This window comes from Mercenaria mercenaria, chromosome 12 (assembly GCF_021730395.1).
Source record: "Mercenaria mercenaria strain notata chromosome 12, MADL_Memer_1, whole genome shotgun sequence".
NCBI lineage: Eukaryota > Metazoa > Mollusca > Bivalvia > Venerida > Veneridae > Mercenaria > Mercenaria mercenaria.
In genome coordinates, this window is record NC_069372.1 from 687,004 (window position 1) to 759,092 (window position 72,089).

At 34.8% G+C, this 72,089-nt stretch overlaps 3 protein-coding genes across 3 annotated transcripts in view; 2 read left to right on the plus strand and 1 right to left on the minus strand.

The window, feature by feature from the left end:
• Nucleotides 1-13,697: 13,697 nt before the first annotated feature.
• Nucleotides 13,698-41,905, minus strand: LOC123534547 (RING finger protein 10-like). The gene is made up of 19 exons (XM_053518897.1): nucleotides 41,767-41,905; nucleotides 41,401-41,425; nucleotides 37,550-37,727; nucleotides 35,954-36,192; nucleotides 35,626-35,716; nucleotides 34,506-34,690; nucleotides 33,796-33,935; nucleotides 32,846-32,958; nucleotides 32,473-32,517; nucleotides 32,042-32,167; nucleotides 31,013-31,152; nucleotides 28,259-28,467; nucleotides 27,614-27,747; nucleotides 27,124-27,241; nucleotides 26,651-26,752; nucleotides 25,916-26,032; nucleotides 22,343-22,434; nucleotides 18,254-18,449; nucleotides 13,698-15,213 (listed from the first exon to the last, which is right to left on the minus strand). Exons 1-19 carry the CDS (start codon nucleotides 41,903-41,905, stop codon nucleotides 15,095-15,097), a joined length of 2,508 nt encoding a protein of 835 aa, XP_053374872.1. The 3' UTR covers nucleotides 13,698-15,094.
• A 7,298-nt stretch (nucleotides 41,906-49,203) lies between these two features.
• Nucleotides 49,204-50,778, plus strand: LOC123535128 (uncharacterized). Its single transcript, XM_045317674.2, has 4 exons — nucleotides 49,204-49,327; nucleotides 49,475-49,623; nucleotides 49,893-50,237; nucleotides 50,465-50,778. Exons 1-4 carry the CDS (start codon nucleotides 49,314-49,316, stop codon nucleotides 50,776-50,778), a joined length of 822 nt encoding a protein of 273 aa, XP_045173609.2. The 5' UTR covers nucleotides 49,204-49,313.
• Nucleotides 50,779-60,734: 9,956 nt separating this feature from the next.
• The window catches only part of LOC123533877 (shootin-1-like), a 23,307-nt gene continuing 11,952 nt past the window's right edge, over nucleotides 60,735-72,089 (plus strand). The window contains exons 1-4 of the mRNA XM_045315823.2: nucleotides 60,735-60,875; nucleotides 64,756-64,997; nucleotides 69,619-69,723; nucleotides 70,676-70,799. Coding sequence (XP_045171758.2) covers nucleotides 64,842-64,997; nucleotides 69,619-69,723; nucleotides 70,676-70,799 — 385 coding nt within the window. The 5' untranslated portion in view covers nucleotides 60,735-60,875; nucleotides 64,756-64,841. The remainder of the gene's footprint in view (nucleotides 60,876-64,755; nucleotides 64,998-69,618; nucleotides 69,724-70,675; nucleotides 70,800-72,089) is intronic.

Genomic DNA, 72,089 nt, shown 5'->3' on the forward strand with positions numbered 1-72,089 from the left:
GTTCTTCATTATTATTTCCAGCATTAATTGAACCACAAATTAACTCCAAGTCATTAACCAATTCTTTTGGATTACATGGACAAACGTCATAACCTTGTCCCCTAATTACTTTTTTAAATTTCATAGATCTTTTATTGATAGGTAATCCTGATTTTTCTGTTAATTCTTTAAATATTTTTCTTGAATGAATTGAATGTTTTTTATTATTGTTATATCTTTTATTAATCAAATCAATTAAATCATTATCTACTTTAGTGTTAATGACTTCTTTTCCAGTTATTCTATCCTTAGCAATTAATTTGTTTTGACCATAAAGTTTATTTAAGTTAATAATTAAATTACCATATTGTCCATTTGGTAAAACTTTATATGGGTTATGATATTTTATTCCCTTTCCATCTTGTTTATATGTAGAAGCCATACCATGAATATGCTTTAACCGGTCTTTGTACTTTAATAATTCGTCTTGGGCATGTTTTAATTCTTTTGCTTCTTCTTGCTTATTTGGATCTTTTGCATTTGATTTGCCAGTTATTGAACCATTTAATTTTTTAATATCTCCAGTAACCTTATCTATTGTAGCTTTAATATCGTCTTTACTTATTTTATCTGGATTAGATTTATCTGCAGTAAAAAAGTCAAACATTTCAGACGGTTTGTAATATTTATATTTTTCTAAAACATCATTATCCAGAAAAGCATCTAAATCTACTGTAGGTATTTCCTTTTCTTTCGGTCTTGTCTCAACAATTTCAGGAAATTCTTCAGTTGTATCATCAGTTGTTTCAGTTATTCCCATCTTTTTTCTTCCATAATCTTCTAATCTCTTAAGTTCATCTTGAGGAACCCGTCCAACAGATTTATCTCCCCAATCTATTGATGAAGCTGATTTTAAAGCTTGTTCTTTTTCATAATCTTTCAGTACTTCTTTAATTTCTTTTTCAGTAGGTTCTTTGTTTATTTCCCTGTATTTTTTATATTCCCTCGCCACTTCTTCAGGAGACCATGTAATTGGCGATTCTTGGAATAGCTGTGGTACACCCTGGTATGTTTGTATGTCTTTCATTTCATCACCTAGTAAAGCTAATTGTTGTTTTATTCCAGGTAATGCTTTTAACTGACTTGATAATTGTTCTTTTTGACTTTCTATTTTTTCAGTAATTGGCTTATAAATTTCAGTATACATATCCCGATTTGTAGCTTTTCTTATTTTTTCTCTCATTATTTCTTCTCTAAGATCTCTCATCTTTTGCCCGACTAATTTTTTTCTTATTCTTATTTCATTAAGTTTTGATTGCATTTATATAATAATGTAAGATAATGTAAAATAATGTAAAATAATGTAAGATAATGTAAGATATTGTAAAATAATGTATTATTATATATAAATGGAAATTCCAAATTATGATACAAAAAGTGATAAATCCAATAACTTTAAACAACGTTATCCTTTTATGCCAGATTCATGTTTTAGAATGTTAATATGTGGATCTTCTGGATCTGGAAAAACAAATACATTAATGCATATACTTCGAAAACCTCTTATATATTATGATAAATTATACTTGTATGCTAAAAACTTAGAACAATCTAAATATCAAGATTTAATTAACCAATTAAGTCAAATTGCAAAAAAGATTAAATTAGATCCAAATGAAATACTTGAATATTCAGCTGATCCCAACCAAATTGAACCTTGTGAGAATCTTGAATCAGAAAAACAAAAAGTAGTAATATTTGATGATTTTGTATGTGAAGATAAAAAAGTTCAAAATGAAATAACAAAATACTTTATTCAAGGACGTCACAAAAACTGTTGTGTTATTTATTTAAGTCAGTCTTACTATAAAACACCAAAAGATATCCGAATTAACTGTTCACATTATATTTTATTTGAAAGTCCAGGTAAAATGGAAAATAATAGGATTTGTGGTGAACAAAATATAGATCGTGATACTTTTGCTAATGCAACAAATCAAAAATATGATTTCTTATATATTGACAAACCAAGGAAGTTTTTAAGAAAAAACTTTACTGGTAATATATAATGGGAGTTTTTAATGATGTAAAACAAATAAGTGAACCTGACAGTATAAGTAAAGTTAAATTTGATATTGATTTAAGTGATTATGCTACTAAAAAGCAATTCAAAAAGCTTAAAAAGGAAACGGAATCGTATCTTCATAGAAATAAGGAACTTGATAACACAATGAATAGAGCATTAGATATGGGAGGTAATGAAATAATCAACCTAGGAAATCCAGATAAACCCAACGGTGCAGTTTCAAGACGGTTTGTGTATAAAAAAATTCAAAGTGTAATAGATGACTATAAACTTGAAGATGTCAAAAGTATAAAACAAACACTAGAAGTAGAAGTAAAGAATATTGAAGAATTAACAAAAGATTTTAAAAAGAATTCATTATTAATTAATCAATTACAAGGTAAAATTGAAGAAGAAATGAAAGCTATGGTTGATTCTATTAAAGAACTTGAAGAGAAATCTGATTCGACAGATGACAATATAAAAAAAGTATTTAGAAGCAATTTTGAAAAGTTATACACTCAAGTTCAAGAATTAAAAGATAGTATGATTAAACATGAAGAGCTAAAAGATAAGATTATTGAAGCTGAGAAAAAGTTACAAAATATGTATCAGTTAGAAATCAAAACAGAAATAAATAAACTAAATACTGAAATGGCAAAAGGGAATCAAGATTTACTCGATACATTTTCAAATAAATTTGCAGAATATAAATCTGAATTGGAAAAGGCAGCTTCACAAAGAGGTGATGATCATGATACAGCATTAGATAACCTTAAAAAAGAAATTAATTCTAAAATAGATGACTTTAAAAAACAAATTCGAAATTGGATTAGTATTGTTGACAACCGTCATAATTTAAAATATGCAGAATTAAGTAATATTACAAAAAAATTACAAGAAGATATTAATGAATTTAATGATAAAGTTGAAGAACATAAAAATGAACTGGACTTTGTAGTTGAAAAATCAGTTAAACAAGAAGAAGCAATTAAGATAATTAATGATAAAATTAAAAAAATAACAAATGATTTGGACTCTGTAGTTAAAATATCAGATAAACAAGGAGAATCAATCACTGCTAATACCCAAGTAATTACTGCTAATACTAAAGCAATAACCACTAATGTCGAAGAAATTACCAATAATGCTGAAGAAATTACAAAAGTAAAAAATGTTTTCTTAAAACAAGAAACACAATTAGCTAGAACAAAAGGCGTTGTTGACAATTTATCTGCTTCTGAAGTTGCTACAACAAAACGAGTTGATGATTTAGCTGAAATAATTCTTAAACTTAAAAAGAAAGACAGGAAAATAGAAAAAAGGGTAGAGGAAGTAAAACGTGAAGTGTTTCTCTTTGAATACTATTATAATCATACTTTTGATTACATACAAATGAAAAAGTATTTTGACCGTCGTGGTGCCTGGATACATTCAACATATAAAAATATGGCCGATCTGAACTATTTAAATATATTTGAAGTAAGACCTGGAATTATCGTAGATTATGAAGATTTTATACGCATAGACCAAAAATATAAAATAGATGTACTAGATATGCTTTTGAATGGTGTGTTTATAGCCAGAAAAACCGGAACTTATATAATAGATATTAAGATTTTATTAAAGGGTGCGAGCTCTCCGGGTGAACCGTATAAACCGACTAAAAGCCCAATATCAAATTTTATATTTAGGTGGCGAAATAATAGGCCTCAGGATGATGTTTTATTTTTTGATATATTTGATAATGTAAATATAACAGCTGAGGCAGCTGAGGACTTTGACACTGATAAGTTAATATCTATGTATAAGAAAAAAATTAAAATTTATCTAAAACAAGGGACAATGTTTGATATTCACCCTTATGACGATTCAGCATCTACAGAATTAACATTTATGCTTTTGATGGGTAGTTACATCAAATTCTACATATCGGATGAGCCTGTATCCTATGATGGAAACCTACTTTTGGATTAAAGGTTTAATTTAAGTTTTAATTAAAAGCTTAATTAATTACTGTGTTTTTATTTAACTGGAATAATTAATATAATGGGAATATTCAATAATATAAATGAAAAAGTAAATAAAATAGAAAGATGGACGTCGACACAAATTAAAAGAAAACCTCCATTGTTTTTAACATGTTATACCCAAGATACCGATGGTGGATTATTTCAATGGAAAACTGTAAATGCTAGTCCTGGTTTAGTTCAAAATGGTAATAATGTAAGAATTAATTTTAATTGCATCTTAATTATTCTTGTTGATGCAATTAAATTAGATAAAGGAGAAGCTAAATTACAAATAAAAAATAAAGAAAATGTAATTCTTCAAAGTTATCATGTAAAAAATAACAGAAAAAATGAATCTATTTCTATTAATTATGCAAATGAATTTAAAATAAATGATGTTATTTATATTAATTCTTTAAACGTTATGAATATTCAGTTAACAATTTATGGTTCTATAATTTAAGTTTTAATTTAAGTTTTAATTTAAGAATAAGCTAATGTATCAATACCATTATCAAGAATATATCTTTTATCATCATAACATGATAAAGATGTTTTATTTATAACATAACTGGAAAGATTGTGTTTATTAGAACGAATAACTTAAAAGATGTGATTACTTTGGGTTGAATTAAACAAAGTATCTTTATAATTTTTATGAACTATTGTTTTCTTAACAACAAGTTTTTTAATTCCTTTACATTTTTTAACATTAACTTCGTTTTCTAATAAATATGAATACATTTTACTTCTTAATCCAACAAATTCAACAATGGGAATGCCGGCAGCTTCATCTTTAAATTTTCCAATTACTTTTTTATTATTATCAAAATAAAATTTTGAGTTGTTATCGTAATCACTATTATCAAATAAATCTTTGTCCTTATAAAAATCCTCATATCATCTTTGGTTTTTATTTCATAACATAATGAATCAGTGTCAGTAAACAATAATTTACAATTACCCTCGTACTTTTCCTTAATATAATTATAATGAAAATCATACATTAAATATTTTGATAAATCTAGAATGCACATTCCAACATAACAAGGTCTGTTTAATAACAAACTTTCTTTTATTCTATGAATACCAAAAAGGTTAGAGTTAAACATCGTTGAACTAACAAATGAAGGTTTGGCTATGTATTTTAATAAAATATTTTCATCATGAGTTAATTTAATATTAACCCTCTTGCGTAAATTCTCCATCGTCTTACCGAATACAGAATTGTTCATTAACTTAAAAAAGTCCTTTTCAAATGAATTTTTTGCTTTAGATCTTTTTTGAGTATTAAAATCAATATACTTTTTTAACCAAGGAGATGAATCAAAAGTTAATATTTTATGTATTTTTGTTACTTTTAACCCTAATTGTGTATATAGTTCAAGATTTTTATAATGAACTACATAATTTTGTTTTTTCATTAAAGTTGGAACCAACTTCTTTACATTACTTTTTCCTATTTCAAATTCTGTTTTAATATTTTTACTATAATCAGAAAGCCATTGATCTGGTATTTTAATTTTTTCAGGAGCTAAAGGATAATCATTATGGGTTTTATGTAATTCTTTTGGATATTCAAGATCACATTCAACTATAAAGTTAGTTTTACCTTTTGCAATTAATTTCTTGAATTGTTTTTCAGATATAAATTTAAAGTTTCCAGAGGGTAAAGGTTGACACATAGCCCAACCGTAAAGGTTATTGGCGTCAAGGTACATAATGTATTTGCTTTCTTCTTTTGAATTATAATCTTTCATATATTTATTGTTTGCTTTACTGTATCTGTTTGAAATATAACTTATTCCTCCTCTCAGTCCCTTTTCAATAAAAAGATACATATCAATATCAGTTATTAAATCTAACTTAATTCCAGTCATTTTTAACATTGCATCCCAAGCTAAACCAGGACTACTAAAATAATGACAAGGATCTAATTTGTAGTACTCTAAACATAATTTTCTAAAATTTTCAAATACATCAGCTAAAAGTAATACGTCAGTTCTTAAATATAGATCATGATATTCTCCCATTGTTTTAATTTTAAATTTTTTCCAGATATTTTTAGCATGTTCGTATTCATTATCAGAAATATTAGTTTCATTTAAAATTGAATAAAACTCTTCTTTAGAAGGTAATTCTGTTTCTTTGAATTTTTTAAATGAATCCATGTAATCATATGGATAAACACCTTTTGTCTTTAATAAATTAATGCTTTCACAATCAAATTCTTGAGATAAGTATTTAAATTCTGGAATATTTTTTACTAAGTTATCCAATGATTGAGACATAAATTGAAATGAATCAATAAAGACCAAGTCGGAAATCATAAATGCCATATATCTTTCCATATTGTTAGGAATAACATTAATTTCTTTTTTAAATTTCCCTATTTGTTGCATAATAAAATGACCGTCATAACCTCTTAAATTATGAAAAATAACAGGAATTTTATGTGTTAGTCTAAAATTAATATTACATTCTGAGTGAGCACTTCCTCTAAATTTTCCTGTTATATGACAGTGGTCTCTTACTTTGATTGAATCTTCTATATATTCTTTTTCACAGATATGACAAAACTTTTGTTTTTTAAATTCACTTTCATCTTTTTAGACATTCTTAGTTCTTTGTTAAAATGTTCTTTAAATATTTCTTTACAATATTCCTCTTCCTCAAGCATTTTTTCAATAAACTTATAAACTGCATTAGGACCTCTATAAATCTGGGTTGGTTTAGTATATTTATCGTCATAACAACAAACAACTTTATAGCCGTAACCACAATCTTTATGATTTTGATATGCTTCAGTAAATGAAGATTCAGTTGATGGTAAAGCAGTTAAAACTTTTTTAGTTATTGATTCAAAATCAGCATAAATTACAAAAGGTACTGCTAAACCTTTATGATAATTTTTAAATTGTACTTTACTTCCCTCTTTTGGCATTTTTACACCTTGGATACCATTAATAGCTAAACAATTTGGTATGTGTTCATTTAATATTCTTTCTTGTGAAAAATGTTGCAGACAGCTTTTACAAAAATGTTTTTTATTTGCATGTTTTGTTTTGTTAAACATTAATCTATTAAAGTCTTTTATCCAAACATAATGTTGGACTACAGTTCTTGGGGGTTTACAGTCATCATCGGTTATTTTATCAGTTATTTTATCATTTATTTTATCATTTATTTTATCATTAGTAATTAGCAACATGTCACAGTGTTCTTCGTATTGATATTTTGATATGTACAATGGATAAATACTATTTTCTTCATAACCAAATATATTAAATGATATTTCATTTAAAACTTCTATTTTAGGTATTTGATTTAATGTAACAGGAAATTTAATTCCAGTATAATCAAGATCGTTTATATGTTTTTTATATTTTGAAACTCTATGAGGGTCTTTTTCAACAGGAAATTTGTAAGCTAAATGACACCATCTAAAACATTCGTTATCATCATTCTTTATATTTATTAATCCTTTCATTGAATTTTGTAATGGTTTTGGTAATTCTAAATAACTTGAAGCAGCCAACGGACTATACTTATATCTATTTATATAATGAGCATCGACTGACTCTATTCTCCAACCACTTCCTTCAGAAATCCAATTACCAATTCTATTTATTATTTCATCAAAAGCTTGATGTAAAGTTTTTTTTATTTCATTTGTGTTAATAATTTCTAAAGCCTTTGATTGAAAATAAGCTGATTTATATATTGTATCAGTTTTATCCATTTTTGCAAAAGTTATTTTTAAAACAACGTTTATTTTTATACCTTTTAAAGTTTTAAGTTCAGATTTAAGTATTTCATAAGAGTCGTTTATAGTTAAATATAATTGATTCTTTGGATCTTGTCTATATGTAATTTTAATTTCAAATTTCTTATAATATTGTTTTGTAGATCTCTCGATTTCCATCTATATATTATATTTAGAAAAAAAATCTTCAAGCAAAAAAGGATTAAAAAATAATTAAAAAAATAATTAAAAAAATAATAAAATAAATAAAGTTTTAAATTATCTTTAAGAAGAAATAAAATATTTAAATTTATATCTTTTTCCATTAACTTTTGATATTCCACATTTTACTCGGTTTGTCCCTTCACAACACATTTTTATTAACCCAGCATTAATACCAAATTCTTTAGATGCTTTGTAAGTGCTTCTATATATTTTTTCTTCATTAGTATCACAGTCGGTTACAATAACTTTTTTAGGATTGTTTCGATAATTATTTGGTCTGGGACAATCACATAATCTTTCATCATTTTCTTCTTCAGTTAATAGACAACCACAGTTCCATTCAAATAAATTATTTTTTAAAAGATAAGGATCTATAACATTTTGTAATTTATCAATGACATGATTTTTATATTCATCGCTAACTATTTGATCAAGTTTTGATTTAATAACATTTCTTCTTTTAAGAACTTTCTTATATGAATTTTTATCTGGATTCATTATTTCTCCTAAAGTGCTAGATAATTTTGGCATAATCATTCTATCTACCTTTCTATTAACCATCTATATATAATATACTTATAGAAAAAAATCTTTAAAAAACACACGTAAAATTTAATACAGCTCTTCTTCTTTTTTACTTTTATATCCGTTAAGTTTAAATTCCTTCATATGCATTTCAAGAGGTGTTGAATAATTTTTTTCTTTCTGCATTTCTAATAGTATTGTAAAAATATCCTGAATAACTTTTTTCTCTTCTTCTTTATTTACTTTTCCGATATGTGCTTTTGTTATAAGTTGTTTTATTTTTTGATGATGTGTTTTTAAAATAAATTTCTTGTCGTCAAGTTTTAGTCTGTTAGTAAATATGGTAATTACTGATGGAACAGCGCCAGCAACTGCTACAAATATAGGAATAGCTGGAACAAGTACTAATGCAGCTGAACAACCAAAGACACCTGCTGTAATATATAACCCAGTACTTACTCTCCCACAAAATTTATAACTTTTTCTGTAAGCAGCAGCTAGTTTAGTTAAGTGAATAATTAATTGATCTATTGTTTCTATTCCATTATTATTAGAAATTAGATTTTTATTGCTCATTTATATAATTAAACTTTTTATTTCTAAATTAAATTTGTTCAAGATCGCTAAACGGAACCCAACTATTAAATTTTTCGCTATAACCTTTCCATTTTACTAAAGCTTGTTTTTTCTTATAGTCTCGTCTAATAACTTTTTCTATTCTAAAAACTTCTTGTGTAGTAGGTAAAAGTTCTTGTTCATAAAATGAACCTTGAATTATTTCATCATTTAAATCTTTAATAGTGTATGTTCTGGGATTTGTATTATTAATTTTATAAATTATAAATATTTCCTCTGTCCAGTTTGGTGTATATCCTTTTTCGAAATGTCTTTTAAGTTTGCTTAAACGAACTCGATCACCAATTTTAAATTTTGTTTTACTCTTTGGTATCTTTAAATCACCATATAAATTAAAGTAAACAGTACCTTTATTTAAGTTTTTACTAGCTTCGATTGGTGTCATTTTTATGCTAGAATGTTTTGTTTTGTTATATTTATCAACCATATCCTGCAAATTATTTAAATAAGTATAAGTATTATTTGCTGTAAAATATTTCCACATTATTCTTTTTAAACTTCTATTAAATCTTTCTATTACTACAGCCTTTCCTTCATTAAATGTATGATACATATTAATTTTATTTTTATTCAAAAATGATTCAAACTTTTTATTATAAAATTCTTTTCCTTCATCTACCCATAAATTTTGTGGAATCCTTGCAGTCTTCGGGGACTTTTGTCCCTGAATTCTATCTTTTAAAATTATTTTTTCAAATGCTTCAGTAACAGATTCTCCAGTTTTATTCTTTAATGGAATAACCCAAGCATATTTACTAACTATATCAATAACGGTTAACAAGTATTTTACTCCTTTATTGTATTTTGAAAAAGCTTGCATGTCAACTAAATCAGCTGACCAAGTATCATCAATGTCATGAACAATCACTCTTCGTTTCCTAAATTTTCTTTTAATTGGTTTGTGTAATTCTTCTGCTAATTCATCGCTCCAATTTATTTCGGGGGTATACCCTACCCCCTTTTCCCGTTTTTTGACTTTTGTCCAAGACCAAGTGTGTATTTCGTTTTGATAGCTGGTTTTACAACTAAATGTTTTGCAATCTTTTCTCCAAATGTTTTTGATTTAGTTTTATTTAAGTTGGAAAGCATTTTTTTGTCACATTCACTTTTACTTAGTCTTGAGTCATAGCAAAAATCATGGTCCATACATACTGCATCCAGTTCATTGACAGGGGGTCCATTATCTAGGGGATTTCCTGGCCCACAATAATTATATCCTGGGAGTGTTAAACCTTTCTTAGGTAATAAAGGTAACATTGCTTTATGGATATCTAATTTACCTCCAGTTTCGTTTTTAACGAATTTTGATTTCGTTTTTCCGCAAGATTTACATTTTGCTTTTATCATTAGCCTCCCATTTTTTGCTGTAACAAAGTGAGGATTTACATTATCTGTAAATTTTCTTTCTTTCAAACAATATATTTTATTCTGTAAACTCATCTATATCATATGTATTTAAATTTAACTTTAAAAACTTTTAATTGGGTTTAAAACCTGTGGATTTTAAATTGGCCGACATTGGTCGGTTTAGGTCAAAGGTTAAATGTTAAATTAGGTGAAACTGCGCTCGCTCCATCATATATATAACTACTGCCATTTCATGCCTGTTTTTCAAAAATTTCCAGGGGGAGAATCCCCTGACCCCATCCATAAATTGAGGGCAGTACCCTCACCAGTAAATGCATCAGAGGCCGCCATTTCATGCCTGTATTTCAAAACTTTCCGGGGGGAGAATCCCCTGACCCCACCCATAAATTGAGGGCAGTACCCTCACCAGTAAATGCATCAGAGGCCGCCATTTCATGCCTGTATTTCAAAACTTTCCGGGGGGAGAATCCCCTGACCCCACCCATAAATTGAGGGCAGTACCCTCACCAGTAAATGCATCAGAGGCCGCCATTTTATGCCTGTATTTCAAAACTTTCCGGGGGGAGAATCCCCTGACCCCACCCATAAATTGAGGGCAGTACCCTCACCAGTAAATGCACCAGAGGCCACCATTTCATACCTGTATTTCAAAAATTTCCAGTGGGGAGACTTTGAACCTATTAACATGGGCAGAGGCTCCCCCTCCAGTACCTACCCGCTCTTGGCTCTACGCGCCTCGGCCACCCAGTCAAATATTTCTTGATCCGGCCCGAATACCCCTTCCCAAACCCACTCCCTCCGCCGCCCCAATGCTCAAATCGTCCCTACGCCCCTGTACTACTGGGGTAAATGAAGTCCAGCATAATATTTATTAAAATATGTCAATGAAAACAATCAAGGCCTTCTTATGATTTATCGTCTAACTTACCACGGTTCATCGTTCAGATGCTTCAGTATTTAACCACTAGGGCTAACGCCCTCGTGGTTCAATTCCTATGTAGGTGCCTCCGTGGCCGAGTGGTTAAGGTCGCTGACTTCAAATCACTTGCCTCTCATCTATGTGGGTTCGAGCCTCAGTCGGGGCGTTGAATTCTTCATGTGAGGAAGCCACCCAGCTGGCTTACGGAAGGTCGGTGGTTCTACTCAGGTGCCCGCTCGTGATGAAATAATGCACGGAGGGGCACCTGGGATCTTCCTCCATCAAAAGCTGGAAAGTCGCCATATGACCTATAATTGTGTCGGTGCAACGTTAAACCCAACAAAATAAATACATACATCCCTATGCATCTCAACTCTAAACCGTGGTAAATTAGACGATGAACCACTCGAAGGCCTTCGATTATTTGTAAAAAAAACATATTCAATGTTTGAGACATACGCTCTCTGTGTTTTAAAAGACTTAAGAATATTGGCTGATATTTGGCGGGGGCGGATAGGGGTGGACAGGGAAGGGCAGGGGCGGACAGGGGAGGGGGCTTGACCTCCAACTGTCTGTGGATATTCACAACTATCATAAGGAGCAATGCAGTGAAATTGTTTTCCGTAAATCTGCATTCTTCCTTTTGTTCTAATCGGACCGGCTGTGCTTCATCTTAGACTTACTGACATAAGTTATGCACTCTGCATGGAGGTGGATGAAGTTAACAACTTGAACTAATTTTATGAAATACATGTACCATTGTACTGTTTTAGAAGATACGTACTGGACAAGAATTTCAGCTAATAGTATGTACGATTTCATAGAGACAAACATTTCGACAAAGTTTTATGAAAATCAAGTAGAAATGTAGCCTCTAGAATGTTAACAGGGTTTTTGTATGATTCGACCAAGTGACCTAGTTTAAGATCTCGGGTAACCCAGAATAGAACCAGTCTTGGATTTCAGAGACTTAACATTTTGACACAGTTTCATGAAGATCAAGCAGTAACCAATGTTCCTTGATTTGACCTAATGGCCTAGCAACAACGTTGTAATATCGACCTAGATTTTATAGAAAGAAACATTCTGAAGATTTATGATGATTAAGTAGAAAATGTGGCCTCTATAGAGTGTTATCAAGGTCTTTTCGTGATCAGACCTAATGGCCTAGTTTCTGATGTCAAGTAACCCAGTTATGAACTTAATCTAGATTTCATAGAGCCAAACAGTCTGACAAAGTTTAAAGAGATCAAATGAAAATGAGGTCTCTTGAGACATTCTTACGAAGTTTTAAAGAGATCAAATGAAAATGAGGTCTCTTGAGACATTCTTACGAAGTTTTAAAGAGATCAAATAGAAAATGTGGCCTCAAAGAGTGTTAACAAGGTTTTTCTATGACCTGACCTAGTGACCATGTTTTATACCTCGGGTAACAGTTTTACCATCCTCTTAAGACTTCTAGAGACAAACATTCTGACAAAGATTCCTGAAGGTGAGGGAGAAAATTAGGGCTTTGAAATTTTAACAAGTTTTTTTATTCTGTTAACTGACCAAGTGATCTAGTTTTTTACCCAGTAACGAACTTGTCCGAGATTTTTGAGGGTATTACTGACCAAATTTTATTAGGATTTGGCTAAAAAAGTAACCTCTCGAGTGTTACAAACTGCTTACGATCGACAATGCACAAGTAACTTAAGACAAAGGGTGATCAGAACAGCTCACCTTGAGCACTTAGTGATGAGGTTAGCTGAAAACAGGGACAAGCACATTATAGCTTTACCTTTGAGCTGCTGACCCTGGAACCTATAATGGTAATCTAATTTCAGTGGCAAGCATCCGATTCATCAGAAGTTCAGCTATTATAGGGTGAAGTGTAATTGACAGGATACTAGTAACTGTCTGGTAGTCACTGCGACCTTGACCTTTGACATCAAAACATTTATTTATTTATTTGGGTTTTACGGGGCACCAACAGTATAACGGGTATCCTTTAAACTTAAGACAGATACAGGTCTAGACATCTTTCATCAACAATTGTACCAACAAGAGCAAAACAATATATAGATATAAACGTATCCTTCTTCAGAGTGGGAGAGCATAAGAAGAAGGGCACAAGATTTAACTAAGACCATAATCAGAAGACCTGGAATAATGCAGTACATTCCGAGTACTTCTGGACAAACTTTGTCACAATAACATAACTGATAAAGAAGTAACCAGATAACAATTTTTTTGCTTTATTGCTGCAACTGGTAACAAAACAGGCATTCACTGTACAAATATACATTTTCATAAATAAGATTTATATTTGTTAGACTTCGAAAATGGATAGCAAAATATATGTGACAGAGTACAGCACTTCACATTCTGCACGGTACACAATACATCATACAATGTTAGGTTTGCAGTTGGAGAAAAATACTTTCTATAATGAAAATGAATGCAAAAGACATACAGGTACGATAAATTGATGAAGTATTCAAGTTCATGACGTGTTAAAGTTTGTTTTAAATCAGATATTAGTATGTTTCAAGAATCAGGATATATTTAACAATACAGGACAATTCACTATATCATGATGTAAACTCTTATACTCACGTGCTATTCAACCCTAATGAATCATACAGAAAAGTACTGTAAACAAAACCCTGCAGGAGACTTTACACAAGACACTCCAGTGGTTGGTGGATGGTCTCTAAGACTAAAGCAGTGTTTTCATTTCAGCACCAAAACTTCTGTAACACTATACAGGGAATTAAACCATAGCCTTCCTGAGACATTATATGTGTAAGTGCTTGAACAAATTTATCATAATCATTCAAACAACATAAAGTAACATACCTACTGATAAAAACAACAATTCATTTCTTTTTTTCTAATTCAGATATCTTGTGACATTAAATATTGAAAATAATAAAGGAATAACTTATTTAAATTGGTAATTTAATGTTTATGACATAACATTCAGCTAAATTCCTTCTAATTTAAATATGATTTCAATAACCTGACCAACACTCTGAGAATTTAATAACAGTTCAATGGCTACAAAATTGTTTATATATATATTGGAATTACTTATTTCTTCTACTTATTGCAATAAATAACTTAAAGCATTTTCTAAATTTCTTTAACCTGACACAAGTCTGGAGGCATGTCACCTTAATCGTTTAATTACAAAGAACTAATTCAACATTATTCTACCAGAATACAGATTAAGAACTTATGTAAACAAGCAAATTAATAATAATCAATAACAACAAAATAATTTAACCCTCATTACCAAACACTGAATATAAAATGTGTGGAAATCTTATTTTTTACTATGCTTGTAAGTCTTTAAAGCTCAAACAAACCATAATACAAGAATATTACAAAAACAGTTCTAAAATTCACTTCCATTCGAAGCAGCATGCTGTGGCATGTCAATGTAGTTTGCATATGAAAAAAAAAAACTAGGGCAACATCAAAAGCACCAATGCTGCACAATAATTATCACTAAACAATCAACTATGCTGATATCTTTACATTCCAAATATTGTCATTCAAAGAAAATCCACTCCAAAATCACAGAATAAATATTCGGCTGTTGTGTGTATAGATGAATATCTGTCGTGTGGTCACTACTTTCCACCTCTTGCCATGGATGTAGAGAAAAGAACCAGTTGTTTCTTCTTTTTCTTGCCACTACCGCCAGTTGCAGGATTACTTCCACTTGACTGTGGGCTTGATGTGTCTGTAACTAAACACATTAATAAATTCAATTCAGATAAACTTATCAAGAACTTTTCTAAACTTATCATGTAGAAATATTTTGTTTTTCAAAATGATTAAGTCTGGTAAACAGGACGTTAAGCTGAAACAAGCAGACAGCAAATTTAGTGTATGAATTTTTACATTAAAACTTGCTTACAGAATGTATAAAGATGGAAGAAATTTGGGTGAGTTCAACCATTAGTCAAACTTGGCCAAGAGCGCCGCCAAGCGGGGCAATATACGCCCGAAGGCTTACATCATAGGATAGGAGCAAAATTTTAAGAACTTGACTGTTGAAGCCCCAAAGGACTGGAACAACAAAAGGAAAACTTCAAAAAACAAATCTAAGTCCACAAAAAAAAATTCAAAGTCTACAAAAAAATCTTTATCAGGTACAGGTATGTAAAAATACACCTTGAAATTGGAGGTACCATCCATGTTGTACCACAGAAAAGTGGTCTCGGTTTTTCCCTATGGCCAATAATAAAAAAGTTTCAAAACTAGAGCTATCACTAAAGGTGATGAATGTACCCCCTGCATGCACTGACACAGTACATTGCAATTTGATGCACACAAGATTGCATAATTATGTGGACTGTATGTATATAGACTGTATGTATACAGTATAGTAACAAAAAACAAAGTCCCATAACTATGCAGAATATTTATCTAAAAGAATGTAACATGCACCATGCACAACTAGGGTTGGTACTGATCACTTGTGTGAAGTTTCATTAAATTGTGTGTAAGGGTTTGGTAGATTAGGCACGCACAAGATTGCATATGCAGACTGTACGTACATAGTATGTTAACAAGAAACAAAGTCCCATAACTCTGCAATTTTTGTCGCTGAAAGAACCTAACATGCCCCATGCACAACTACTGTTGTTACTGATCACTTGTGTGAAGTTTCATTAAACTGTGTCAAGGGGATGAGGAGAGATGGTGCGCACAAGATTGTGTCTATGTATATAGTATATTAACAAAAAAACAAAGTCCTATAACTCTGCAATTTTTTTTTCTGAAAGAACCTAACATGCCCCATGCACAACTACTGTTGGTACTGATCACTTGTGTGAAGTTTCATTAAACTGTGTCAAGGGGATGAGGAGAGATGGTGCGCACAAGATTGTGTCTATGTATATAGTATAGTAACAAAAAAACAAAGTCCCATAACTCTGCAAATTTTTTTTCTAAAAGAACCTAACATACCCCATGCACAACTGCTGTTGGTACTGATCACTTGTGTGAAGTTTCATTAAATTGTGTCAAGGGGATGAGGAGAGATGGTGCGCACAAGATTGTGTCTATGTATATAGTATAGTAACAAAAAAACAAAGTCCTATAACTCTGCAAAATTTTTTTCTAAAAGAACCTAACATGCCCCATGCACAACTACTGTTGTTACTGATCACTTGTGTGAAGTTTCATTAAATTGTGTCAAGGGGATGAGGAGAGATGGTGCGCACAAGATTGTGTCTATGTATATAGTATAGTAACAAAAAAAACAAAGTCCCATAACTCTGCAAATTTTTTTTCTAAAAGAACCTAACATGCCCCATGCACAACTGCTGTTGGTACTGATCACTTGTGTGAAGTTTCATTAAATTGTGTCAAGGGGATGAGGAGAGATGGTGCGCACAAGATTGTGTCTATGTATATAGTATAGTAACAAAAAAAAACAAAGTCCCATAACTCTGCAATCTTTTTTTCTAAAAGAACCTAACATGCCCCATGCACAACTACTGTTGGTACTGATCACTTGTGTGAAGTTTCATTAAATTCTGTCAAGGGGATAAGGAGAGATGGTGCGCACAAGATTGCGTCTACGGACAGACGGCCTGACAGACAGACAACCTGAAACCAGTATACCCCCCCTTACAACTTTGTTGTCGGGGGGGGGGGGGGGGGTACAATAAGCTATTTATAGTAACATAAAAGGGAAGTAATTCAAAAAAAAATTATTGTAAGTACAAAAAAAGAGATCTGCCAAATAAAAACAAGAGCACTGCAATGCAGAGCAATATACACAAAGCAAAGTCATATATGACCTTTGTCCCTTAAGTGTGACCTTGACCTTGTAGCGAGTCATCCGGAACATGCGCTCTGCACATCGTTGCAATGTGGTGAACATTTCTGCCAAGTTTCTTTGAAATCCTTCCAGCAGTTCAAGAGTTACAGAGCGGACACGAAACAAACTGAAATGACTTTTGACCCCTAAGTGTGACCTTGACCTTGTAGCGAGTCATCCGGAACATGCGCTCTGCACGTCGTCTTGGTGTGGTGAACATTTGTGTCAAGTTTCTTTGAAATCCTTCAAGGGGTTCAAGAGTTACAGAGCGGACACAAAACAAACTGATATGACCTTTGACTCCCAAGTGTGACCTTGACCTTGAAGCGAGACATCCGGAACATGCGTTCTGCACATCGTCTGGGTGTGGTGAACATTTGTGTCAAGTTTCCTTGAAATCCTTCAAGGGGTTCAAGAGTTACAGAGCGGACACGAAACAAACTGATATGACCTTTGACTCCTAAGTGTGACCTTGACCTTGAAGCGAGACATCCGCAACATGCGCTCTGCACGTCGTCTGGGTGTGGTGAACATTTGTGTCAAGTTTCCTTGAAATCCTTCAAGGGGTTCAAGAGTTACAGAGCGGACACGAAATTGCTAACGGACAGACGGACGGACGGACACCAGCGTCATAACATAATACGTCCCTTCGGGTGTATAAAAACCGGAATAGCTTTTACACTGACAAATACTGAATGACTTTATCCTACCCAGTTGAAGTTCCAGTTCATTAAACATAAAGGTTGCAAAACTAGTAAAGCCTTTTCAACCCTTACCATGCTGGACACGATTGATTCTGCCTTTGTGACCAGTGTAGATCATGATCAGCCTGCACATCCATGCAGTCTGATCATGATCTGCACTGTTTGCAATTCAGTAAGTATCTTTTTGGTATGCACCTCTTTATACAGTTAATAGTAATGTCCAAGTTTCTCGTGTTGTTTTAACTACATACCAGTTTTAGTTCCAATACTTTCGAAGGCAGCTTCTATAGCACTACCAAAAGAGCTCTGGAATTTGGGAACTGGTATTTTATCCTCATTATCACTCTCGTCACTGCCTGCAGGAGCACTTTGTGGTGATACAGGGGACGTGGCTGTGTCAGATTTCATCTTCGGCCATACTGTACTCTTAGCTCCAGCTTTCAGCATCTGAAAAAGAAGTATTCAGTATCATTTTGTTTCTCCATTAGATATTTACAAAACATAAATAAATCTGTATGATATATATCAGAAAAAAAATATTGCTTTCTCTTTCAGAATGGTAAACAGAGACACATCAAATACAAATTTCCTCATCAGTATCATATGATCACACAAGATGCAAGTGTATAAAATAATCATGGCAGAGGCAAACAAGAGGGTTATGATGGCCCTAGACCGCTCACCTGAGTAACAAAGCTTGCTTTCAAGAACAGCTTTGGCTGATGGTCATGCAAGGAAAACTCTGTGAAATTATTTTAAAATAGGGCCAGTGTTTTATATTTTAGAAGTCTCCATTAAACGGATATGGGCCAGTAATGTGGACATGACTTCTAAGTATTTGGACAAGGGTCACCCAAGAAACACTGCTGCAAAATTATTTTGAAACTGAAACATCAAGTTTTCAATACACAACAGAACATTCCTTTGAAGTCTGGATGAAATGGCATGGTGGTTTAAATGGGTTTTGTAAAGACTTTACGGGACGACAAATGGGCGTTTAACACAATCAACCATTCTAAAAAAAATAACCATGAGCACTTCATGATCAGCTGAGCTAAAAAAAAACAAGAGGGCCATGGTGGCCCTATATCGCTCACCTGTTATCATTGCACTTGAGGACAAGAAGGTCCTCAGAAAAAATATCTAAGTCCAAAGGACAGGAAAACAAAGTGAAGAAATTTAACCAAAAAGAAAAAAAAATTCTTACAAGGTATAGATATGTCAAAGTACACCTAAAAATTGGAGGTATCATCCATGTTGTACCATAGAAAAGTGGTCTCGGTTTTTGCCTACGGCCAATAATAAAAAAGTTACTAAAAATAAGCTATTTATAGTAACGTAAAAGGGAAGTAATTAAAAAAATAATTATTGTAAGTGAACAAAAGAAGGATCTGCCAAATAAATCTGTTGACATAAATGAAATTTCAGATCAGTATCTTCATTAGTTACTGAGATATACCCATTTTAATTTGAAATAAAGGGAGGTAATTTGACATAAAATCAGTCCATAGTTATCTACCCTGATTGGCTCAGTCCAACTAATGACAATAATGAAATTTCAAATAAATCCTATAAGTACTTACTGATATAAATCCATTTTGATTACAATCAGCGGAGGTAATCATATATAAAATAACTCAGGAACCTACGATTGGATCTGATTTGTCATGGAATCCAAGAGTTATTGTTGTTGAAGATATTTTGGAAGTTTGTATCAAGTAAAACAATAAACGAAGTCTCTATATGGCTGCAAAAGCCAAAATAGCCAATTTTGGACCTTTAAGGGGCCATAACTCTGGAACCCATGAAGGAATCTGGCCAGTTCAAGAAGAGAACCAAGATCTTGTGGTGATACAAGTTGTGTGCAAGTTTGGTTAAAAGCAAATCATAAATGAAGCTGCTATTGTGCAAACAAGGTCAAAATAGCTAATTTTGGCCCTTTCAGGGGCCATCACTCTGGAACCCATTAAAGGATCTGGCCGGTTCAAGAAAGGAACCGAGATCTTATGGTGACACAAGTTTTGTGCAAGTTTGATTAAATTCAAATCATAAATGAAGCTGCTATTGTGCAGACAAGGTCAAAACAGCAATTTTGGCCCTTTCAGGGGCCATAACTCTGGAATGCATAAAGGAATCTGGCCAGTTCAAGAAAGGAACCAAGATCTTATGGTGATACAAGTTGTGTGCCAGTTTGGTAAAAATCAGATCATAAACTAGAAAATGCTTTTGTAAAAAAGCGCATGTCTCCCCCAATGCAAAGTCCTATAGGCAAGAAGTCAATAGGGGTCAGGAGCGAAAGTCAAAGAGACACTGATGGTTGGCTGCAATAGGGATCATCTACTTGGCATGTCCAGTCATCCCACTAAATTTCAACACTCTTGGCCTAGTGGTTCTCAAAGCACTGTTCAGGCTCCTGTGACCTTGACCTTTGATCAAGTGACCTCAAAATAAATAGGGGTCATCTACTCTGCATGTCCAATCATCCTATTAAGTTTCAACATTGTAGGTCAAGTGGTTCTCAAGTTATTTCCAAAAAATGATTTTACATGAACAGGCCACTGTGACCTTGACCTTTAATAGACTGACCCCAAAATCAATAGGGGTCATCTACTCTGCATGTTCAATCATCCTATGAAGTTTCAACATTCTGGGTCAAGTGGTTCTCAAGTTATTGATCGGAACTGGTTATCAATGTTCAGGCCTCTGTGACCTTGACCTTTAATGGAGTGACCCCAAAAACAATAGGGGTCATTTACTCAGCATGAACAATCATCCTATGAAGTTTCACATTCTGGGTCAAGAGGTTCTCAAGTTATTGATTGGAAATGGTTTTCCATGTTCAGGCCCCTGTGGCCTTGACCTTTAACAAGTGACCCTAAAATCGTTAGGAGTCATCTATTCTGCATGACCAATCATCCTATGAAGTTTCATCATTCTGGGTAAATTGGTTCTTAAGTTACTGACCGGAAATGATTTTCAATGTTCAGGCCCCTGTGACCTTGACCTTTCACAGAGTGACCCCAAAATCATTAGGGGTCATCTACTCTGCATGACCAATCATCCTATTAAGTTTCAACATTCTGGGTCAAGTGGTTCTCAAGTTACTGACCGGAAATGGTTTTCAATGTTCAGGTCCCTGTGACCTTGACCTTTAATGGAGTGACCCCAAAATCGATAGGGGTCATCTACTCTGCATGACCAATCATCCTATTAAGTTTCAACATTCTGGGTCAAGTGGTTCTCAAGTTACTGACCGGAAATGGTTTTCAATGTTCAGGTCCCTGTGACCTTGACCTTTAATGGAGCGACCCCAAAATCGATAGGGGTCATCTACTCTGCATGTACAATCATCCTATGAAGTTTCAACATTCTGGGTCAAGTGGTTCTCTAGTTATTGATCGGAAATGGTTTTCCATGTTCAGGCCCCTGTGACCTTGACCTTTGACGGAGTGACCCCAAAATCAATAGGGGTCATCTAATCTTCATGACCAATCATCCTATGAAGTTTCAACATTCTGGGTCAAGTGGTTCTCTAGTTATTGATCGGAAATGGTTTTCCATGTTCAGGCCCCTGTGACCTTGACCTTGGACGGAGTGACCCCAAAATCAATAGGGGTCATCTACTTTTCATGACCAATCATCCTATGAAGTTTCAACATTCTGGGTCAAGTGGTTCTCTAGTTATAGATCGGAAATGGTTTTCAATGTTCAGGCCCCTGTGACCTTGACCTTTGACGGAGTGACCCCAAAATCAATAGGGAACATCTACTCTTCATGGCCAATCATCCTATGAAGTTTCAACATTCTGGGTCAAGTGGTTCTCTAGATATTGATCGGAAATGGTTTTCAATGTTCAGGCCCCTGTGACCTTGACCTTTGACGGAGTGACCCCAAAAACAATAGGGGTCGTCTACTCCAGCAGCCCTACAACCCTATGAAGTTTGAAGGTTCTAGGTCAAATGGTTCTCCAGTTATTGCTCGGAAATGAAGTGTGACGTACGGACGGACGGACGGACAGGGCAAAAACAATATGTCTCCTGGGGGAGACATAATAAAGCTGCTATTGTGCAGACAAGGTCAAAATAGCTAATTTTGGCCCTTTCAGGGGCCATAACTCTGGAACCCAAAATGGGATCTGGCCAGTTCAAGAAAGGAATCGAGATCTTATGGTGATACAAGTTGTGTGCAAGTTTGGTTAAAATAAAATCATAAATGAAACCACTATCGTGCAGACAAGAAATTGTTGACGCACGGACAGACTGACGACAGACGAAGGGTGATCACAAAAGCTCACCTTGTCACTATGTGACAGGTGAGCTAAAAAAGCAAGTATTTCTTACCTGTGCAAAGGAGACAGTAGATGTCTGGCTACCCTCATCACCTTCAGCTGGACTAGTACCTGGCTGGAACTCAGCAGCAGTCACATTCAGACCTGTAACCAAAACTAGAGCCATCACTAAATGTGACCTATACCCTTAAATATGGTTTTGTCAAAAAAAAGTTGATATTTCCCCCACCCGCACCCAAGTAAACCAGTCAGAGAAAAAATGTGTTAGACGTATCTACTCTTCATGGCGATTATGTCTACCAAGTTTGGTTGCAATACCTTTAAAAACGTGAAAGAAATTCACTCCAAACTTTTGGCCTCGGAGGGATGAGGGCCTCAGATACCTGCTTAGACCATCCCAGAAAGAACACATCACAGACAGCTACACTTCCTGCTGATCGTGTGTGCAAAGTTTCGTTGTAAGTCTTTTACAAATGTGGTACCACCTTTTTGCAATGAAAATAACTACAACTTCTGTATGAAGTTTTGCAGAAATCACAATCCTTTTAAAAATATCAAAGCAGTTCACACCACGATCTTTTAGCAAAACGGGGATGGGAGCAAATAAAACAAGAGGACCATGATGGTCCTGAATCGCTCACCTCTTCCCACATGACCCAGTTTTGAGTATGACGTCGTTTTTTTCTATTATTTGACATAGTGACCTAGTTTTTGAGCTCATGTGACCCAGTTTTAAACTTGACCTAGATATTATCAAGATAAAAATTCTGACCACATTTCATGAAGATCCATTGAAAAATATAGTCTCTAGAGAGGTCACAAGGTTTTTCTATTATTTGACCTATTGACCTAGTTTTCGAAGGTATGTGACCCTGTTTTGAACTTTACCTAGATATCATCAAGGCGAACATTCTCACTAATTTTCATGAAGATCTCATGAAAAATATGGCCTCTAGAGAGGTCACAAGGTTTTTCTATTTTTATACCTACTGGCCTAGTTTTTGACCGCATGTGACCTAGTTTCGAAACTGACCTAGATATCATCAAGGTGAACATTCAGATCAATATTCATGAAGATCCATTAAAAAATATGGCCTCTAGAGAGGTCAAAAGATTTTGCTAATTTTAGACCTAATGACCTAGATTTTGATTGCAGTTGACCCAGTTTCAAACTTGACCTAGATATCATCAAGATGAACATTCAGACCAACTTTCATACAGATCCCATGAAAAGTATGGCCTCTAGAGAGGTCACAAGGTTTTTTTATTATTTGACCTACTGACCTAGTTTTTTATGGCACGTGACCCACTTTCAAACTTGACCTAGATATCATCAAGGTGAACATTCTCACCAATTTTTATGGAGATCCATTCTCAAGTATGGCCTCTAGAGAGGTGACAAGGTTTTTCTATTTTTAGACCTACTGACCTAGTTTTTGACCACACATGACCCTGTTTCAAACTTGACCTAGATATCATCAAGATGAACATTCAGACCAGCTTTCATACAGATCCCATGAAAAATATGGCCTTTAGAGAGGTCACAAGGTTTTTCTGTTATTTGACCTACTGACCTAGTTTTTGATGGCACGTGACCCACTTTCGAACTTTACCTAGATATCATCAAGATGAACATTCAGACCAACTTTCATACAGATCCCATGAAAAATATGGCCTCTAGAGAGGTCACAAGGTTTTTATATTATTTGACCTACTGACCTAGTTTTTGACGGCACGTAACCCACTTTCGAACTTGACCTAGATATCATCAAGGTGAACATTCTGACCAATTTTCATGAAGATCTCATGAAATATATGGCCTCTAGAGAGGTCACAAGGTTTTTCTATTTTTAGACCTACTGACCTAGTTTTTGAACACACGTGACCCAGTTTCGAACTTGACCTAGATATCATCAAGATGAACATTCAGACCAACTTTCAGACAGATCCCATACAAAATATGGCCTCTAGAGAGGTCACAAGGTTTTTCTATTATTTGACCTACTGACCTAGTTTTTGAAAGCACGTGACCCACTTTCGAACTTGACCTAGATATCATCAAGGTGAACATTCTGACCAATTTTCATGAAGATCTCATGAAATATATGGCCTCTAGAGAGGTCACAAGGTTTTTCTATTATTTGACCTACTGACCTAGTTTTTGGCGGCACGTGACCTAGTTTCGAACTTGACCTAGATATCATCAAGGTGAACGTTCTGACCAATTTTCATGAAGATCTTGTGAAATATATGGCCTCTAGAGAGGTCACAAGGTTTTTCTATTTTTAGACCTACTGACCTAGTTTTTGATGGCACGTGACCCAGTTTCGAACTTGACCTAGATATCATCAAGGTGAACATTCTGACCAATTTTCATGAAGATCTTACGAAATATATGGCCTCTAGAGAGGTCACAAGGTTTTTCTATTTTTAGACCTACTGACCTAGTTTTTGATGGCACGTGACCCAGTTTCGAACTTGACCTAGATATCATCAAGATGAACATTCTGACCAACTTTCATAAAGATCCCATGAAAAATGTGACCTCTAGAGTGGTCACAAGCAAAAGTTTACGGACCGACGGACGGACGCACGCACGCACGGACGACGGACACCGCGCGATCACAAAAGCTCACCTTGTCACTTTGTGACAGGTGAGCTAAAAATATGTGAAGCATATTTTCACTTCATGGTTATCATGGATATGACATTTGTATCTCTTTCAAATGTGGACAATCTTTCTGTACCAGACCTCAACTGACCCAAGAGATGACTAATATACACATCCTAGGTGATTTTCAGAGGTATCAGCAGAAACATAATCAACCACAGCAAAATTTACCAAGGGTGACAATTTCAGGCCTCCTAGCAGGCCTGAACAAAAATAAAGGTTTTTATAAAGGCTCCAATCTATGGAAATAAAGGCCTTTTAGTGTAAAATATTACAAAATAAAGAGTAAATAAAGGCTATTTTTGTCGGAATTCTCGCTGAAAACACATGATATATATAGGTATTTACTACATGTATGTGGTCTGGTGAACACAACAGCATTCTGAGAAACTCAAGATGAAAGATACACAAGCAGTATCCTAATAACAACACTTAAAAGGGGGGAAGAAATACAGTAGTATAACCATTACTTGCTTTAAACTGGCACGGCAAGCGGTCTGAACAAAAATACAGGTTTTGAGTGACAATTACAGGCTATTTGGCCGTTTTAAAGGTTTTTTCAGAAGATTTAAAGGTTTTAAAGGTTTGCTCTGAAATTAAAGGTTTTTAAAGGTTTTAAATGTTTCATTAGGAGGCCTGCAATTTTAATGTCATTTTCTATACAGTTGGAGAAAGTTGAATGTAAGCAAACCCAAGTTTTTCAAGATGCAGCAATCATTTGTGAAAATTCATGAAGTGACTTGTTATACATTTATTAAATGTGCTCTACTCTTAACCAAACACTCAATACTACATTTATACTACACAAACGTGTATATTTCTCATTTTCAGAGATGCTGTACAGTAACTATTCATTTTTTTAAATATGAAATTTGACAGTTCATTCTAATTCACCCATTTTTCTTAACTATTCCTTTTCACCATCATAAAAATACGACTATTACCGGTACTCACCTGGGCTACCAACAGGAGTATCTAACAAAGGAGAGCTTGTATCACTTCTAGTATCACTGTGTCTATCACTGGAGGACAGCTGTCTTTGGAATTGACTGTGCACAATTGTCCCTGTACCTGAAACAATCACATGAACCATTAGCATAACATGTTATAGGGAGAAGAATGACACATATATACATTTTTACAATATTCATAAAACCATTTTTTCACATTTTTCTTATTTGCTCATTTTGCATTCTTTTTTTTTGTATCGAACTTTGTGGAAATGAAGATATTCAAAATTTTCAACTCACCTAAAATCCTTTCATGAAGCAAGCAGTAAACTGATACAATGCCAACATTACTGTAAAACTTGAGATGCTTTTGAGAAAAGCGCAAGTCTCCCACAACTGCCCCTATGAAAAATGTCTACTTTCTCTAGATGGATTAGATGAGTGGACCCAATGAGACGGCTTGGACGAGTGGACTCAATCAGTAATTCAAGTGCCTGGACGGATTTGGCTAGTTATCAAACTTTGTCGAGGTCTTATTGTCAAACACATTTTGTTCAAGTTTGGTGAAGATCGGATGAGAAATGTTCAACTTAGAGTGCGGACAAGCTTTGTGACAGACAGACAGACTGGAGTAAATCAATATGTCTCCCACACCACTGTGTGGTGGGAGACATAATAAAGCTAAATGCACAACTTGTAACTAGTAAACCTTTGTAATGTTTAACAAACTACATCCTACCTAGTCCAAGCTTCTTCCTCTCTTGCTCTTCAATCTTTCTGGACATTCTTTTGTCGTCCCTGGCTCTCCTCTGTCTCAGCCTCCTACGTTTATCTATATCATCTGAAACATACAATACTTGTAAGTTAACTAAATATACACAACTCCTGAATTGAACTCCTTTTCTCAGCTAGAAGACAGAATATTCCAAATGAAATACAGGTTTGACATAACCTTATTTCTATACAATCATATACAAGTCAGTCAGAGTTTTATTTTGAGAAACCAACTGTTCACAGTTGATGATGTCACTGCTATTTGATGCCACTGAAATGGCAATATTTGAGGAACAGGCATGCACTCGTGTTGAAACATCATCTTCACATGAAAGAATTCCCTACAGCAGCGAGAGGCAAATGATTCTAAGTCAACTTTTTGTTACAACTTGGCCTAGGTGGTCCGCTTAAATCACCATAATCATTTGTATTATATACCTGAAAAATGTTTCAGCGTTTCTTTTCCAATGAGTGGTGGTTTAAGTGCCAGTTCCACAACATCAAATGCACAGGTTAGAGGTAAATGGCTCAGGTAACGCAATCTCTTTCTTAACTCCTACAAAAAACATATAACTTACATTATACAAATGTAATTCAACCATGGAAAATCAAATTTTCTTTTAAACAAATACACGCCTACATATAAAACCAATGTAATTACAGCAACAAAAAGAATGTGAATTTTTTCTTACATAATTTCAAATTTGTTCCACAACTAGAATAAGTTCTTTCTCAACTTCTTGGGAAAGTACTATAACAATATGCATAAAAGCAACACACAGCAGAAAAAACAATATTTTCTGAGGACATATGGTTGGTTATCAACAGTTGTTAAATCAGTAGGCTTTTCCAAGAAGCTAATTTAAAATGGTGTTTCAAAGCTTTGCCTCATAATCAGGCTAAAATAAAGGATAACAACTAAGCTAACCTCTGTGACAAATACACCTTCTTTTTCTACAATGGAAGCAGTAATTTTCTGCGGACAGTATTCCAAGCTACCATATTCTTTGACCAAGCACCTTGCATTGAGAGAATGTATGTAGATATGTTGACCATCATCAGCTGTGGAAAAACAGTTGACCTTTCATAAATTTATATGGATAACTTAACTGATAGTTGAAAGAAAATTATATACAACAATATTTATAAATTCAACAGTATACTTCTTTTTACTTAATAATATCAATACATTACAATGTGACTTTTTTTTCTACTTCTGTAATATGTACTTGTTTCTTCGTTAAAAGTAAATTATAATGCAATTATGTTCCAACTTTCTGACTCTGAACAGTCTTGAATATAACTTTGAACAAAGTGACTTAGTCATTCTATAGAACTTGTAAAAAGTATCAATTTCTGAATTGCAAGAACTTCACAAGAGACACATGATGCAAAATAAGTTTAATCTTTGATTACATTAGCAGATTATTTTCCATGGGAAAATAATATTCACACTGAAACATATGGAACAAAATCACTGCCTTTAACTAGTCTTTTTTGTTTTGACCAGGGCTTCTTGGTATATTAAAACAAAGCTGGCCAACAAAGGTAAAAGCTGTGCCACAAAGACTACCTTGATAGAAGTAGAATGCATTATCTCCAGATTTATGCCTAGTTTTGTCCCCATGCTGTGTAGGTAACTCGAGGTGTTCAGCGGCTTCCTCCACGGGCATAATGTCTGGGATCAATTCTATGGGAGGGGCTTTCGCCTCTGGGGAACCAACAGGAAACTCTTCTGTTCCCGGCTGTTCAGGTGGTGAGGTACTTACAGGCATAGGTGGGCTATACAAAAAGAAAAAGAAAATTCATTTCTTAATTTCCTCTGATCAAATATTTTCCTTACAAAATAATCCTCTTTAACTGTAAAATGTTTTAAATCAAAATTTATAGACCCAGAACTGATTTTGATACTAACTGAAATATAAACAAGAGCACCGCCTGTAGGTACCATTGCTCGTCTACAAGTACTAGACAATATGTAAGAAGAGAGCTATTGTTCAGATTTTCTAAGTACGAAAGGGCCATAATTCGGATAAAATACAGATTAGAGTTATGATTCTTGGCCTACATAGTCTCCTAATGATGATGAACAAGTGTGCAAAGTTTCAAACCTGTAGCTCTTATAATTTTTGAAAACAAGAGGACCATGATGGTCCTGAATCGCTCACCTCTTCCCACGTGACCCAGTTTTGAGTATGACATCGTTTTTTTCTATTATTTGACATAGTGACCTAGTTTTGAACTTGACCTAGGTATTATCAAGATAAAAATTCTGACCAATTTTAATGAAGATCAATTGAAAAATATGGTCTCTAAAGAGGTCACAAGGTTTTTCTATTATTTGACCTATTGACCTAGTTTTCGAAGGTACGTGACCCTGTTTTGAAATTTACCTAGATATCATCACGATGAACATTCTCACTAATTTTCATGAAGATCTCATGAAAAATATGGCCTCTAGAGAGGTCACAAGGTTTTTCTATTTTTATACATACTGGCCTAGTTTTTGACCGCACGTGACCCAGTTTCGAAACTGACCTAGATATCATCAAGGTGAACATTCAGATCAATTTTCATGAAGATCCATTGAAAAATATGGCCTCTAGAGAGGTCAAAAGATTTTAATAATTTTAGACCTACTGACCTAGTTTTTTATCGCAGTTGACCCAGTTTCAAAGATGACCTAGATATCATCAAGATGAACATTCAGACCAATTTTCATGAAGATTCATTCACAAGTATGGCCTCTAGAGATGTCACAAGGTTTTTCTATTTTTAGACCTACTGACCTAGTTTTTGACCGCAGTTGACCCAGTTTCAAACTTGACCTAGATATCATCAAGATGAACATTCAGACCAATTTTCATACAGATCCCATGAAAAATATGGCCTTTAGAGAGGTCACAAGGTTTTTCTATTATTTGACCTACTGACCTAGTTTTTGATGGCACGTGACCCACTTTCGAACTTGACCTAGATATCATCAAGATGAACATTAAGACCAACTTTCATACAAATCCCATGAAAAATATGGCCTCTAGAGAGGTCACAAGGTTTTTCTATTATTTGACCTACTGACCTAGTTTTAGATTGCGCGTGACCCACTTTCAAACCTGACCTAGATATCATCAAGATGAACATATTGACCAATTTTCATACAGATCCCATGAAAAGTATGGCCTCTAGAGAGGTCACAAGTTTTTTTTATTATTTGACCTACTGACCTAGTTCTTTAAGGCACGTGACCCAGTTTCAAACTTGACCTAGATATCATCAAGATGAACATTCTGACCAATTTTCATGAAGATTCATTCACAAGTATGGCCTCTAGAGATGTCACAAGGTTTTTCTATTTTTAGACCTACTGACCTAGTTTTTGACCGCAGTTGACCCAGTTTCAAACCTGACCTAGATATCATCAAGATGAACATTCTGACCAACTTTCATGAAGATCTCATGAAATATATGGCCTCTTAGAGAGGTCACAAGGTTTTTCTATTTTTAGACCTACTGACCTAGTTTTTGACCGCACGTGACTCAGTTTCGAACTTGACCTAGATATCATCAAGATGAACACTCAGACCAACTTTCATACAGATCCCATGAAAAATATGGCCTTTAGAGAGGTCACAAGGTTTTTCTATTATTTGACCTACTGACCTAGTTTTTGACGGCACGTGACCCAGTTTTGAACTTGACCTAGATATCATCAAGGTGAACGTTCTGACCAATTTTCATGAAGATCTTATGAAATATATGGCCTCTAGAGAGGTCACAAGGTTTTTCTATTTTTAGACCTACTGACCTAGTTTTGATGGCACATGACCCAGTTTCGAACTTGACCTAGATATCATCAAGTTGAACATTCTGACCAATTTTCATGAAGATCTTGTGAAATATATGGCCTCTAGAGAGGTCACAAGGTTTTTCTATTTTTAGACCTACTGACCTAGTTTTTGAAGGCACGTGACCCAGTTTCGAACTTGACCTAGATATCATCAAGATAAACATTCTGACCAACTTTCATAAAGATCCCATGAAAAATGTGACCTCTAGAGTGGTCACAAGCAAAAGTTTACGGACGGACGGACGCACGCACAGACGCACGGACGACGGACACCGCGCGATCACAAAAGCTCACCTTGTCACTTTGTGACAGGTGAGCTAAAAAGGTGGACCTAAACAAAAATTTCAACCAATGCCGATGATCAAGTGATGACAACACCTCTGAGATTTTTTTCAAATGAGATGAGCTAAAAACAACAAAGAACAACAACAAAAAGGAAACTGTTTGCTTCAAATCACATATACCTAAGTACCTATTTACCTTGTTTTTCCATCTTTGGATGTTGCAGTTTGATTACTTGATTGTTCTTGCACATTCTGACCATCACTTGCTGTGTTTTCTTGTATAACCTCTTCAGTGTCTTCTTCATCAGAGAATGCAGACTTGTACTGTTTGATTTTCTGTAAGTAATTGAATTGATACAAGTTTAAACACATTTTCCTACAGCATTCCTGTTATATATGTAATGCTTGTCTGTAAACAGCAAAGCTTATAAATGCAGCTGGATTTTGAACAATTTCTGATCTTTGATACTAGAATTTGCCTCAGTTGGGGACTGAACAGGCTTCCTTTCTTCTTTCAGCTTAAAGAGTCAAGGAAGTCTGCAGCTCATTCTTATCTTGAAACCAGTACCAGTGATTTTTTTTGCCCTTTTGGGAAAAGGTCCGGTACCGGATAAATTGGGAAAAATAGTGGGGTCTATACTCAAATTGGGAATTTTCATAGTTAATTAATAACATCATTTAGAATGCTTCTTCCTTTAATTCCATATAAATATCATCAAACAAACTGTTTGAATGGTTAAATCATGGTGAATGTCAATGTAACTAAGTTTTCCTTCTGCAATCATCAAAATGCAAACTTAATTTAGACATTTGGGGAATTTTTGGATGATAATTGGGAAAAAAGATTGCATTTTTCAATTGGGAAAAGGTCCTTTTCGGGGTACTTTATAAAGAAGGAAAAAAACCGCTGAGTACTGATATGAAATGGTGCAATCATGACTACAGATCTGAATAAAGAACAAGAGGCCCAGTATGAGCATTTCTGCAGCACATCCAAAGAGCAAACAGCTCTTTTGCTTCCCATTTGATAGAATTCTTCATAAATCAACCTCTTCATAGCAACAACCTCTCTACCACAGATAGTCTTCCCAAAGGCATCTACTCTTAAGAGTTGTTGCACAGTAGAAGTAAAAACTGAACACAGAGTAACTGTTATTTCAATAAACAGAAATGCCAACTACAAATCTGATATTATAAAGAAGCTGTAACATGCTTAACAACATACCTGGACACTACTGGAATGCTTTCTTGTTGCGATATCTGTATCGGATTTGGTTCTTTTCACTTTATCAACAGCTTTCTCTACTTCTTTATGAACTTCAGATATACCCAGCAATGATAATTCTCTCGCCTGAAATACAGGAATATTTTACAATAGAGAATGATCGGATACTTGCATAACCACTTTGTCAGGAAAAAATATTCAAGTAACAGGATATTCATTATCAGAATGTTAAATTTTCAACTTTTTTTTAGTATAAATCACACCTGATTGTAAATGTAGAAGTTGTTGGTTGTAGACAATATCAATTTCAATGATATATTGAAGAGATTTTTCTTGTGTAAATGATTTTATTACAATAGGCCTATAAATCAATACAACAAACTCCTGGAGTGATTTTAACATTAAAGATTAAAGTCTCTTTCTGTTATTACCTTTATTTGTTCCTGAGCACCCTTGATAAATGGTTCCTCCGATGACTGAAACAGACCACAATAATAGCAGATGAGAAAACAGAAAATGAACAAAACCTTCAAAATTTGTGCCATCTTTCACTTTCATAAAACCTATCAAAGCTTGTGTTTGTAATTCTGGTGGTCTGAATAATACTTCACATTTACACTTAAAAATCGTTTTTTTTTTTAAATCCTATTCTTATGTTTCAAATTAGTGATCCGAAATATCATTCAATACAATAACCAATGTTTTACAGCTCTTACTATTCCAGATAAAAAATTCTTAAAGTTCAACAATATTTTTAAAAGCCTTCAGTTAAGATATATTTAAGCCAGTTTATAATATTGCTACCTCAGCATCAACCAACTGCATAAGCAACTGTTGTTTCTCAACATCTACAACTTCTAACACTTGATCTGGTGTGGCAGTGAGCAGCTTGACATGGCGAGTTACATCTTCATTCTCTGAAATAGTGAACAAAAATATTCACTTTCCTTTTTAAATCTATCACCTAAACTGTTTGTCTGTTGACTCTATCAAGTATTCTGGCTAAACTATGGCCCATTTTGGACTTGGAAATTGGTTTAGTTTTTGTACAAGTCCATGTTTTGACAAAATTATTTGACATTTGGCTTTGAAACTTTTAAAACTCGTTCAATGTCATGATCTCCATCTGTAGTCAAGGGTACTGTGAAATAATTAATTTTCGTGGGGGACTAATTTTCGTGGATTTCGTGGTTGAATCAATCCACGAAATTTAATCCCAACGAACAAGTAAAATTCCAATTAATTTTATGTGCAAAAGTTGAAATCCACGAATTCATATCCCCATGAAATTGCCGTTTTGACCAAAACCACGAAATTTCATACCCATGAAATTAAATGATGATCACAGTATGTAACTAAAGTAAAGGTACTTGGCTGTATTTTGGCTCTTTTTGGACTTTGAAATCAGTTAAGTTTTTCGTACCAGTCCATATTTTAACTAAACTGTTCAACTGTCTTTGCTATTCCAGCTACTTAGCTCGAGTGTTAAATATGTTTGCAGGCATGAATTCTATTCTTCTCGGGTTTAGTCAGGCCGACATAATTTTGGTCATTTGGTGACCTTTCCATATTCTGATAGTGGAGGAAGCCCCCAGGTGCCCCACTTGGCATCGCTTTTTAACCGTGAGTGGGCACCTTGGTAGAACCAACAACCTTTCTGAGTTTTATAAGCCAGTAAGATGGCTTGCAGGCATCAAAACTTATGACCTATATAAAGACAGTATATGAAATGCATTCAAAAGAAGCAGGCTTACCTTGTATATTATGACACTTGCCAGGCTGTTTCTGCCAAAATTCAGCAGGAACTGCATAAATGCTACCTTTCTCTTTCTTCATCAATGTCATTGTTATAGTGTCACCAACTTTAAAGTTTCCTACTTCACGACATACAGCACTGTAATTTTAAAAACACTTTATGCTTCAACCTATAGTAGACAATGAATGTAGCAACAATGTATCAAATAACAAATATCAACAATACAATAATATATCAACAACACTTAAGCAGAAGACAGGTAGTAATGGGTTCATGAAAATAATTCAAAGATTAAGTTACATTTTCTGCCACTGAAGTCTTAAGATTATTCTGTATAAAACCAAAGCAAAGTATAAGTAATAACAGTGCCAATAATATATCAGTATAAAAATGACAGTCCTACTTCAACATGTTCAAAACCTAAAAATCTCCCCCAGTTTAATGCTTTTTACTGTTTAACTACTGATCATAATTTTGACTTCTGACCATCCATTAATGCATTATGTTAGGTGGATGCTGCAGCGCTTATGTTAATTTCTTCACATAAGAATGTCAATAGAATTTACCTTTACTGTTAGAAGACTAGCATGTTACTGGCACCAAATGTTACGTCGAATATTACATAAAACATATTATACTATGACGTCAATGTTTAAATTTGGAATGTTCTAATTTGATCTTAAAATCCTTGAATCACACAAAATTTACCTTTTTAAATCATCACTATGCACTGATTCATAACATATAGGGCATTTCCTCCATGTCTTCTCGCCTAAGGCAAGGTAGTGAAGAATGCAAGCCCAGCAATAGATATGACCACATCGGGTCATCTTGGCAGCTATAGGGTACTGCAGACAGATCGGGCATGATGGGGGTTCAGTGCCAATCACACGCTGAAAAACAAACAGAACATTATGGTTTAACAAACTGGCACAATTTCAACCCTTTAATTGCACATAGTAATAATGTCGTCGCCGAAGAGAGAGTCTCTCCTGTGTATGTTAACAAGAATAATGTCAACATGCCCCCTCAAAATGCATGATTGGTTGGTTGGGTTTAATGTCACACCGACACAATTATAGGTCATATGGCAACTTTCCAGCTTTGATGGTGGATTCCACGGAAGACCCCAAGTGCCCCTCCGTGCATTATTTCATCACGAGCAGGCACCTGGGTAGAACCACCGACCTTCCGTAAGCCAGCTGGATGGCTTCCTCACATGAAGAATTCAACGCCCCGAGTGAGGCTCAAACCCACATCGATGAGGGGCAAGTTATTTGAAGTCAGCGACCTTAACCACTCGGCCATGAAGGCCCCTAAGTCTTGATTTAATGAAATATATAAATGCAATGAACTCTAAAAAAAGAATCTGACATGAAATTCCCATCCACTTCATACTGATGATGGTTACCAAGTTTGAACTAGATGGAAATTGTACAAGGAGCAGAGTACACATGATAAAGATGAAACAGAAATATGGTTAAGTTCGTGAAAGGAGTATTACTCATAAAATAATAAAGGACATGGAAATCCCAATGTCCAAATGAATTAAACTAGGTGCCGAGTAAACACCAAATGATGGACGGTACAGAATGATGGACAGCTAAAACACTATATGCCTCTTTGCATGGGGGGTGGGGGTGGATTAGGAGGAGAGACATTAATACATAATATCTTGCAAACTGATAATCTGATTAGTCGTTCTACAAATATTTAAACAATTACCATACATGTACCAACGTATCAATCACATTGTAAGAGACAATGACTTATAGCGTAAACTTACACGATTTCAACAGGAAAGAAATTGGGCAGTATCATCACTTACCACTTGCTCAACTTTATCCCAGTCTACCAGAACATCAGGGTCCATTAAATGTACAGAGTAATCACCAGCATCTTTCACTACAAACTGACAGCTGAAAAAATCAATGTTGACACTCTTATTCTATGTTCATGCAGGTTTGAACAGCAATTTCTTTAAGCAAAAAACTTACTGATATGATTTTTTAAAACTAAATTATGTGAATCACAGGTTTTACTGACCATAAGTTTGGCAGTTTACCAGTTTAAATGCCACAAAATATCCTTCATGACATAAATTGGCATAATTCTGATAACAAAATAACATTTCAGAGTTAAATAAAATTACTCACTTAGCCTGCAGGAACTGTTCCTTGTTGTAGCAAAGTTTACTGCTTCTAGAATACGCATTTCTATATCGTATTTGTCTGCCCCTGCTCCAGTGAGCCCCGCCCCCATATCCTGCCCCTCGGTTGCCACCAGGGTTGATCTCATGCTCGTAAGTAAAATTGAGCAGATGATTGAGGTTGCCTTTCTTGGATCCTGCCTGGATCGCAGAGCCGAACTCGACTCCTAGCTCCTCCTCTTCTAACTGCCAAATTCAATGATAAAATAAAACAATACTCTTTCCACAGATCTATAATTAGGTCAAATATTTTTTATAAAGGATTAAGCTCCTTGTATTCTTCTGCATATGCGCATGTCACAAATTCATTCATTATTTAACTCTACTGGATGAAGAATTTTCTATCAAGTCTCTGTAAAAAAATACCTAACCTAGCTTGTAAACCTGCTTTCTTACCCATTCAATACATGTGACATAGAAGTCTATATCAGAGATATCACTGTGCTTTGTTTTACGACAATGATGATTTTGCAGGAAAGTCATCTATATATCAGTGAAGACCTGTGAAAATCAGTGCCACACAACTTCTTTCTTTTTCTATTTCCAATCTTGTATCTGTACAAACACTCCACAACCCTCCTATAACTTCCCACCCTATATTCATTCAAAGTAATCATGTCCAATAAACTAACTCTAAATCTTTGTTAATAGTATTTAAATAGTATTACTTGTGTTACCTATAGATTGTGCAATACTAGTTTACATGAAAGGGAGGTTACTTTTTCAGTGCCTTTTAAAGTTAAAATATTAATTACTCCCCTTCTGACCTAAAAAAAAAAATGTTGAGTCACTTAGTTTCAGAATAACATTTCTTACAATGTAAAGAAATAAACAAAGTCAAGTGTGTGAATAAACTATTTCCACATCAACTTTATCTTATAAACAAATTTTATTTGAAAGTATATGTATTATTCCACCAAACCAGAGTAAGAACTTAATATGTTTTAGTCAAGTAAGACTGTAAAATTTCATAATTATACAATACAATTTATTCCATATTAAGAACCGGCCTGGAATCTTTATTTGCAGCTTACTTTACGTGCAAAAATTACTAATTTTTGAAGACAAAAACACGAGAATTCAATATTCCTTAAAATCACGCTATATTAGTCAGCAATTGCATTTGTTAAGTTTCTATGAAAAGCTATAATTATAAATCCATATGCAACAACATGTTGCTGGGCACTAGACATTTTTTGGATACAGGTACCCATACCCTCAGAAAGGGGAATTTTATGTCGTTTTAAGACAAAAAGGGGAAGTTTTAAGCCATATATATGTTACTACTTACTCATTAATACTGTTTTAAATCATTTCTAACTAATGTAACTATATTGCAGCAGTAACCTAAAGGCACTATAATATAACTTGAAATAAAGTTCTTATCTAGTTGTGACAAACAACCTATTATCAGGGGAATTTTCTTCTGAGAAAAGGGAAAAAATATACTATTTTATGAGGGGAATGGGGCCCATATTTGGCCCCAAAAATAGCCAAACGAGTGCCCTGTGTTGCAATCAATTTTGTGCTGAACAATACTTACGTCACCCCTATTTCCTGTGGAACACTCCCCGCGTTGCCTTGGTCTTTTATCCCATGTGTTCTTGTACTTTTGTGGTGTTGGTTTTCTACCCTGTCCATCATTAAATGAGTAATTACCACCACCTGCATTAAAATTTCCACGTCTCTTTCCTGATCGTTGATTTCTTGAAGCAACATCTGAAATCAGATTTACAAGCTGTACAATATACACTTGTACGCTCAATGCAAGGATCAGACTCAGTGCTAGCCCTGGCCATTATAAATTAATAGCCACTTTTTTTTCAGGGAAAAAATTAATAGACAAACTTGGCTTGTGTGTTATTCGCATGCGCTTTCGCATTTCAATAAAAAATATAAAACAATTTTATAACTATTTATTCTTTTTTTGTTCATGGACCACTTAAACACACTTTATTTTTCAATGTCAGGGTCCTATCTTAACGCAGTCCACGCGATCCCGAGGACACCTATTTTAGCGGAGGGCCTCCTTAACTTGGAAGCTGGCTGTCCCGTCGGGACAGTAAGTTTTCAGTTCGATATAGCTAAAAAACTTATCAAAAATACCAAAATGACAGAAAAACCTTGCTTTGAAACGATTTTCGAAGTAGACATCTGTTCTAACCACAGTCCGGATGTTTACTCTCGAATACATACATGTACGTAGACTGGTTCTGCGTCCTATAAAATATATAGTGTGAAATCACAGAAGAGACAGCGGGTACCAGTCTAACATGTACGGTACAGTCCGGGTACGGGGTTTTACCATGTAGCCTCGCTTTCGGTTGTCCTGTATTTTCGCGATTATTTGTTTACCTGTCAAAAAGTCATGTGGAAATTTATCGATGGCGTTACGGAACCAGCCATTAAAAAGCCAGTGATTTTATCGATTGTTCACTGAAAATGGGAGGGATTCCTGAAATCAGGGAGGGACAGCTGAATTTGTAAGGAGGACACCTATTTTAGCGGAGGGCCTCCTTAACTTGGAAGCTGGCTGTCCCGTCGGGACAGTAAGTTTTCAGTTCGATATAGCTAAAAAACTTATCTAAAATACCAAAATGACAGAAAAACCTTGCTTTGAAACGATTTTCGAAGTAGACATCTGTTCTAACCACAGTCCGGATGTTTACTCTCGAATACATACATGTACGTAGACTGGTTCTGCGTCCTATAAAATATATAGTGTGAAATCACAGAAGAGACAGCGGGTACCAGTCTAACATGTACGGTACAGTCCGGGTACGGGGTTTTACCATGTAGCCTCGCTTTCGGTTGTCCTGTATTTTCGCGATTATTTGTTTACCTGTCAAAAAGTCATGTGGAAATTTATCGATGGCGTTACGGAACCAGCCATTAAAAAGCCAGTGATTTTATCGATTGTTCACTGAAAATGGGAGGGATTCCTGAAATCAGGGAGGGACAGCTGAATTTGTAAGGAGGAATCCCGCCAGGATTGTTAGAAAAAAAGTAAGCATCTAACCCTGAATGTGTTCAATTTTCATCAATTAATCGCCATTTTCTATCGCCAAAAATTGCGTTTTAATCGATTTTTGAATAAAATAATCGCCATCTGGCGATAATGTCGATTGGCAGCGCGAGCACTGCTGACTGAAATGTGGTATCTGTGGTATGTTGTAGACTGTTTCTTCATCCAAGAGGTCTTTGACACCTTGTTTATACTTTTTCAGACTCTAAATTTTCAACTCTGCCTTTGTTTGTTAATCAACTGTTACAAAACTTTCAGGGTGTCTTAGCATTAAGGATCATTTAGCGTTTCAGACCACCCTCAGGTAAATTTTCACTTTTGATAGATCCATGTTTTAAGTGAACACTGGTTAAGTCTTATTATTCCTTCTCTTGAGAAGGAATATTACAGTTTAATAAGTTACACTTGACTGAGCTACTGATACCGAAAGCTGTTGTCATTACAAGCCGGCCAATAAAACTCCGTGACCTTAGAAATAACCTCCGACGTTTAACTATTCTTTCTCAATTGGGGGAAATCCATGGGTTACACAATACTAAACTCGAGGATGATTAATTTATTCTTTTATTTCCTCCTGAACATAACATATGTACATTCACCAGATAGACATATATCAGCAAATTTAAATGTAAACAACCAAATATTATCGTTACCTTCAAATGCATGGTTAATATATGAAAACAAACCCCATTGCGACCCTCTAATTATGTGTAACAAATTCCAGGTCAATAGTGTCTTATTGCCGTATTACTATTACTGAAGAGGTAACAGATTTTGTTGTTGGATTTAACAATTAATGTTAAATAACTAGCGTAAATACTTACTGAATATTTTGGGGCAGTTAACGGACATTGCAACCAAAATTTTACAAGATGGTCATTTTATATTTATATGAATGTGCCTAGATAGGACTTTTGTTGCTTTAACTTGTTTGTTTTTCATTTTCAACAAATTTAGATGTAATAAACCTAAATCTCTAGAAAAAAGAGGTACGTTACGACTAGAAAACCCTAATAGGTTGTATAGAGTACGGATCGTACCTCTAGAATCAAATGTAAGAGTACGGATCCTCCCCTAGACACTTCAAACGGGAAATAATATCAAACATTAGGAAGTGTCTAGGGTCGTGATCCGGACCCTAGAATTGATTCTAGAGGTACGATCGTACCTTAGACAGCCTTTTAGGGTTTCTAGGGTAAGGACCTCCATTTTTAGAGATTAAGGGTCATTACATTTCAAATTTTGTTGAAAATGAAATAACAAATAAGAATTCATCAGATTCACCTTAACTTGGATCTTAATGGTTTACAGATCCAGCATTTCACCGATTTGTTCATTTTCTTCCGAACGTAATAACCGAGGAGCACGAATAAATTCATGATGATTCGAACTGGCAGAAAAAAAAGATATGAAGATTAAACAAAACAAAAAAGTTAAATATCTTGGGGAAAAAACTATTTTTAATGATAATTAAACCTTAGGGTATTTATGTTTTCCACACATTTGGTAGCCGTTACTAGATACAAGGGACGTTTTCACAAACAGTTTCTTTTACTTAATGCCGGTTAATTGATTATTAAACAATCAGTTCCATGCCGATTATCATTATATCTTGTTAAATAACAAAATAAATAGCTGCACATTATTATGCTTAATTTATTTTTTTTCCTGCTGAATTTCAACTAGAATTCATTTAAGGGTTACAAGGTTACAAGCATTCATTTATCTGTTATCAACAGTTTATTTTACAACAAACTTATCAGCAAGGAACAGTGTATTCATTTGGAGTTCCTCGGTTATTTAGGTTTTGAAAGAGAAAGTAAACAATCGGTGAACGCTGGTATCTGTAAACCATTTAGATCCAAGTTTTAAGTGAACACTGGTTAAGTCTTATTTTTATTTCATTTTCAACAAAATTTAAGTAAATATAACTCTACATATCTAGAAAAAGGAGGTCCGTACTCCTAGAAAACCCCTAACAGGCTTGTCTAGAGGTACGGATCCGTACCTCTAGAATCAGATTCTAGAGGTATGGATCCGTACCCCTAGACACTTCCAAACATTAATAATTAGATTTTCTTGTAAATTTTATGAGGTCAGTGTACTTTGTCAGTTTAGAAAAGTATATGAATAAATATTCCATAACACTTTAACATTTAATACATCTTTGGTAAAACTGCAAAAAAAAGTTTAGTAATACTTTAATTTACGTTTCGAAATGGTATAAGGATCATACGCTAAAGCACTTGTCATACAGGATATAACGCAACAGACTTCTGCAGTTCAATACACGCATATAAACATTCCGATGTTTTTTACTTATGAAGTAGCCAACCAGACATAATCATTTTAAAACATTATATGCACACTTTTTAGAATCGTTTCCATTGTTTTCTGAAATATCGACGGGTTCTTTGTCAACTAAATCCTCTTGATAAAGATAGAAATCGTGTTTTCAACGCCACTATACCAGACTGACATCATACTTGAAACGTAATAAGATTCTTGTAATAAAATGGGTATGAACCTAGGTCAAAATTAAAGATTTGGAGTTGCGTTAGCGCATCACATCTAAATTGACCGTAGCCTGATTCTAGCATCTAAATGCATGCAACGCCTAGTTTCCCGGATGTGACAGGTGAGATGTCACGTGAAGACTTCAGGACAACTCGGACTAAATTATTGCCGGACCCAACTTTTTTCATATATGAACTACCTCTCCGATATGAACTTACCTCTCCGGAGGGTATACAAAAGGCGGAAGTACACTGACAATACATATGGCCCACCGTCCAGTTTGCCAGAACAATATCTAACTGTTTTGTGGTGATATCTGAACAATGTAGTATTAGACCTTCCTGGTGATATATACATTGTGTATGTGTCACTTACTTCTGCAGAGGGGAGAACATATATTCTTGCCTACCTAGCGGGGAAAGTATACAAATACCCAAGGGCAGCATAGTATGGCTACTTGGAGACTTCAACCTCCCCGACATTGATGGTCAAAAGAGTCCCTAAACAAACTTGTAAAAAACAGATCCTTTTATGAAGAATTTATTGAAAATATTCCCATTATAATCTTGAACAAATAGTTAAGATCCAACAAGGTTATCCAACACCTTGATTTTTTTACAAACCATCCATCCCATGTCCACTGGTCAAATCCTACCGAGTCTAGCAACATCGGATCATGAATATTTCGACTTTTTCATGAATTGAATCTTAATAGGGACCGCCCAACCCAACCTAGACGCCCTATAAAATTTATACGAAGGCTAATTGGGAAGGGCTAAAATCTGACATGAAGGCTTTTGGTGCTAGCTTTCTCACCGAATACCATTCAGACCCTGAAGTAGCGTGGAATTCATTCAAGGACTGCCTTAATGAATCCCAGTCAAAACACATTCCATCTAAAATGTCTAAACCCCGTGCCGACTTGCCATGGTTAACCTCAAGAATTATCAGGCTTATACACAAGCGTGATAAACTGTACCAGAAACTACACAAATCTCCCTCCCCAGCCCGCCAACAAAGATTCAGATCCCTTAAGTCTTCTATCCAGAAGCAGATAAGAGCCCAATACTGGTCATATATGGAAAGTATCATATCTGACCATGACTCACAATCTGGTAAAAACAAAAAGTTCTACAGTTTCATCAAGCACAACAAAAAAGAAAATGTCGGCATCGCCCCCCTCAAATCAGATGGTCTTACCTACACGGACCCCATCCAAAAGGCTACTATCTTAAACAAACGATTTGAATCTTTCTTTTCCCCTCCCCAGCCCCTTAGTCTGAAGCATATATGTTCCAACGCTCTCTCATCCCCAGTCTCCAAGATGAATAAGATCCAGGTCACCACTGAAGGTGTGGAAAAACTGCTCCATGGCCTATCCCCACATAAAGCCTCAGGACCTGATGAACTATCCCCACGCATCCTAAAAGAACTCCACCATGAAATTGCTCCTGTACTTGCCCATATATACAGGTTATCTCTTGAATCTGGCCTAGTACCCAGTGATTGGAAAAAAGCCACTGTAGCCCCCGTATTTAAAAAAGGTCTCAAGTCTAAACCTAGTAACTATCGCCCAATTTCTCTAACTTGCATTGCTTCTAAACTCCTTGAATACATTGTTGTTTCCAATCTTATGACCTATTTTGACAAGCATAAGCTACTTAGCCAGTTCCAGCACGGCTTTAGATCAGGTCACAGTTGTGAGACTCAGCTCATTAATTTCACTCAGGAACTTTACAATAACACTGAACAGGGTCAACAAACAGATGTTATTGTCATGGACTTCTCCAAGGCGTTTGACAAGGTCGATCACACAAGACTAATTTATAAACTACAAAGCCTTGGTGTCAACCCACAAATTACCAATTGGGTCAAATCTTTCCTGTCCAACCGATCCCAGAAAGTCGCTGTTGATGGTCATTTTTCCAGTGAACTTCCTGTACTGTCTGGAGTTCCCCAGGGGTCTGTTCTTGGGCCTTGTCTCTTCCTGGTATATATCAATGACTTACCAGACTCGGTCAAATGTAACGCAAGAATGTTTGCAGATGACACCATAATATACCTTACCATCAACTCCATTTCAGATAGTGTATCTCTGCAACAAGACCTCATTAACTTAGAAACCTGGCAGAAGACATGGTCCATGGAGTTCAACCCGGACAAGTGTGAAGTCCTTAGAATCTTTAGAAAGAAAAATCCCATGGTCTACCCCTACAAACTTCACAACATAGAGTTAAAAACTTGTGAGGCAGCTAAATACCTAGGCATAACCATTTCCAAAGATCTAAACTGGTCCAAACACATTGACAATATCACTTCCAAAGCAACTTTCACTCTTCGCTTCATACAACGGAATGTGAAAACTGACAATAAAAAGGTCAAAATTGCTGCCTATAACACCTATGTCCGCCCTCAACTTGAGTACTGTTCAAGCGTCTGGCATCCTTGGCAAAAAACCCTCACTAGCAAAGTCGAAAATGTCCAAAGGTCAGCTGCTAGGTACGTCATGTACGACTACAGTTACACCAGTAGTGTTACACAAATGCTGAAAACTTTAGAATGGAATACACTCCAATATAGAAGGTTACACAATTCATTAGTAATGTTTTATAAAATAAGGACCCAGACAGTTGCAGTCGATCAATCTCATCTTATTTCAACTAGAAACCTAAATTACTTAATCCCCATGTCTCACTCTCAGTACTTTTCTAACTCCTACTTCCCAAGGACCATCCGTCTCTGGAACTCCCTACCAACTTCTGTTAAATCTAGCCCCAGTCTCGGTATCTTTAGAGAGAGAGGCTGGTGGTGGTCAGTATGTAATTCTATTGCCTCTGCCCCATTTTAACTGTAGCATACTGTCTTTTTTAGCTTTTATTATTTTAACATTGTAACATATCATTTCTTTAACAACTGTTTCTCTGACAGCGCCGCCCAGTGATAGTCGGAAATCGACGGTTGGGTGAAAGATGTAGATGTAGATGTAGATTTGTCCGAGCACGCGCCGGGGATAGATATTCCTGTCTTTCCCTAGGGAAAAACCTTGTCTAAAATAGCGTGCACTAAGGTGACGTCACATAGTACTGGTACCATTGTGACGTCATAAACTTTATAAATAATGTCAGGAAATACCCAAACCTATTTGTCTCCACGATCTATTTTGAACATGATAGGCAAAAAAAAATGATCTAACATGTCTGCCTGTGTAAGACAGCTGTTTTCCCTACCCGAGGGACAGCATGGATAAAAAACCTCGCTAACGCTCGGTTTTCCATTCCACACTGTCCCTCGGGTAGGGAAAACCCCGTCTTACACAGGCAGGCATGTAAGATCCTTATATTCTTGCCTACCTCGTGGGGAAAGTATACATTTATCCGAGCACGCGCCGGGGATAGATATTCCTGTCTTTCCCTAGGGAAAAACCTTGTCTAAAATAGCGTGCACTAAGGTGACGTCACATAGTACTGGTACCATTGTGACGTCATAAACTTTATAAATAATGTCAGGAAATATCCAAACCTATTTGTCTCCACGATCTATTTTGAACATGATAGGCAAGAAAAATGATCTAACATGTCTGCCTGTGTAAGACAGCTGTTTTCCCTACCCTCGGGACAGCATGGATAAAAACCTCGCTAACGCTCGGTTTTCCATTCCACACTGTCCCTCGGGTAGGGAAAACCCCGTCTTACACAGGCAGGCATGTAAGATCCTTATAGTCACTATAAGTGGTATGCTGTAAGGATTAAGTGAGCTAAATGTATCTTTGTAACAAAAATGTTGATATTTGTGAAATACTTGTTTCTTCGTCGACACAGGATTTAGGTAGAAAGAAATATCATTCTAATCCTAAATTGAAAATATGGACCGAGGAGATTTCAGCTAAAGTTCATGAAATGAAGACAACGTATCGCGCATGGCGGGATGCTGGCAAACCAATGGATGTTCAAAATAGTCTATTTATTGAAAATAAACGTGCAAAAAAGGATCTTCGTTCCACCTATAGGCGCGAACTCGCCAAGAGGGACACAGAATTTAAACAGAAAATTATTGATAGTCGAACAAGCGACCCAAAACTCTCTCATAAGTTAGTGAAGTCACAGAGATCAACGGCTAACTCTTTCATTTCGGATCTTTATGTTGGGGAAGAAGTCTTCTCACGCAATGATGAAATTTTGAATGGCTTCGAACAGCATTTTAAAAATATTGGCAAGTGGTGACACAAGTAATGGGTTTGATGGACATTTTCATGAAATGGTCTTGACTGAAATTATTACCATCAGAAGATTTATAGGTGAATCCCATCTACGTCCGATATATCGGCGGATTTTTATGGTGTTAGTATTGAGTATACTCTTGATGCTGGAGAAACTTTTCAATCTGAATTATTGAAAATTTTGAACATTTTTTTTTGCATCAGGCGAATTCCCAGATTCTTTAAAAATGGGACTATTAACACCAATATTTAAGAATAAAAGGCTTAACACTGTTTCGAGTAACTATAGAGGAATAACTATACTACCAGTTATTGGAAAGATTGTTGAGCAAATCCTCAGAACAAGAATTTCACCTACAGTCCTTAACTCCCAGAACCCTGTACAGCGCGGATTCACTAAAGACTCATCTCCACTATACTCAGCCTTACTGATTGAAGAACTATATAGAGAATCAATTGATATGAATCTTGTGTTTCTTGATGCGAAGAGCGCTTTCGATGTTGTTGATTATGACCATCTTATAAGGAAACTGTTCAATTTAGGAGTCACCTACCCTGAGCTAAATATGATTGAAAAATTCCACTCAAATGCAGTTACTAGTGTGAAATAGAATAACAACATCTCGTCACCTTTTAACGTATCACAAGGTGTAAGACAAGGTGGAGTTCTCAGCGCAGATCTCTATAAAGTTTATGTAAATCCTTTACTGGACAGACTAAAGTCAGCTGGAATAGATGCTACCATCGGAAACATTAGATGCGCGGCAACAGCATGTGCAGACGATATCTGTCTATGTGCTACTTCTGATTGTGAAACCCAGATTATGGTTAATATGGCAACAGATTACGCAAAAATGGAAACGTACCATCTTCAACCCACTAAAAGTGTATTACTTCGAGTTTGTAACAAACCGAACCGGCAAAAAACTGAAAATCCTACTATAATCTCAATGAATGGGCATACCTTACCTGAAGTAACCTCAGTTACTCATTTAGGAATTATACGATCGACCAGTATCACGGCAAATCAAAAATTGAATATAGAGGAAAATATTAAGAAAGCTAGACGGGCTAGCTATAGTCTCTTTGGAGCGGGATTAAAAGGGCACGCAGTATTAGATATCAAAACCTGTATACAATTATATAAACTGTACATTATTCCCATACTGACTTACGGGTTAGAAATTTTGCTCCCGAAAGAATCTCTGGTATACACACTCGAAATTTTTCAAAAGGATATTTTGAAGCAGCTCCTGCAAATACCAAGTACTGTCGCGGATACCGCAATATATCTCATTACCGGATTACTACCTGTACAAGCAATCATTGATATGAAAGCATTAAATTTTTTCAATGGAATATGTCTTCAAAATGAAACTAGTATAGAAAAGCAAATTGCAAAGAGGCAAATTACGGTTAAGAATGAGAAAAGTCGTTCCTGGTTTTGTGTAATCAAATGTATTTTGTGGAAATACAGACTTAGAGAAGCTTCTGAAATACTTGAAAACCCAGACTCAAAATATCGGTGGAAAACAGTGTTCAACAATCAGTTCACACCTACTGGGCCAATTCTATAAATAGTAAAGTTACCCAATATCGTAGACTTAAACACCTATACAAGGAAAAAATCATTCCGGGGAGTCCTATTCCGGTTCTGCGTACAACAATGTTTGCAAGAGAATGCTCAAGATTACCCGTTCAACTGAGACTAATGACAGGAAGTTATATTCTTCAATCAACTAAGCAAATGTTTAATCAGCATAAAGTTGACACAACTTGTCAACTGTGTTTTTCGGCATCAGAGACTGAAACACATTTCATACTGTTAAGCCCATCACTGTCATGTGTTAGAAAATCCGTTTTAAGTGCTGTTCAAAGGACGTTCCAAGAGATTACTAGATTGGATTTCAACTCGTTGTATGTCGACGAGAGAACCAGCATTATCATAAACTGTGGTCAAATCATTCATACCAGGAATGTGGCTGAGAAAGACTTACCTAGTCTTTTCTATCATTGTAGTAGACTGATGCATGCTCTGAATTCAGCAAGAATGAACTTACTGAAACTTATAAAATAAATGTTATAAAATACTGCAGAAAATGTTAATAATAGGGTCAAGGACTATCTTCCCTTCTGCACCTGTACATACGCTTATGTTCCTATCAGGGTTTTTATTTAAGAGTACTAGTGTACAGCGTAATTAGTGATCAGAAATTCTTGTTTCCGTTCTATGGTGGTGGAATTAATAGTGTCAAGAGCTGTGAAACGTATTCTATTCAACTGCATTTAAAATAAGGGACACGCATATAGCGGTTCTCCATTACTGGAGGGAAGATTATAAAGAAGAAGAAGAAGAATGGCGGAAATTTAAACAGAAAATACACATGGCAGAGATATTTTTGACTGGTAAGTGGATTTTTGCTTTACATTTCACGAAATAAATATGCCAGTGCTGCGGCACAAAGCCTATTCTTTAGCTACATTGTCTTTACAGTCGGTTAAGTAGAAAGACAAAGAAGTTTTTTGCAAGGTTTTGCGCTTGGGTGCAATGTTTACAAATAAATGTCTTGATTTTTGACGTAATTTTGCCCTTTTCCCCAGTAAATATGACACTGTTCTGCATGTTATACGTGTCCTTTCATGTAGTTGCGCATATTTACCAAAATTGATGGTTTTACTTCAACTACACACATTTTCTTGCCATTTTCTTTTACTGTACAGTCTTTTCTACAAGAAGGAACTGGACATTAAGGTAATAGAATTATATGATAATAAAGTAATTGAAATATGATGATGATCGGTAATGAAACTTATGAAGAAACTGGTGATAATGATTGATCACTAATCTGACGATATAAACATAACTGATGTAAATTGTGATGATGATGACATAGTATACTTTCATTATGCTTAATGATGATGATTACAATTTCCTTCTGCTAAATATGATGACCATCATGGGGATGACATATTACAATTTTATTTTGCCAATTGATTGTAAATATTACAATGACCATGACTATTTTACTGTTAGGTGAAAGATGAGGCTAGTCGTCATGTGTTCCATTCTGCTTGTGATACAGTGAAGACAGCGATGAGTGATCGAGGGCAGCTTCCAAACCCACCAAAGGTGACCAATATGCAGAGGAAGGCCAACAGATATCGTCAGAGGTTCAGACCTCCGAATCCTACAGATCTGAACTTCGAGGTATTCATTAAGATAAAAGTCTTTAATTCAGAATTTTGTATTAATCATGAAAATGAATGCGGAGTGAGCGATGATTGTGATGATGGTGATGATGAATGATATAAAATAAAACTGAATAAAAAGATAAAACAAATTAAGCAGCTTATTTCAACTGACCATGATTAAGATGATTGATAGATACATACAAAGTGCTAAAGCATAAAATAATTTCAGGTTGATCAAGAGTACTCGGGCAACGATAACTACATTGTCGGGGATCTGAGGGTGGACAATCAGAGACATCATGTTCTCCACGGAAAAACAGCTCGATATTCTACGTCAGTCAAATAGATGGTTTATGGATGGAACCTTTAAGGTATGTTACATAATAATGTATATGTAGGCGATATGAAATGTAAAGAACTTTATATCTGAGACTGAGGTCCCTCCAGAATGTTATTCTTTTTGTACTGATTAAGCTGCAATCTGATTGATAGTTGTCAATATGTATGTGTTTCTTCAGATGTTTCTTCGACGTGATAAAGCAAGTACCACTGTTGTTTGTTCTCATGTTAAGTAGAAGGAAGGACGACTACATCGCAGTTCTGCAAAAGACCAAGGAGTTGCTTCGAGATCCTAGTGTAGAAGTTTTTGTTGTAGACTTCGAGGCTGGTAAGTGAGAACAAAATGTAGCAAATTTTAAGTAATATATCACACAGAATGTTTTAGTTTATGATGTTGCTACTGATGGTGCTGCAGCAGCTGCTGGTGCTGCAGCTGCTGCTGATGACGATGAGGTTCAATAAAAATTAAACTTAAAATTAAAAGTACAATATTCATGATGATGATGATGATGAATTGTATTTAAAAAAAATGTTTCAATTGTTTCAAAATAACTTTAATAGATAATGAGAATGGCATTTTGTTTTATATCATTACAGCTGTTTGGGGTGCCATAAGAGATGTTTTCCCGAATGTTCAGATAAAAGGTTGTGTATTCCACTGGTCCCAGTCCGTCTTCAGGCATGTGGAATCCATTGGGCTTGGTCCGGCGTACATGGAGCGTGGTTCCATCTGGAATTACGTCAGACAACTACTAGTTTTACCGTTTCTGCCAGTCAACCACATCAAGCCAGAATTCGACCAGCTAGCAGCCAGGGCCAACACTGACGCTCTTCGTCAACTTGTAGATTACATTCGAAGTACATGGATTGAGTCAACAGTCTTCACTGTGGAGAACTGGAGCATCTTCATGCACAGAGTCCGAACAAACAATAATGTTGAAGGTAAGCCATGATGATGATGATAATGATGAAGTTGATGATGATAACATGATAGTCATTGTCTAATAACAATTTGTTATCTTCTGTTTGATACATAAAAAGCGTTTGAAAGCGTTGACTGAACATCTTCATCTCATGATGATTATAATGATTATTTGCATCTTAAAAATTACTTAAGAAAACATTTATAAATTGTGTTTATCTTAAATGATTCACTTTGTATTTTTCAGGCTGGCACAATCGTCTAAACGGCGACTGTGGACAACGGGCCTTGTCATTCTACAAATTCCAGGAGTTGGTTGACCACGGAGTGGGACGGCAGCAACGGCCCGAAACAAGAAGGTCTGATGCTAAATTATTAGAGTACTGGGAGGATTACTCGGGAAAAAAAGATATCCGCTACATCTTTGCTGAGAAAAATTATCAGAGTATACGGTCCTGCGGAGTATGTAGTTTGAACATTAAAAAGAACTACAGTGATGATTACATTAGGACTGGGTTCACAGTGATTATGTGTATAAATGATAGTGGTGATATTTGTTAAAATATTTATGTGATATTAAATATAAAAAAGTTCTGTTTTTTTTCAAATGTGCTTATTTATGTGTCAGTTATGTGTTTACATTAGGACTAAGTTCACTGTGATTATGTGTATAAATGAAAGTGGTGATACTTGTTAAAATATTTATGTGATATTAAATATAAAAAGTATTTTTTCAAATGTGCTTATTTTTAAAAGAAATGATTTTAATAACGTATAATGTAATAAAATATATGAAAAATAGTTGTGTTTCCTTATTTAATTCAATAATGAATTAAGAATGACCCTGTCTGTAGTTACACTTTATCTGGATATTTCTATAATGTAGAATGTGTATCAAGTGTCAGTTGCCAGTCAGTGACATATTAATTTCACAGGAATTTCAAAAATGGAATTTACATAGAATTTCACAGGAATTCACACCTCCCTGAGTAGTCACTCCCCAACCCAACTAGCAAACCCTTGCCATTTTATCTTTAACATCCATTGAAATAAGATTATTTTGGCTTTTTCTTTTAAATTCTATATTCTGAAATAATTCTGCAGATTTTACATTCGTTGAAATAAGTCTTGTTTTGCAATGATGCTTTTTTAGAATCTCAATTCTGAAATAATTATGTAGTCATTTGTATTGAAATAAATATCACAATTTTTTCACTGATATCTTTTTTTCATTTTGACTCAAAGCTATCTACACATTTTGCCTAAAATAAACATTCAAGCAAATCGTGAATAATTTACAAATTTAAATATGATCTGCAACAAAAATTTTTAACGACTATAGAATTATTATTAAAAATTTAATCAAAATTATTTTAAGACTCTTCCACGTGTTTAATACTACATATTAACAGTATTCGCTAAGACAGATCAGTGTAACAGACTAAATTATTTTGTAATTCAAAATAATATTAAATTTTCTAAATTATGGAGTCATTTTTATTGAAATAAATATCAATTTTTCACTGATTCTTTTTTTCTGTTTTACTTCAAGTTATCTACACATTTTCTAAAAAAAAAAATACTTAAATTATTTTGATTTATTCAGGAATAGTATTAAAAATACATGTACAAAAAGTAATGTTCATATTTAATTCAATAGATCTATAAACTGCAACAACCTTTTTTAAAGACTACAGAATTATTCTTAAAAACTTGACCAATATTATTTTTTATTTCCAAATAATAATAAATTTTCTAAGTTGCTGAATATGTTAATTAAGTATGTGCTAAAATTCAAATTCTGCTGTTATGCTTCTTTGATCTGAGACTGCTCAACACCTACCATTAATCAGAGATCAATCAAGTATGACAATAGAACATTTAAAACCTACTTAATCAATATAATAATCAGGAGGTGCAACAAATAGGGGTGAAACAACCAGGAGGTGAAAAGTCTAGGGGAGAAACGTCTAGGAGGTGAAACATCTTGATACCATTATCGGCTGGATGCTGGAGGGATATTCTTCAGAATAGTATGCTAAGAAACGTATTTTTGTGATCGGATACACCCGTCATTTTTTTTATTTAATTCTGTATATAATAGATAGAAATTCCTTTAAAACATACTTACAAGACCGTAAATGTATAATTTCTTTCATATTTCTCCACTTGTTCTGTGTAAAATTTATCCCTCAAACAACCGTGAACGTTGGAATCACTTGATTTGATAAAGCTATGGCTAGCTAGAATGATCATTCACGGAGGTGCAAGCAAAGAAGTATAAAATATATATTTTTATATCTCTTTGGTGCAAGGCATGTCGTGATAAAAGTGAGAATGATCTCACGAATTGCTAAGTTAAGGTATAAAAAGTCTAAAGAGATTTAGTTCAAAAGAAAATACATATATTAATTAAGTAGTCAGCCACAGCAAATAGGTCAAGGCTGGGGTTATGTTCTAAATACATGACTTGAGAGGGTTTACGTAGCCAGATTGTCCTTTGAAAAACCTTACTTGCTTATTTATATGTGTCTTTATTGATCCAGTAACTTATAAATAGTTACGCTATTTTACGAAATTAATATTTGCATGGAACTACATGATCTTTTTGTTCCTTTTATTTTTGTCTTTTTGTTTTGCTGCTTTATATATATTATTTTCGAGCGTTGAGTTTCATTTTGCCTTCGTAGTCTGCTTACTGCTATTGTGTCTACTGTACATGTATGTAGTTTGATTTTATCTTCCAGAATTTGCTGTAGCTAAATGTTTGTTTGTATGTAATTGAGTCCTACTTTTGTTTGCATTTAGATTTTGTATTTTTGCTTAGTTCATGTTGTGTTCAATTTTGTGTTTATTGTGATTACATCCCTTTGACTGAACCACTATAACATGTGTCTGTGTACCAATTAAACTGAGTGTGAAGTACCTTGTTGCTTGCAACCCTGCCTATCTGTTGGAAAATCTAATGATAGAGCTTATATGTCATGTCTATATGCTAGTTCTTAATTAAATCAAGTTAATTTTAACCATAATACAAATCTGTATTTCTTTGCTATTCATTTAATGATTATTGATCGAGTTACCCTATGAAAAAGATGCTAATCAGGTCATTTTCAAATCTGATTTGAGTGATATTCTGATATTTTAAGATTTTTTTTTAACTATGGCACCTTTGCCCCATATTCTTGGTCAACTTGTAACTAATTCATCTTTTAAGCAGTTTTAAACCAAAGTTGATAGGATTAGCATGTTTCTCATAGATTTTATGTTTAAATTATCATTCTTACTTGTAGCTTATTTACTTTTGTTAACATACACTTGTTATATAGCCGGTTAAAAAAGCTCATCAGAGCTTATGTTACTTGTAATTGTCTTGCCGATCTGATCTGATCTGATCTGATCTTATCTTATCTTATCTTGATCAAAAGAAGTCCGAGTTAACTAATGGTCAGAGACCACCAATTCAAAAAACTTATTGGGAATGAGGTAAGTGTATATCTGGGAATAACATAACGTCTGTGCGTTCTGATTGGTCAGTCATGTAAACAAACCCAGGAAGTGATTATTTTTCAAAATTGATATTGTTTCACTGCATTTACAGTATTTTATCATACATTTTGACAAAATTTGCTACATTTTATGTGTATTGAAAAAAGTTTTATCAAACGAATTTCTCCCGCCATGTCAATGATGTAAACAAGGGGTCATCTCATTCACACGAAAATTACTTAAATAAAGTATCACTATTCATATGTTTTTCGTCCGATATTTTGATAGAACTATCTACCTATCTATCTATCTTCCGTAACCGTCGAACCCCTTACGGGGACGTAGACGTTTTGCGCGTCAAAATCATAAGAGAAAGAATATAGTGATAAAAATTTAGAGTGGAAGAAACTAAAAAATAACTTTGGTGAAATAAAAAGGTTAAAACTTGAGTTAGCAGGATAACTAGGGCGAGACATGTTCAAGGCTGCAAACTGCGGCACTGAACTGCTCTAGGGTAGGGAGGTGGGCGACACCGGGGGGTAGTTGGTTTCAATGGTACACAGTTCTCGGAAAATGAGAGAACTTGTAATAGTCAGTGGTTGCAGTAATTAACCTATAACTTAGGGAATGGCCATAGCGGACACATCGGGTCATTGGGGTTAGGTAATCTACGATTGGGATAGCAACCTGATCATGATGAATCTTATAGAAGAGTGATAATCTAGAATCTATACGCATTAAATCCAGTCGACGAAGGTTTAGGGAGTGTAGCATATCTGTTACACTGGAAGTACGGCCGTAGTCAGTCTTGATCCAACGGGCGGCTCTCCTTTGGACGCTTTCAATTTGGTCTATCTGGGTTTGGGTGTGGGGCGACCATACCTCGGAGGCATATTCAAGCTGGGGTCGGACTGGAGTCTGGTAAGCAATGGTCTTAATGGGTTGGGATTTGACCTTAATGTTTCCTCTTAAGAACTCTAGGGTTTGGTTAGCTTTTTTGGTTGACCTATTTATGTGATTGTCCCATGATAGGTCATTTGAGATATCCACGCCTTGGTATCTGAGCTGACCGATTCAAGTTTGACTCCATGTAGGTAATACTGGGTAGGGATAGGATGTTTCCTTCTAGTGGCGTGGATCACTTGACACTTGAAGGGGTTGAACTCCATATCCCACTCCAACTCCCACTTTTCTAGAAGTTTTAGGTCATTTTGGAAAGTGACAGATTGGTCTGCAGATGACAATGTTAGATATATTGCCGTGTCATCTGCAAACAGACGGACTTTGGAACTAATGTTTTGTGGGAGGTCATTTATGCAAGCTAGGAAGAGCAGGGGACCAAGTACAGACCCCTGCGGGACACCTGATGATACTGGGATGGCATCAGAGGTAGTGCCATTTAGTACTACTGATTGGATCCTATTATCTAAAAAGCCTTTGACCCATCTTAGTGTGTTACCTCTGACTCCATATTCATGCATTTTTAGTAGGACTTTCTCATGGCTAACCTTGTCGAAAGCCTTACTAAAATCTAGAAGTATAAGATCTACTTGTTTCTTATTGTAGACTGAGGTGACCAGATCATTTACTAACATAACTAACTGAGTAACGTATGACCTTTTTTCCCTAAAACCATGCTGTAGGTCATACAGAATACCATGGTTGGTGAAGTGCTTAACAATTGATGATGAAACAATGTGTTCAAGAACTTTGCATAGGACACATGTTAATGAAATTGGCCTATAATTTACTGGATTTGACCTATCACCTTTTTTAAAAATGGGGGCCACATATGCAGATTTACACTGGGATGGAAGTGAACCTTCTTCCAGGGATTTCTGGAATATGACCTCAAGGATGGGAGATAGTTCTACAGAGAGTGTTTTAAGTATTATAGGCTTGATTTTGTCAGGACCACTGGCCTTATGGGGGTTCAGGTTGCTGAGAAGTTTCTCAATACCATTTGTACCTATCCTAATATCTGGCATAGTAGGGACTGAATTTCCATCTGGGGTTAGTTTCATTTTACTGAGCGAGGCGAGGTTTAGTGGTGATTTGGGGCTAAAAACAGATTGAAACTGTTTGTTCAGTATTGTTGCCTTAGCTTGATCATCCAGATGGAGTTTATTTTCATACTTAAGGGGAGGGATAGAGGAAGATTCCTGTCTCGAGTGTTTAATGAGCGAGTACAGTTTCTTAGTATTTGATTTATTTGGGAGTGAGGCATCAGTGTTATTCAGGTTTAGGATGTGCTCAAGATACTGGCTATAAGCCTCTTTGACCTTTTTCCGCACTAGATGCTTTAAGTCTAGAAATTTCTTTCGATCAGAAGATGAGCTAGTTTTCTTAACCTTTTTAAAAGCTCTGTTCCTCCTTCTGATTAGTTTCTTAATGTCCTGATTGACCCATGGAAGGTGATCTCTTATAGTTGACTGTTTGGAAGGAATCCATTTTTCTGTAAGGTTGTTTAGAGTATTTGAGAAATTTTACCATAACTCTTCTGTGTTTAGTGCGGAGCATTTACCTTCATTGGTCATAACCTGGTGGTAGTGAATTAATGACTGTTTTATTTCCTGCCAGTTTGCTTTTTTATACAAGGGAATTGTTCGAGGCTTCTGGTAACATATCCTTGCGGATGTATTGACTTTTGTTTCTACTATATTATGATATACTATATTATGATCACTGATGCCCGGTATGATGTTGACCTGATTTACTAGAGTTGGGTTTGTAGTAAGGAATAAGTCTAGAATATTATTTCCCCTAGTTGGTAAGTTGACCATTTGGGTTAGGTTTGAATCATTAAATGTTTCAATAACCTGGCGGTAGAAGGTGGGGTGCTTACATTCAGGGGATGGGCTGCTGGTGTCCCAGTCCATTTTTGGGAGGTTAAGATCTAAGATAGTTCTTGAAAAACTTGTAATTAGAGATACAAGTTTCGATGTACGGAAGGCCGTACACGCCATAATGTTACAATGTAAGTCTATGGGAAAACTATTTTGGGGTGATTAGTCTCTTTGGGGTGAAGTGTCATCCTATTTTTTGGGGTGAAATGTCAAAAAAAATATCACAGTAAAACAATCACAGTATAATTAGAAAAGACAAATGTAACTACAAGCTATGTAGGAGATGATTTTTTACTGAAACCTTGAACTGCTGCATGTTTGCAGAATTTTTAACAATAGAGAGTTTGAGATTTCAACCTTCGCCTTCCCCTTCAACGTCTCTCATATATATTTGGGGTAAAACGTCACCGATATGCGTGTACTTTATTTATATCAGACGTTGCTACTAAAGTTTTCCATGTAATATCAAGTATGCCCAAGACTTCTCTTTATTACTATGAGAAATAAAAAGCTTAATTTCAGGATTTCTGCTTATTAAGTTATTCGATTATGCATATGTATAATTAGACTAAATCTGATGCGAAACACTATCAATAAGTATGAGAATAATGAAGTTTTGTATAGCTAATGATTTTAACTAAATACATTGAATTGAACCTGGAAGTATAAAGTTATCAATTGATTTTGAGAAACTTTGAGATTTTGTTCAAACTTTAACTTCTACGGCATATTTGTGTCCCCAGGCGGTATCGATTATACCAGATGGGCCTTTTTGTCGCATGAAGTGAAGTTTTGAACGTCAGGAGATGTGATATCACGGAAGCCAAAACTTCAGTCTTTTTACATCTACTCTGTCCACATACTCTGCATCAAAGACTGAAATCTGGATGGAGGCACCTGACATGACAGTCATTTTGCTTGAAAAATGAATAATAACGCGCGATTATCATTTGGTGGAACATCTTATTTTCACTTCCAAACAAAATTAATCCGTTTCTGTCGGACACTTAATACGACAATTGCGTTTTAATCATAAACATAAAATGGTACTAGTAGGACGAAAAATTCTTCTGAAGTATCAGACAATTTCAGATCTATGATATTATGATGCGAGAGGTTTCCTGTTAGCCTCATGAAATAACTCCATTCTTAGATGCACGGACCCAGAGCCTGGCAAAGGGGCATTGTGGGTCAATCCCCACTTTGATTCTTACATTTTACAAAGAAAATCGGTCTTGAAACTCGGTGTGACAACCCCACCCCCACCCCTGAAATGGGTGACCCCCTCTTTAAAGTTGGTGTCCCTCTGACCAGATTCCTTGATCTGCACATGCTTTACTTATAAAATGGTGTATTCAAACAAATACGTGTATATGGCCACATGTTATTTTGTGCAACAATTTTCGTCTCCACCTAAAATCTCTTGACTGTTTCGCTAGACAATTGGTGACTTCGCACGATTATATTGTGCTGTCTGAGAGTTTGGCATTATACAGAGTCATACAGAGTGTCATGATGCCAAAACGTATGACATCACGAGAGTATCTTACATTTGTTTCAAATCGCTTGTTAAATGTATTCATAAATTGTGTATATTGGCTTATGTTATCATCGCGTCTTTTAAGGAATTCGATGTACAAAGTACCAATTCAAAGTAAAAATAACCGTTAAGAAAAACTATGAAATACTAGTCAACAGCATGACGGATGAATCTGTCCTTTATATTTTATGGTCATGTCTTTTGTGTTTGCTGTATCGCATATATTAAACTTAAGTTCAAAGTATATCGAGAATTTCATTTGTAATAGTAGGTGTCTCATGTTTTTGTTTAAAAAATATTAACTGTATTATCTTTCAAGAACACCATCAACAACAGAATACGTTGATATGATTATCATTTTTATTTCCTCTCATGTATGATTTACAATCGTTCATTGTATACTGACATCATTTCATATAAAACCTAAATGTTCGGAGCAACACCAACGAGTTTTTACATTGTTCACATTGTTTCGTTTTTTTTTGTGTGTTGTTGTTTTTTTTTTTTTTGGGGGGGGGGGGGGGGGGGGGAGTGGGGTTCTATCGTAATCGCACTAATATCCATGCGTTGTTTATATTAATTGCAAGTTTTTATTTAATTTTCATTTTAAAAACCTCTTGTAAAAGTCCTGCCCTTTCGGACAATTGATATCAAAATGCACGAAAAAAACGATCATAATTACGGATAAATTGAATGGGCGGATTAAAAGAAGTAAGGTTCATTCTAAAGTTTGAAATCTCAAGGAATTTTAATCGAACTTCAACTTCATACGTTAACTTCGCAAGAGACGTTGAAGGGGAAGGCGAAGGTTGAAATCTCAAACTCTCTATTATGTGGCAAATTATTCCACAAAGAACAACCATTATAGCTGAATGACTTTTTACCAAATCCTTTGACTTTAGGAATGCTGAAGCATGACCCTTTACTAAACCTGGTATTGTGACTAAGTACAGAACTGGCTTGAGTAAAATACTCATTCATGTAAGAAGGGGCAGAACCTGAATGTATTTTAAAAACGTGATTTAGAGTTATTTGTTCTACTCTTCTTGTGACAGGTAACCAGCCCAACTGTAAGAAGTGTTCGGTATCAATATGACTTCTTTGATCAAGTCTAAGGACAAACCTAATGATCTTATTTTGAGTAACCTGGAGCCTATTCGTCAGACTCTGAGAAATGCCATAGTACCATACAGAGCAGGCATAGTTAAAGTGACATTGAATCAAGGACATGACTAACATTTTCTTAGTGTACAATGATAAAAACTTTTGCTTTCTATACAGAAACCTAAGTCTTGCATTTGCTTTTTTAATGATTGATGTGACCATGGTCTCATAACTCAAACATTGATCCAATATAGCACCCAAATATTTAACAGAGTTGGTGTGCTTAATCACCGTACCATTACATACTATATGAAGATTAACATTCTTTTTTAACCTGGGCTTTGAGCCAAATAAAATTGATTCTGTTTTTCCTAGGTGCAATGACAATTTGTTGTCAACTAACCAGTTACTAACTCGTTCAAGATCCTGGGTTAACAGACGCTCAATTTCTTTTTTACATTTGCCAGACACTAAAATGGCAGAGTCATCTGCATACAATAAAAGTTTGTTATTTACAACACCTGCCATGTCATTTACATAAATTAAAAACAGTAGAGGCCCAAGTATAGAGCCTTGAGGCACACCACACGTGATATTCGCAGATGACGAAAGAACGCCAGATATGTCTATACATTGTTATCGACCAGATAGATATGATTGAAACCATCTGATAACATCTGGACTAAAACCTACCATTTTGAGTTTGTCTAAAAGAATAGCATGGTCAACTGTATCAAACGCTTTTTGCAAATCAAGCAGAATCATGCCAACATAATTACCTTTATCTAAATTAAACCTTATATAGTCAGACAGATGTATTAAACATGGTTCTGTTGAAAAAGAACTTCTAAAACCTGATTGAAACTCGTATAGTAAATTATGTTCACTTAGATAATTTTCAAGTTGGTCATATACAATTCTTTCAAATATTTTAGAAATAATACATAAAATTGATACAGGTCTGTAGTTTCTTACTTCAGTTTTAACACTCTTTTTATATAAAAGAACAACGCGTGCAGCTTTCAAATCATCTGGCACAACTCCTTGTATTATAGACAAATTAATAACATGTGTAAGTGGACAAGTAATAATAGATGCTCCATCTTTGACAAAACGTGATGAAATACCATCAAGACCTTTGGCCTTACTAACACTGAGTTTGTTCAAGTATTTCAATACTTTGTTTTCTGTAACAATAGAAAAAGAACAACTATTGCGGACAACACCTTTTTGGAAATAGAAATTAGCAACAAAAGCTTTACCAAACTGTCCCAAAGATTTTGGCAATTTACAGACAAGATGTAAAAAAAATAGTGATCTCTAACCAATAAACCTGACCTGGTACCTTAGTTTCGCATTTTCTTCGAATGATATCAAAATTAAGCCACTAGGTCTACATTGAATTTTATAACTAGTGATAGGATATCATTTAAGCAAATATGCAAGCATTTCTTGAATTGAAATTGCAGTTTCTTCGATTTTGTGTTAAGAATAGTAATACGAAACTTACACGTCAAAAAGCGAGGTAACTTTGAAAAACAAATTTTATGTTAATGTTTTAAAAACCAAAAATTTACCAATAATGATACGTTTAGGACAACATGATAAGTTATAACAGTTCACAACAAAAAGGATACAATGTCAAGATCATTAAATAAGCCATCATGTGTAATAGACGTGTAAGGCTGTTGTCAAAGTGTAAACACTTGAATCATGATACATGATACTGAGACATGCAGTATCTTCATCTTGTTCTTTTCTAATCACACTTACAATGCTAACATTCTTTTAGACTATTCCCACCTTAGCCGATGTTGGACCCATCAGTCTTTTAAAACTCTTTTTCATGGTTGCCCAGCAGGCATACAACATCGAATCGACGTTGGATATTGGTTGAATTTAGGTCGCGACATCGTCGACCTAAATGCAACGTCGAAAAGACATTGAAACCCCGACGTCTAACAGACGTCAATAGTAGACGTCGAATCGACGTTGGATATTGGTTTGATTTAGGTCGCGACCTCGGCGACCTAAATGCAACGTCGAAAAGACGTTGAAACCACGACGTCTAACAGACATTGGTAGTAGACATTTAAGTGACGTTGGATACATGTCGGATTTTTTTAATATTTCGCAGCAAAAAGACATCAATTATATTTTTCAATGATGAACTCGTTTCTTGAATGGACACATTTGTGTTTATCACAAAATCATAATTTCAATTTTATTTTACACAATGTAGCTGTCTGAATAAATAAAAATAACCAAAACATCCAACCTGTAACCGAGGGAATGAGTAGTTATTAGTATGCATTTAACTAACTAAATTGGCCGTCTGGCGCAAGAATTTCATTTTGGCTCAATTTTAAACTATGATGTCAGATGATATACCTGGATCAAAACGGGAACATTAGTTACGAAATCTGACCAAGCATTGAACTTAACACTAGTCTAAATAATGAGACCTCGGGTAGACCGATTTTACATTTTTGATATTTTACGTTGTCTACATAGAGGTCTCAACCAGAAACAATCAAAACTGTGGTGGAAACTGTGGTCGATTGAAATTACCATTTATCAGTAGTCATGATTTTATTTAGCCCTAACCATGCTAACAGCTTACCTGTTGTTTTAAATCATAAATAGTAAATAAAAAACATAAGAACAGGACATATTTATCAAGAATTTCTGTTGTAAAAAATTTAAATCTCTAACGTTTCAATCGTTTTCATGTAATGGCGGTCGGAGGTGTGACCAATGAAAACGCTTCGTGTAGTAAAAGTGTTTACCTGTATCGGCCATTTTCCAATATGTAGTACACGCGATTTAAACCTCTGAATTTTTTTAACTGCCATAGTTTGAAAGTTTTTTTATGGAATCTAGATAATATATACATCATTGGAAAGGAAAAATTATAGGCTTTCTATGTATCTATTTCTTTTTTTGATCCGTCGCTTTATTATAACATAATCCCCGCCCAACGGGTTCCGTTGGGTGTTATTTACGCAAAGAAGGGGACAGTGCTATCACATTCTTTTCCTTTTCTGGTTTGTACTTGGAGGCGGATATCGACAAGTCAAAAAAATATTACGATATTCAGCTCTCGAGTACAGTTATTTGGACTAACTTTACACATGTAGCTCAGTTAGACACACGCAACTCGCAGAGATGTTTACACATTCTCATGGTAATTTGATACATTCGCGAGAGTTTTGCAGACATTTAGAGCAACTATATGGATTAATATTCAACTAGACTTGTAGAAAGTAAGTATTTCAATAATTATTTCTTAATTATTTGACTTATCATATCAATTAATTTATTATCTGCTTAAGAAAATTCATACAATTCGTAAGAACAAGAAACATTTAACTATAAAATAAAACTTATAAACATACTTGATAGAAGAGTTAACGTTGAATATAATGTTTAAAATTTAAACTTTCAGAATGCCTTTGAAGTAACTGAACATTCACATTTTATATATTTCAGATGAAGTTTGAACTGATAATTGTGATGATTTCAGGGTTTTCCCTAGCCCCAAAAAAGGTGGTAAATTTACCACTTTTCGAGGTCCATGCTTTTCTTAGCAAAGGGGGGCATGAGTTTTCCCTCAAAAATTTTTTTCCAAATTAATTAAAAGTTAATTTCAATCAATTTAAACTATTAAAAACCCAAAAGAGTATCAAAGTATTCAAGCAAATCCAAACATGTCCCCCCAAAATAGTCTCTTTCTTCCAGAAAAATAAATTTGGGGGGACATGATGTCCCTCAAAATAAATTTCCTAGGGAAAACCCTGTGATTGTTAGAGATTCAACAATCAAAGCAGAAAGTTCTCCACTGACTAAACAAATTTATGTTGACCTTATTTATCATGACGATAGATGTCGATTGAAAAGAATTTTAATGTTACATTATAAATAAAATGATTTATAAAAATGAAATGATTAATGTTGTTTCTTGGAAAGAAAACCGATATTATAAATATCAATAATATGATGTCTAAACAACGTCAGAAAACCGACGTTGAATCGACGTCAGAAAACCGATGTTGAATCAACGTGACGTCAGACTTCGACGTCTAAAAAACTTACATTTTCAACCAAAATGCAACGTTGAATCGACGTCCTTATCAACGTCGTATCAATGTCGTTACGACGTCGAATGCCCACTGGGTGTGGACCGTTGTTTCTGTTTCTGTTGTGTCGAGTACATCCACCCGAGTGTGGTAATTTAAAAAGCAAAATGATTTTCCTTTCTCCCTGTGCAAAAATTTGCTTTAAAAAAATATATTTCTGAAGCTTAGTAATGGCTCATAGTGATCCGGAACTGACTGACTATAATTCTGCCAAAAGTTATCACAGGCGCAAAGTACAGGCAATTTATGACAGAGAATGTGCTAGTTATTTAGGATGGAGTTCCCTCATATCACAGTACTAACGGTCCGAATATAAATAACATATCAGCAAAGTCTGATCTTTAGTTTGTTTTCTGCATTAAAACTTTAAACCAACTGTCTGTTATAACTTGCAAATCATCTTTCTTTCTCAGCCAGTGGAGAATGTGTAAAAAACACAATAAAATATCAGCCATATTTGACCTACTTAACAATCCCATAGTTCTCAAATATCACGGTATTTGATTTTGACAGCTGCGGGACACGCCTACTTGCGTCATCATGTGACCGCAATAATTTCATTCATTAAAACAATGCATCAGATGAAATTTCTGAAGCTGTCCAGGTGGTGGATTTAGTTTAATTTAAATAAAAATGTTTATGGGCGGGAAGGGGTGATGAGCAGATGCAAAATTTTGAGATATTGAATGGTTGCGATAAAACTAAGTAATACCATTTACAATGGAATTTTGCAAAAAATGTTTCGAGGGCTACGTGCAAAACTATTGTAAGTGTATATAAATAAAGAACAAGATACAATAGTTTTGCACCATGCCCTCGGTTTGTAAAAAAAGTCCCATGGTTCTGGTTTACAAATGTAAGTCACTGCGGTGCTGCTCAGCGAAGAATTTCCGGCAAAGGGAGATTACCGCGATACGAGGGAACCCGTGGTATTACCGGACACCACTATAAAGGAAGTAAAGGATAACCATATGCCTTTGTTAGTTATTGTTTATAATGTTCGGAATTAGAATCAAATTTGTTCGGAATCTAAACCACAGTTCGGAATAACATTAACACCAAGCCCTATGATATTTATTGCTATTTTCCTGTAACTAAAAGGTCCATTTAGTTCGTAAATACATTAAAACATTGCTGAAGTTCAGTTTTACCAAAGGTAATTAAAATATCTATGAAAAGTGAACCTTTTTCTGAACAACGATACATCACCCTTAAGTGGTTGGGAATGTAAGCGCCCGCTGTAATTCTGTACATTTGTTATTTGCAGTATTTACGATACTTTTAATATTTAGTCGTTTGATAATGTATTTTGAAGTTATTAATGATTTGGAGAACATATAAATGCTGTGATAAATGGTCTATTATGTTGAAATATTTACTTTGATAAATTTATAAAATTTTGATAAATTCAACTTCACAGGTATGAATTTTACTCTGGATTTCCTGACGGTGTGATAACTTGGTTTCTACATTTAAAAGTTTTGTATATAAAAATTGCTTGAAAGGATGTCATCAGCTATGGCAGAGACAGTGTCTATTAGAGGAGTGGAGGATAGTGAAGAATTTGATGAGGCAGAGCGACCAACAACACTGTATTGTAAACCTGTCACTCTGGAGGAATATGAAGATCAAGCTGAAGAGGAAACTGAAAAGGCTCTTTGTGTAAAATACAAATATTGATTCTGTTTCACCTTTGTCCTTTTAATTTAAACCAGTCTTCACAGTAAGGGAGATAGTTTTGAATATCCTTGTCTTCACAGCGTTTGGTATAAAATGTTGCAAACTTATATCTGCCTCATACTGAGAAGTAACCCATAAATGTAAAATCATTTAATTTCACGGGCATGAATGTTCATAGTTTTGACCAAAACAGCTATTTCATGGGGATATATGAATTTGTGAATTTCAAATTTTGAACATAAAATGAACTGGAATTTCACTCATTCGTTGAGATATAATTTTGTGAAATCTGTGAAAATAAGTCTGCCCACAAAAATTGACAAAGTCACAGTATCACATGACCCAGGTAAAATGTTAGCTTTGTTCAGAATTTAAGAGTCTCAAGACAGTTTATTCTGTTAAAAAATACATTATTTTTATATTTGCAAATATCTTTTTTGTCAGTAGATTTTTATGTTATAGCCTACTTTTATAAAATGCAGTATACAACAAAAATTCTGGTATGATTTTATTTTCATCAGGCAGTTTTCTCCCTCAAAAAAGTGGGCTTTCCTCTTCAAAAAAGTATGTTTTTCACCAATTTTTAGCTCAGGGTGAGCTATTGTGATCACTCACCGTCTGGCGTCTGTTGTCCGTCCGTAAACTTTTACTTAAACTTTTACTCATAAACCGCTAGGCCAATTTCATCCAAACTTCACAGGAATGTTCCTTGGGTGAAGCTCTACAAAAATTGTTCAAAGAATTGAATTCCATGGAGAACTCTGGTTGCCATGGCAACCGAAGGAAAAACTTTAAAAATCTTCTTCTCAAAAACCAGAAGCCCTAGAGCTTAGATATTTGGTGTGAAGCATTGCCTAGTGGACCTCTACCAAATTTGTTTAAATAAGGGGTCAAAATTGACCCCACCCGAGGGGTCATATGATTTTACATAGGAAAATCTTAAAAAATCTTCTTCTCATAAACCAGAAGCCCTAGAGCTTTGATATTTGACATGTAGCATTGCCTAGTGGACCTCTACTAAAGTAATTCAAATCATGACCCCGGGATCAAAATTGACCCCGCCTCAGGGGTTACTTGATTTTACATAGGAAAATCTTCAAAAATTTTCTAAAAATAAACCAGACGGCCTAGAGCTTAGATATTTAACATGTAGCATTGCCTAGTGGACCTCTACAAAATTTTTTCAAATCATGACCCCCGGGATCAAAATTGACCCCGCCCCAGGGGTCACTTGATTTTACATAGGAAAATCTTCAAAATTTTTCTAAAAATAAACCAGAAGGCCTAGGTCTTAGATATTTGACATAATAGCATCGCCTAGTAGACTTCTACAAAATTTGTTCAAATCATGACCCCAGGGGTCAAATTGACCCCGCCCCATGGGGTTACTTGATTGTACATTGAAAAATCTTCAAAATTTTCTAAAAATAAACCAGAAGGCCTAGAGCTTAGATATTTGACATGTAGCATTGCCTAGTGGACCTCTACAAAATTTGTTCAAATCTTGACCCCCCCAGGGTCAAAGTGACCCAGCCCCAGGGGTTACTTGATTGTACATAGGGAAATCTTCATAAATTTGCTAAAAATAAACCAGAAGGCCTAGATCTTTGATATTTGATGTGTAACATTGCCTAGTAGACTTCTACAAACTTTGTTCAAATCATGACCCCCGGGGTAAAATTGGCCCCGCCCCAGGGGTTACTTGATTGTACATCGGAAAATCTTCCAAAAAATTTCTAAAAATCATCAGTTTGGCATTTGAAACATGTAGCTCATATTACTTAGGTGAGCGATCCAGGGTCATCATGACCCTCTTGTTTACAAAAATAACCTCTACAGAGAAAATACATATATTCCAACCAAAATTTTAAGATCTACATAATTATGCAAATCATACCATTTAAAACACAAGGCTTTTACGCAATTTTTTTTTCAAGTGAAACTAATGTATGAAGAGTATGGTTTTTAATTTGACATGATTTTTCCCCTTTCTTAGTTGTTAAGATGAGATTTTCTCTGCCTAATATGGGCCCTGCCAAAATGCTTGCAAAGCTTTAAAAAATGCTAAAGAAAAGGGAATGAGCCACTTTATATGATGAATATGATTGCAGTTGTTATGATTTTTTGCATTACTTTTGCACAAAAGGACAAATATATAGCTTGCACTGTTCTTACCTAAAATCTTTGTAAACTTAAGCAAGTAATGCAGTTATTGAACAGACTTACAGATTGACTTAAGGAGGTAGGTTACCTTCATATTTGTATGTGCGCATGTCCAACCGGAAGCTAACGTGACGATTTACGACGACGTTTATGACAAACTAAATGTGTTTGTATATTCATTCTTCTGAAAACAAATCATGAACTTGTCTTCGATCTGATGCTTTATGGTTTAATAATGCAGAAATAATGAATAAATTGCCGCAGAAACGCTTCAAAACAATGTTGCCTTAAAATGACGTCATTGACGCCATGACGTTACGTGTCAGTTACCGCGCAAAATTAATAGCTTTTATCTAGAAAGTACGTAATTCTGTACATTTTCTTTATTTTAACTATTTTCAAATAACCATTATTTGCTGAAATATTTTTTAAGAGTCTTTTGCTCTGAATAATAATCAATATTTTGCTTCTTTTATGTAGTTATATTGGAATGTTATGCGGAATGTAAGAAAATGGATGAGGGCAACCAATGTTATTTGGAATAATGTTGGATGAAAGGTTACTTGTTACGGCCATTTTCAAATAAAAAGTCTAGCAGTTTGATTTGTAATACCTATTTTTCAGGTTCCATTGATAATTTGTTACTTACATACTAAAACTAAGATCTAAAATTGTTCAAATTTCAGTAGAAAATTGTGGTTTCTTGAATTGAATTAATGTTACCATGGAAACGAAGCCCGTGACCTATGTATCTAAATGTAAAATTCAAAAGCGTTGACACTGGATTATTTAAGAAACACAGCTTCGGCTTTTTATTTTCATTTCAACAATATCCATGAGAATAATATTAGCACGCTGAACGATTTTTCCATGAAAAATGGCAGACGAGGGGTACTGCTGTACGTATTCTAAGCTGTGAAATTTGTTTGAATAAATGCAAATAACACGAAAATGTAACCTACGTTAGAAATAATATGTTTTAAAGCTACATCAACTAGAAAGATAATCTTATTCAATATTTTTTTAAAGAAATTACGACAAACAGCAAGATATAAGCTATTTTAAACATCTCTGTTGCCATGGTTACTTTAAAATTTAAGAAAAATAGGGTACCATGTAAAGTGCTTGGTATTTTGCTAATAAAATTACCCAAATATTTCATGTTGGTCATTAACAGAATGGCACTGAAGCCGTCGAAAACCCCTATTTTTATACATAGTTGTTTAAAAATGAGAGAAAATGCGTTACCATGGAAACACGAGCCCCGCGACATATACATTTTAAGCTTATATTAGAAAGATAACGTGCATACCAGTAAAATTATCAATTATGCAGACTTCTACGGATATCAATGAAACTAAAATACACTGAAAAGTGTTAAATATCCGTATTTTCCTACTTCTTTCAATATGAAATACCTTTGGAGGGTCATGTTCTTCAAACCTGGATAAAAATTGAACTTGAAGGGACAGAGACAAACGAAATTGAGATTGTAGCAGTTAAAACTTCATATTACACGAAATACAAAAACATACTGCGGTTCAACTAATTTGAATTTACCCTTGTAACAAGGTATCCTACCTCCTTAAATGACTTTTTATTTAAGAAATAATAAATCTGTTCCTATATTTTATCACTTAATAAAATATGGGCAGGAGTTTGGATGCGTAATAATTAAATCACGAGTGCGTAGCACGAGTGATTTAATTATTCGCATCCAAACGACTGCCCATGTTTTATTAAGTGATAAAATTATTGGAACATATTTATTATTTCGATTCTAACAACGCAAGTAATTCGTATTTTACAGTACTACATTTTCAGCGTAATACGTCTTTCGGGTCATATGCTGTTACAATTTACCCCCTATGTTTAGAAAGTGTTGCACAGTTAATGGAACGTATAGATATTTTTTCTTTTTTATCAGAATTTTGAGAAGTATTATAAATAAATAATCTAACAGCTCGCAAACTAATTATGAATAGAATCATCAAATTAGGCGATTTGACCCTGTGTTACGAGTGACAAACTTAACTTTTATATGACGTCACATCATTATGACGTCATACTTTATGTCATACATTTATGACGTCACCGCTGAATCATAATTGAGCTAATTGAATTCGTTCGTAGAGATCAAAACGTGTTTTGCGGTCCTACACATATGTCAGTATGAATTTTTATCATATTTATTTTTTTGAAATGCTGTTTTCAACCGTTTGGCCCTGAAATAATTCGTATGTAATAGAACTGAAGTAGAATCTCTAATGTCACAATCATAGGGGGTGAAATGTAACAGCCAGCCATATTTTATTGTAGATTCATGTATAGGCGATTTCGCTATATGTTTATATAGCAATTGCTGTGGATTGTGTTAGAATAAAGTTTTATTATGTTTCCCTCTTCATATTGATGAAACTGAACATTTTCAACTTTTCAGGATTTAATGGGCTACCTAGACGTGCATAAAGATGAATTTACAAATCTCCTTAAGAAAAAGAAAAGACAAGATTTAGAAACTGGTGGTTTATTGTCATTCATGAAGGTAATTTAAATCTTGTTGGTTTTGATTTCATTATCAAAATTCATTTAAAAATAAATCTTGTTACCATATAAACAGTTGTTTATAATATCATTTCATATCGCTGTAACTTTGTTAATCCCCCGCCACGAGTGTTGGGGGGATTATAGGAATGGTCTCCATCCTTCCGTCTTCCATCCGTCCGTAACATTTTGTGGCTGCTCTGTATCTCCTAAACCCCTTGAAGGATTTTCATGAAACTTGGTTCAAATGATCACCTCATCAAGACGATGATTGTGCAGAACTCATGAGTCAGCCATGTTGGCTCAAGGTCACAATTCAAGGTCAAAGGTTTGAGCCTTCCATTTTGTGTCTGCTCTGTATCTCCGAAACTCCTTGAAGGATTTTCATGAAACTTTGTTCAAATGATCGCCTCATCAAGATGATGTGCAGAACTCGTGAGTCAGCCATGTCCGCTCAAGGTCACGGTCACAATTTAAGGTCAAAGGTTTGAGCCTTCCATTTTGTGTCCGCTCTGTATCTCCTAAACCCCTTGAAGGATTTTCAAATTCATTGATGTCGTCATACATGGACTATAAAATATACTAACAACGTCAATGCTTCCACCCAATACCATCAACCGTTTCACTATCCATAACAGGGGCGGGGGATATAGCAGTCTTTCAGACTGCCTTGTTAATAGCAAATTCAAACTTTTGAAATTTTGCAGAGTAATTGTTAGCTGTAGAATGAAGATTCCTACAAAGTTTTCTTGCAGTCTTTGCCTATTTGATAAAGAATAATAAAACGAAAATTTAGCATTTTAAAGTCTTTGTCGAAGTCTCAGAATTTTAAACTTCAGTGAGTAAAGGTCCTGTAGTATATGTTTTTTCGTAAATTTGACAACTTGAAAAGAAAATATTTGCTTTTGAGAATTTTGCACATGCTTGTTATCATTGTGTTACCATGGTTACAGGTGAGGGTATATGATATGATCCATGGAGAGAACAGTCCTCTTGTGAGGGTTACAGAGACAGAGAGGGACAGACATCTTCAGGATCTTAAAAACAACATGCAGAAAGCTTTTGATTACTCTTTAGGTATCTCAGTCTTTCTTACCAGAATTTATACCTGCCATTCTGTCTGTCTTACCAGACTTAAGTGTTACCAGTCTATTCACTTTTTGGCTGCCAGTAATTAAAATAGCTCTTGGTTTTGAAACCTTATTTTGGGTAAAGAATTATTTCATGGGATGAAGCCATCTAGACGACTTACGGAAGGTCTGTGCTTTTAACCAGGTGCCTGCTTGTGATGAAATAATACTCAGAGGGGCACCAGTGGTCATCCTCCATCATTTAAAGCTGGAAATTAGCTATATGATCTATAACTGTGTCGGTGTGACATTAAACCTAACAGTACTTATAGTAAATTTTTATATACAGTTATTGACTTATGATGAGGTCAATATGTGTTTTTACGGACCTATAAAATGATCATTTTATAGGTCCATAAAAAACACATATTGACCGAAACATAAGTCTATAATTGTTATATTATATGCCCTTCTCAAATGCATTCATTTGACTGGCCCATATTTCATACATATAAGAAAAAGTGATATTACAAGTCATTATCACTTTTGCAAGTCAATATCGCTTTTTTCGGACCGGCGCGTGCACTCATTTCGACCAATCAAATGAGCGCATTTGAGAAGGGTATATAATATTTTCTCATAACTGCTTCTCAACAAAACTTGAGAAAGCCAAAAAATGGAAACTTTGAAGAAAACAAGAGGACCATGATGGTCCTGAATCGCTCACCTCTTCCCACATGACCCAGTTTTGAGTATGACATCATTTTTTCTATTATTTGACATAGTGACCTAGTTTTTGAGCTCATGTGACCCAGTTTTGAACTTGACCTAGATATTATCAAGATAAAAATTCTGACCAATTTTCATGAAGATCCATTGAAAAATATGGTCTCTAGAGAGGTCACAAGGTTTTTCTATTATTTGACCTATTTACCTAGTTTAAGAAGGTACGTGACCCTGTTTTGAACTTTATCTAGATATCATCAAGGTGAACATTCTCACTAATTTTCATGAAGATCTCATGAAAAATATGGCCTCTAGAGAGGTCACAAGGTTTTTCTATTTTTATACCTACTGGCCTAGTTTTTGACCGCAGTTGACCCAGTTTCAAACCTGACCTAGATATCATCAAGGTGAACATTCAGACCAACTTTCATACAGATCCCATGAAAAGTATGGCCTCTAGAGAGGTCACAAGGTTTTTTTATTATTTGACCTACTGGCCTAGTTTTTGATGGCACGTGACCCAGTTTCAAACTTGACCTAGATATCATCAAGTTGAACATTCTGACCAATT

Coding starts and splice junctions, on each gene's coding strand:
- LOC123534547 (XM_053518897.1), bottom strand. CDS start 41,905: ATGTATATATCACCAGGAAGGTCTAATACTACATTGTTCAGATATCAC. Junction 32,959..33,795: donor CAAGTGTCATAATATACAAG/GTAAGCCTGCTT, acceptor TCACTATTTCAG/AGAATGAAGATGTAACTCGC. Junction 26,753..27,123: donor AACGCTGAAACATTTTTCAG/GTATATAATACA, acceptor TGTATGTTTCAG/ATGATATAGATAAACGTAGG.
- LOC123535128 (XM_045317674.2), top strand. Junction 49,624..49,892: donor TGTTGTAGACTTCGAGGCTG/GTAAGTGAGAAC, acceptor ATATCATTACAG/CTGTTTGGGGTGCCATAAGA. Junction 50,238..50,464: donor AACAAACAATAATGTTGAAG/GTAAGCCATGAT, acceptor TGTATTTTTCAG/GCTGGCACAATCGTCTAAAC.